Below are 64,790 nucleotides of genomic sequence, written 5' to 3' on the forward strand. Positions count from 1 at the left end.
TCGAGTCATCCATAATCAAGTCATCAACAGTCTGCATAACCGTGCAAACACAACTCCCATGTTGTTTTAGTCTTGTTATCCGAACGTTACACACCCATTCATTCTTAATCCATTCGGCTTACACTTGGTTTAAGGCGAGCGGAGCTGTTGCTCCACCCTGAACAACCACAGAGAAAGTCATCAGTCGGCCCTTGTACAGACAAAAACCCCGTTTCCATGCAGACGCTGTTGTTGTATATCTACTGAAGATGACTGTTATTTACAGATGTGTACGGAGTCAATTCATCCGAGTGCATCTTTTCGGACGGTTGTTTTAAAACCATTCCAGAAGGGAGAACGAGAAACAAGATTCTTCAACTTCATGTTGGTGAAGAGTAGCTGTGCAGAAGATGTACATTGCAAGATCAGCACCCACCGAGGTGGCTGAAGTTTCGAGTTGACGCGGGGGCTGCAAGTGGAGGGTAATAGAGAAATCCCCTCCTGCGGGACTTTGGTAGCTGGCGTTAGGTTCACATTCACACCTATACAATTCGGTTTAAATTCATCACAACTGACAAAATGACACGACTGGCTGCCTTCCGCCGTTCACCCTGAAAATAGCATCCTGCTGAATTTTGCATTTTAAATAGGCCAGAGAGTCAACGGCAATTACAGTCCACGGGGTTTTGGTTCGGTGCTTGTAAATGGTCACTCTTTTCGTCGTATGTAAAACGAACACCTGGAGACAACCGCGCGGCGGACGAGTAAGTTTGTTGCTACCTGAAACAAGCCGAGGCAGGCAAATGCTCAGCTCGGGTGTAAGCAGATCACACGATGGCACAAAAAAAAAAAAAAAAAAAAAAAAGACCTTCACAGGGGCAGCTTTTACTACTTTAAATTCCTATCCGGTACTCCCACCCGTCACCCCGCTCTACACGCTTTTGTCATGTACCTGCATCATCTACTCGAATAAAGAACCTCATGTTTCAAGTCTATTTTGTGCCAAATCCACTTAGTGTGTGTGTAACTCCTTCATTTAGACCAGCTGAGATGACATTACCCTAATTATACACTGCCCTTTTGCTTCCGGTATTATTAAAAAAAAAATTCTCCGAGCACTTTGACATCATTTCTTTTCTGAAACGCACAAAATGGGCTACCTCAAAGTGCTACTAGCCCAGATCTCCAACGGCCGTTGTAGGCCACGGGAAACTGGGACATCACGCGCGTGCCGGTAAAACTTCATGCGTTTCTAATTATGGCAGAAATGGTACTGAAGCTGCTGCGTGTTTGTTTTTTTTGTTTTTTTCCCCCCGGAAGGAAAATGTGCGGTTGAATGCTCGGAGGTCGCGGGCCGATGACAAAACGATCGGCGGGCCAAAACAACAAAGGAAGGAAATCGAGTAGCAGCTCAAATTTGCAAATGTGTAAAGATTTTTTTTTTTAAAAAGGACAAATACGCATTTCAAGCACCGGATGTGTATTTGTTTTACAATTTCAGTGTTAATGTCAAGAACATAAATGACCTGCAGACAGTATCAACAACACCGAAACTAACTTTGCTTGATCTTCTCTGTCAAGCAAACAAAACATTGGCAGGTAATGCAAACTTTGTTGCCATTGGCCGCGACATTTTATCGTTTTCGTTCCGCTGAAAATGGACCTACGACTTGCAGGAGTTTGACTACATCACATCTATGGAGGGGAGAATCAGAGAGTACAGTAACGGGACAAACAAGCATAATATTAAATCTGCTATTTTTTTTTTGGGGGGGGGGGGGCAAATGCTCGTCGCGTTAGGCGCAATTTAATGCAACCCGATACGACCGTCCTACGTGGACGGCCGCCAAATCGCGGCATCACTCATCTCAGTAAAAGATCTGTGCAGCATTACAGAAAGGAACCCTACAATTCAACAATCCCCACACGAGCAGCAAACGTGAGGGGGGGGGGGGGGGGAAGAAAAAAAAAAAACACTCCCTTTTTAACAGGAAGAAAACCCCTGACAGGACAGTGGTAAGGAAACCAAAACAAAAAACAAAAGCGGATGCCTTGTTGTCAACACCGTCAAGGGTTTGTTCACTTGCGTTGCGCTGAAGCACCGAGGTGGCGCTGTACCGGAACGCACGACACCGAGAGGGGAGCGCTGTCAGAAACGCCTCTCGGTGCAATGTGAAAAAGGGCCCGGCGCCGAACGTTACACACTTCGTGAGGTTATTGCACTGCCGATTGCGTCGGGTTGTATAAGTCGGTGAAGTGGTGAGGTTAGGATCCCACTTCCTTTATTGTCGGTGACTCAACTCTTATGCGTGGCGGCTGGCTGGGTGGAGACGCAAGTGTTGAGTCAATGACTCTTGCTGAGGTTATGTTTCCATCTTAAGATGTCAGCAAACCGTTGTTAACGTTTCAGTGCGAGAGAGCAGCGCTCGGGCCCGCGCCGCTCACGTCACGGAGGGGTGGTTAGTCGGGTATTTAGACCGTTACAGAGGGAGAAATTAATATGCACTGCTAACTCTCTCAGTTTGTCTCAGGCGGCAGTTGACTCAAAAAGTCTGCATCGTGTGCAGTCACGTTTCGTTCCTGCCGTCTCTCTCCCGAGTCGCTGCGCGAGTCTCGCCCGTCTCCCCCGTCCTGTCACGTGACGCCCGCGTCTTGTGCGTCTTTCCTAGTTTCCTGGCGCTCTCCCTTTTCCTTTTAAAACCAACATCGAGCTTACACTTGTCTTGGGTCACCGCGGAAGTGAGACGTGGAAATGTCTTTCTGAAGCTCTGTAACTAATTAATCGGTCACATGCAGTAAAGCAGTCCTGCTTTCAGTCATAAAAATTACAACTCGGTTGTAACGTCATCAACCAATCAAACGCCGGTAGAAGTAACCGGCAGTTTCTTCCGCAGTTAAGAAAAACGAAACGCGATTCTTCGGTTAAAAATGAAACTTAACGTAGCCGAGTTCATGACGGCATAAAGAGTCCACCTTCTCGCTGCAGGCAGCAATAACATGACAACGCTTTTTTTTTTTTTTTTTTTTTGTCTTTTCCTCAGGTTCTGTTGGTCAAAACGTTTTCCGAGGCCGAATCCCAGTCGAGCTCATTGTTTCCACTCGGGAGACAGAAAAAAAAAAAAAAAAAGCACCGCTGTGCCTCGCTTGTCAAATGCACCCGTTTGCTCGCTCGCTCGCCTCGACATGCTCCGCTTTGGCGAGAAGGCTTTCTCTGCAGCGTGGCTGGATACGGCGACCACAATCGACCCCATTCACCACGTTGCCCTCTTGACACCGATTTGCAGTCACACTGTTTATGGCCCATGAAGAGTTGCTTTCTCACCAGTTCCTTCGCACAGACGTCTCCCTGTTTATTTCGATTTCGGTCTCTTTTGGCTGATCCGTCCGTCTGAACCCGAATGGTTCTTGGCAGCGCGGGATCTTGCCGAAAGGCAGACGCGCTTTGACCCGACGACAACTGTTTAAAACACACCTGTGATTAGGTTTTCCTCCCTCTCAAAAGACGTCCGTGGGGGAAAAACAACAAAAAAATAGTGCTGCGTCAGGTCACCCGTTTCATTCCTGTTCTTCAGGGGAATGAAGAGCTACAGCGATTAGTTGATTCATTGATTAGTTCGTGCACACACAATTTGATAATCAATTGATTGTTTTGAGGGGTTTTATTAAACGATAAAATCATAACTTCTTAAAAATCAGGGTTTTCAAAACCATTATAATACGTCGCTTTTCCCCAAGATGTATTTCTCCCCTTTGTTTTGTTTATCTTTGGACTTCTTGGGCGTGGTGTCTTAATTGTCCAATGTGGGTTTTCAAATTTGGGGGTTATTTTACACGTATTATAAAAAAAAATCATAGAAAAAAGATATATACATTTAAAAAAAAAAAAATAATTCAACTATCAAATAGTGTACCTACGTCTTCCGCAAACTTCGGGGGAAAAAAAAAACAAAAACACTGAATAGGATCATTTTCTAGTTCCTTTAGTCCTCCGTGATTAAAAAAAATCGTAAGTATTTTTGCCTGTGCATCGTCGGTCGGGACAACGCCAAACATTTTAGGCTGCGTCTTCAGCTTTGGGAAATATTTTTCACAATTTTCTGAACAAACAACTCCTTAAATAATCAACAGATTAACCAGTAATGAAAGAAAAAAATATTGTCTGATCACAAGGCTGATGGTAGGGGAGGAGGAGTGTGTTGGGGGGGGAGAAACTCAAGCAAATGATACCCAAATGTTTACCTCCCTCTGGATTCATATTTACAGGAGATGGTTGAGGACACGTTGACTGATTCACACACACACACACACACACACACACACACACACACCTGTGAGATAAGATATTACATCCAAATCAAGGTGGACACACAGGTGGCTCGGCGTGCTCCCCCCCCCACAAAAAAAAAACAACACACATCGCTTTCATTTCACGCTGTGGAGGCCTCGACGGGGCGCCGTGTGAAAAGTGGAGGTTTAAGAGCTTATAGTCTGACCACCTAAAAATAGACAAGACGAGCTGGCGTCTTCAGTATTTTGCCGCTAGCTCGCTCGCGCGATTCGGTGGGAAGAACCGCGAGCTTACACGATTTTTTTTTTTTTTTTTTTTTTTGGGGGGGGGAATGATTACAACAATGTGAAATACTCACGAAGCATTTGGAAAAAAAAAAAAAAAACCTTACAAATTGAACCGCGACGGTGTTTTTTTTTTTTTTTTTTTTTTAGTCGGACGGACGCGGGAGTCTCTTCTCTTGTCAATCACGTTTGGATTAACGGCTGCCGATCAAGTGTTTCTACACAAGGCCAGTGTGCAGCATTAGTCGGCTAACGCTACTTTTAGCAGTAAATAATAATAAATAAATAAATAGAAATGTTAAGAAAAAAAAGAAAAAAAAAGATGGTCGCAGAGCTCAAGCGCAGCAGCTCGGCGTACGTTACAATAACAATAGTTTTGTGCAACAGCGTAGTTGAAACACATTAACAAACAGTTACCTTGCCACGACTGTTAACTAACCGACCTCACCGACGTGAGCGGGATCAGCCGACGGCGAGGTCCGCTTCATACAAATGGGGTTTTCGGGGAAAGACGCGTGCGGCCGGAATTACCTTCCCGTCGAAATGTCGAAAGGGCTTCTTTTTCAAATCGGACAGATTAATAATCACCGCGACGTCCCTCCTCGGTTGTGTCCGGTGTTTTCACGGGTAAGTCGGTTTGTGACTGGAGAAACGGGGAGTTCCTAAAGTTCGTCACCGGTGCCGCCTTCAGGCGCCCTTCGGAAAAGTCGGGGAGATAAGTCGGTTCGTCAAAAACAAAAAATTAAATTAAAAAAAAAATTAAAAATTAAAAAAGAAGTAACAGCACGCGCGAATTCCAGTCAGCAAAACTACGACGAAGAATTACGTAAAGCGTTGCGGGGTTTTTTTTATTTTTATTTTGTAAAAAAAAAAAAAAAAAAAGTCTGATTTACATTGTGAATCTCTGAACGTGAACGTAGCAAATGACAACTACGAGGAAAATGCAGCGTAGGACGGGAGCAGACCACTCACTCATCTGAGGCCATCTATTGGCGAAAGGTTGACCACAATCAATATTTTTAAATGGACACGCTCCATTTTTTTGAAAGTAAGCCATGCTTGGAAAAATATGGGCTAGCTCTAATTTCGCTTATTTAAAAACCAGGGCGACAATTTAGCAGCAAAATTAAGTCACATTGTTAATTTGGCTAATTAGCCCACTGGATCAGAAAAATTACATAAACGTTTACTGTGTATTTTTGCTTAACTTCGAGAGCACAAATAATACCTCAGTGGATATTCGTGAACATAAAGCAAACCCTTCAATAACTCCTCACAATCTGCTTCAAATCGTTGATTTGGACGGTGGGGTTTTGTAAAACAAGAACATCCATGATCAAATCATTCAGTTACACCATTGATAAAAGATTATACTGAATCGACTGACCTTTACAAGCACCAGCCCAACTAGACTTGACATTTTGATGCATAAATGCCCTCATTCTACTTTTTTTTTAATCACGCTGCTTTTGACACCACTGATCGGATCATGCTGCCTGATGAGATGGTATAATTGAGTTGGCATATCTTGAATAGCCACTGAGTACATCTTCTTCGGTTTAGCCTGACAGAGCACTCACTGTCTCGTCAGCCTTAACTGATATGCAAGTCCTTCGTGGATCAACAATGGGTCCATTTTATTCATATTTTAGGATGTAATCTGTTTAATTTGTAACAGCCTCTTTGCAATGGAAAGCATGACTGCATAATTGTACATTTTGCTGGCCATTTCTAACCGGCATGAAAAAAGGAATTTCTTGTTCTTTGCCCTGGCAAGTTAAATCTTCACAGTCAAGCACTGGCCTTGACTTTATATCCTTCTCCAATTTTTTATTTATTTTTTTTTTTACATTATCTTTGACCCACCACCCAAGTTTGAACACTGTGAGTAGCTGAATATAAATTTTTCCAGCTTTGAATATTGTCACTGCCCACTTCCCTTTCTTGTATACAGTTCACACTGAGTTTTTGAATCCAGGGAAACAAACCAAATGATCCTCCCATTTGCTTTGCCTGATTTTATTTGACTTCAAAATGTACTTCACAAGTTTACAGAAATTCAAAATTGGAATATCACATGACAGAGACTAGCTTTGATATATGAATTACAATAACCAGTAGAACTGTATGAAATCAGATTAAAAAAAATAGACAAGAAACTGAAAAGTACTCATTGATTTCGTCAATCCTGTGATTTTAGATGTGCTAATATCATTGTATGCAATGAGAAATGACAGGCACAATGTTATACATACCCAATCTATGAGAATAATTCATTTTCAGTGATGAGAAAGAAACTAGTTGCTGTCAAAATCTGCAGATTCTAGTTTTGAGCTCTTATAAAAGTGTCATGTCACCCTGACATTTATAACATCTAACAATCAAACACATTGATGGAAAAAAATTAATTTGTCTCTTCCTCTTGTTTGCATTGTGGCTCCGGAAAGTCTTGTCAAGCAGGCTCCGAAAAGTCTCGTGTTGTCTCTCTTATTTGCAAGTGATTCCTTTTTGTTTTACTTTCTGCATCTAATTGATGACTTCCCTGTGCCTTTATCTTGTGACCTACAACCAAGTCAGTATTGCCATACGAAAGCAGATACAAAGGGAATGGGAGTTACTGTCAACTGTTTGTCATACTGTATAAAAGCTGCCCTACGGAGGAGATCTGGGAGCACTGCTGGACACCTCTCTTTGAGGGTGGCATGTATGTGCTCCTTCTTGCAAGAATAAATGTCCGATATGTTTGATTTTGAACCAAGCCTCTGAGTAATTTTTCTAACACACATGTTGATATAGAAGTGTCTTAGAGTAAGGAACATATTGAAATCATATGAAATACCATTGACTTTTTACCAGTGGATCGACTGAAATGAGTTAAATATGAAGGGAAGGCCAGAAAAGGAACCATTAAAATAAGAGTCAAATGCAACTGACAGACACGTGGGGTTAAAGCTAAAATATCTACATCGTGCTGCTTCTTGCTTTTGTTATACTTGCTGTGCTATTTTGATCTGAAGCCAGCAGAAGTAAAACTGCTGGAGCTGTTTTCATGACTATTTGAAAACCTAAAAGGATGTCATAAAAACAAGAAAGTTGTGCTCGGGGGGAGTGACTATAACAGGGAGCTTCCCAACAACATAGTCTCCGTACAACTTCACAGTGACGTAGATCAGTACCCACATGTTGTTGTGTCATGCAAACAAATGATTAAATATTACAGAACAAGGAACTGGAGCATACAAGATACTTTGATAATCTGACAAGATTGGTGTACGTTGTTTTATTTTACATTCTCAAGGTTTGATTTTTTTTATTTTTTTTTCATTTTAGGTTGTCAGTCAATGACTACATTGCTAAATCTGTGCTTCAATGTGATTACTTTGTTTTTTAGGATAGGCTGTGAGGCAATTAAGGTAAACAGACTGGACTGGACTCTGCTCAGTCTGATGCATCACATAGATGTTTGGGGTTTTTCAAAAGGGCAGCATTCAAGTCTCTTCGGTGCTGCATCATGCGGACTTTTAATTGGATATTTACTGTGCTTTATTCCTTTATCGTCTTATGCTGTTTACTTGATTACGTGCTGCTCGAGGATGATCAAAGTATACCAGTAATTGCGAAATATTTCAACACCAAAGGGAGGTATGAGGAAGTGAACCCGTATCTCAGAGAGGACATACTCGCTGTAAACAGGTCAATCCTGCAGCCTCCATCTGCACAATGTCGGGAAATCCATCTGACTGCCATAATAAGACACGGCACGAGATACCCGACGACCAAAAACATCAAGGAGATGCAGCAGTTGTACAACATCGTCCTGCACAATGCTTCAGGTGAACAGAGCTGGCTGCGTGAAATCCAGACGCAGTGGACGTTGTGGTACACCGAGGACATGGACGGCCGACTCGTCCAGAAAGGTGTGAACGATCACAAACATCTGGCCGTCAGGCTGTCGAAGCTGTTCCCCTCACTGATCTCGGAGGAGAAGCTTCGGGGTGGATTCATCAACTTCATCACCAGCTCGAAGCACAGATGTGTCAACAGCACGCTGTCCTTCAAGGCAGGACTGACAGAGCTGTGGGCTATTAAAGGTACCACCATGATGATGATGATGATGATGATGATGATGATGATGATGATGATGATGATGATGATGATGATGATGATGATGACGACGACGACCAGACTGTGGTTTTCCACTGATGCATGTTCAGTGTAACCTGTTCCTTTTTGATTTTCAGATGTGGAGTTTGAGCATGCAGTGAACGATGCTCTCATGAGGTTCTTTGACCAGTGCAACAGGTTCCTGCAGGAAGTTGACAACAACCCGTCAGCTGTGCAAGAGGTGGAAAAGTTCAAGCAGGGGCCAGAGATGAAGAAGGTCCAGCAGAAGATCGCAGACCGCCTCGGTGTCCCGTACAGTCTCATCACACATGGTCATTTCTATAAACACACTACCTACTGAGTGTGTTGTGTGCACGCTGAGCGTTTAGCCTTTACCAAAACTCCCGCAGATCCACTCAGTCACTGGTCTGACACACTGGTTTTCTGACTGCATGTATCTCAGGTCTAGAGTAATTTTTGAATTTTCCTGAGTAATTTTTGATTCCGAAATATCTCATTGATTTCATATTGGCTATTTATCAAACTAATTGTAGTCAATGGGGCGGACATTGTGCTGAACATCTCAGTGATTGTGTTCCACATTAGGTGGAGCTGTCTCTGAGACCTATCCAACAAGTTGTAGTAAGCCTTTTCATGTCGCATTAGTGTCATGAGCTTTGAAATTATTTGATTATCTTCAATTTTAAGATTGTGATAAACTACTATACTTTCCAAGGAACTGTTACGAGCAGAATTATTTCTCAGAGGAAGTATGCGGTCTCTGAGTGCTTCCTATTTCTTCTGCAAGCGTATTTTTTGAAGAACCAATATATATATATTTTTTTATAGCCTGTCTCACTGAACCACTTCACATTTTCCTGCAGATATGGCCGACGCTGCATTTTACTTGTGTGCTTATGAATTTGCCATCAAGGCGGTGAACTCCCCCTGGTGTCAACTCTTTGATGAGGACGATGCAAAGGTAAGAGCGTCAGCGGTCAACTATATGTATTAACCCGGTTATGATGTTTATGAGGCTGATTACAGTAGCCATGAGATATTTAGGGTTATTAGGGAGGATTAACAAATGGGATGTTTTCCAGTGCAACAGGCCTTTTTCTCACAGATCCCTGTTGTACTAGAAAAAGCAAAGGTGTTACCACTAATAATAACGCTGACTTTGTTCTATCCAAGTGTCCAAGTAACATCATTAGCCGGCATGAACAATAGATCATCCACACAGAAGACATTTTGAATTATTGTCGCGGAGAAAAGCAAAGTTGAGGCCAATTTTGAAAGCTCAGCTCCACTGAGTGTGACTGGTTCCCCTCAATGGAATACAGTTTTTTTTTTAATGTTATTTATTACACCTGTGCTTTATCTGCTAAGGCAAACCAAAGGTCTACTGTAAAAAAAAAAAAAAGATCTATATCTGCATCAACATGATTCATGTATTGTTTAAACCTCTGCTTTTCCTAAAATGTCTATACTCTGCAACTTTTGCAGCAGATGTATTTCCTACTTCAACATTACAGATAAATTGCTTTATTTGTAGATCTCTTCAACACCAAGTGTGGAAGAGGATGTTTTTGTTTTGTTTTTTCCACATATATATTGGTCATATTTAACATGGGTACGTTTCTGGGAATTTGCCAAAAAGAGAAAGAGGTAGATGCTATTTTTCAAAAGCAGAACCTCTACATTTTGGATTTAAAGCTTATTTTTCATAAGGTCAGCAAGAAAGTGGCACGCAATAAAAACAGAAGCACTGCAGCCGATCAAACGGGCACTTCGTGCCGTCCTCTGGGGCATTTAGGTCAACAAGCAGGCACAGGAGAGTACAGAAACTACACCAACTGTTGAATAAACAAACACAAACAACACAGAGTAAAAAAAAAAAAACAGCATTCTCAAATCCTAGCTCAGAGGTCCTCAGCACCCTCAACATGAGAACAGTCATCGATCGAGCCATCCTGTCACATATTTCCAAGAAAGAAAGGAAGGAGAAAACGTCTCAACCCTCTCTGCTTTGTCACACTATTCATTCTTTGAGAAACACTTTGACATTGTTCATATAAAATTTTTAAAAAAAAGAACGTTTTGTGTTTTGAAGTTAGCTATAACCTAAAACTCAGGCGATCTTAAAAGTTACCTCCACAAATACAAAACTAACAGATTGTTATTTAGGGACATTCATATTGCATAAGTGTTCATGTAAAGCCCACCCATATATCATACAGGCTTGCTTTGAATTATGTGGTTCAACAGGTTTTGGAGTATGCAAGTGACCTGAGGGAATTCTGGAAAAGAGGCCACGGTTATGATATCAACAGCAAGTCGAGCTGTAACCTCTTTCATGATGTGTTTAGCCGGCTGGACAGAGCAGCCAACGAGAGCAAGTAAGTGGAGTTTTGATGGCCTGCCGTCCCAACTAATGTAGGTTGCCGAAGTCCTCAATGAAAACCGTCAGTGGAATAAATAGAATCATTTCCAGGATTACAGTTTTTTATCTGCCGGCTCCTTCATCTTGGTTGTTCTGTTTTTTTCTCTTAGCAAGCTGTCTGCAGTTTTTACCATGTTGATGAAAAATAATTAGAAACCATCAATCAAAAGATGAGTTTAAATGTATTGCAAAGATGTCTTACAAGGTAAAGGCACTTCTGTAACAACCCAGACATTACTTGGAATAGACTGTATTATCATCGTTGCTGAAAATGTTTTGTGTTCCTTTGTGTTTTACCAACACTAAACACAGCTTCAGTGTTTATTATTATATATATAATAATATATATAATTATTAACCGGATTTTCCCCGTCTGTACCAGGTCAGGCCGGCAGGTGTCTGAAGCCGTGACGGTCCAGGTCGGCCACGCAGACACCCTCCTGCCTCTGCTCACCCTGCTGGGCTTCTTCAAGGACACCGATGTGCTGACGTCCACCGCCTACGCCGCACGGGCCCAGCGCTCCTTCCGCACCAGCTTCATGTTGCCCTACGCGGCTAACTTACTCCTGGTGCTGTACGACTGCGGGGGGGGCGACCTCCGACTGCAGCCGCTGCTCAACGAGAAGCCGCTGACCTTCCCGGGTTTGACTGATCAGCAGGCCTCCGTCCCGCGCTACCGGGACGTTGTGGAGCGCTACGGGGACCTGCTGCAAGGCTGCGACTTTGAGGCTGAATGTGAGCTGTTTAAGCGTCCTGCTCAAATTTAGGCAGACAGTTATTTTCTCCTCCCAAATGAGCCTTGTGCAATTTAAATGACACGGGACCCAAAACTGTAATCAAGGCTCTTTATTTCTCGACTGCTGTCGGAACATGAGAGTAGGGTTGAATTGATTTGGAGTATTCGAATGAAAGAAGGTTAACAAAGATTATAATCCTAGGCTAACTGGAAGTGCATGAACACATCTAAATCAGTCAAACAAGCTAATGCCTGAGCCTCATACATAAACACAGTGTATAAATTTACTGCATAAATCCGTGCAAAAATGCAATATATTGACAGTGCATAGACTCAATACATATTTCCTGTATACAAGAATCAATACATAAAATGATGCATGAACTACTGCATAATCTGAATGCATAAAATAGTGCTTACACTCAATGCACACACTAAATGCATAAGCAACTGAGGTGAACGTTTCTGCTGACACAAAATAATCCAGCACAACACCTCAAAAATAGGCCATTACATACCAGGCATAACAATACCATGCTCACACATTAAATGTCCCCGAGCGTAAATGATGCCACAATACATTTCTATAACATCTATTTCCAATGGTTTTAGAAAGTGTCAGATTCACGCTCCACATGCATCTGTGCACGTGAACAGACTCTGTAAACATCAGCTCAATTAACTCATCATCGGCAGCAAACACCACACTCTGTACTTCTACACTAACATGTGAATGAGCATCCTTCAATGTCTTTGTACAGCGATAACAATTGCAGCATACCTACTCCTTTCTCAAATGACTTGTGGGCACAGATGAATCAACTGCACAGAAGCCTCTACACTTCCTCTTCTGCTCTCGTGCCATCTCCTCTCTAACACCTCTCAGCGTGGGAACACCCAAAAGGGCAGAGTGGCATCTAATGGCTTTATTGTGAACATTAAGTTTTGCACAAGGCTACATGTCTTTGTAAAATAGAATAAACATTGCTCCCACAGTGAAAATGCAACACTTTTATGTTTTCCTACACATTGCAGCGCCCAGTCATCTTTTTCAGGGAGCACTAATGTGTTTGCTTAAGCTCTGTATTCAAAATGTGAGAGAATGTCGGAGATATTGCAGAATGCAAAAATGTAGCATGAAAAACTGTAGTTTATATCTATTTGCAACTCTAACTTGATGAAAATCACCTGAAAAGTGACTCACATGTATAACTTACTTAGGTAGTATACTAAATGGCAAAATAGTGAAGAAAATATGCGTTACCAAGCAGGGTACGCGTTAGAGACGGATTACAAAGAAGAGAGCAACAGGGTGGAATGTAACAAAGTCATTTACTCAAAATACTACAAAGTCTGAACTGTTTCATATGTAAACTCCACTACAATCAGAGAGAAGTTGAGAGCATTAGTTACTTTTCAAACTAAAATCTTATGTATAATAGGCTTCTAAAAAAGAACGCATCATTGGTTTGCAATATGCTTATCCAGCCTTGTGTCCTGCTTCAGATGGAGTTCCACCAAAGAGGCATTTCCCCTCTCAATATCTCAAATGGTTCATCTCAGCCCTCAGAGTTGTAGTGTAAAAGAAACACAACAATTTATCAGTCGCAGTGTTGATTTTCTCCAAACAAATACTTTACTTTAAACACTTCAGGTAAATTTCTTCTGGTTGTGCAGATGTGTCATGAACCTAACAATGCACTCTGACTCCAGGGCCATGTTTTACAGTGTTACTTTGATCTCATAAAGTATTTATTGAAACTCGGCACAGCGCTGTCAAACTAAAATAAATTAGGGGTGGATCAAACTAATGTATTTGTAGAAGAGATAATAAAACCATTCCAAAGCATACCACAAGGTGAATCACCCAGTGTTGCAGGACTAACTTTCCTAAAGTGATTTCAAGTTGTAAAGGCCCCCTTATAGCCATGGCATGAGACGTAGCAGTGATTTGATTAAACAGACTCAATGGGCAATGTCCATTAGTCTGTTATGCAATCTGAGTGTAAGTCCTATGAATGGCTTGGTTTGCTGCTGTGAACGAGTACATTTACTACTGATACATTTAATTTAGCTGACGGTATTTATACTACGTTAGTTTCTTGAATGCTGTTCGTACTATAAAACTCCTCCTCATTAGGTGACATTTTAAAATTGAGGAGGATAAAAGGTAGTTGTCATTTGCGGATTTTGGATGATTTGGGTTGCACCAGCTGTTTTAAAAATCTATCACCCTTCACATGGTGCAGCTTCTGCTGTCAGAATGTGTCTAACAGATCGCAGATGTGTTAGAAAAGCGGTCAAATCTGTGGTCCCTGATCTCACAGTAACTTCTAATTTAGGAAGCTATGTTCTCGTTTGGGGTCTGACAGTCACATGAGTATAACAACAAACACATTCTATTGATGATGTCAGCAGCGCCCTGATGTCAACCAAGGTACATATCCTTGGCTTCTACAGAGAATATTAGTACCCTGTGTTAAAGTCATGTCAAAGTCAACTTTATTGTCAATCCACCATATGTACAACACATACAGAGAGATCGAAATATTGTTTCTCAGAGTCCCACGGTGTGCAAAGGTAAAAAGATAAAACAAGAAAAGTATAAATATGTAGCAATAAAAACAGACAACAGCCACAGTGACGCTTGACTATGATATATAAATGTACGATGTAGTGCAAATGCGAGTTCATAGTGCAAAGATTGTACCTGAGTCTATTTTTATAAAGTGCTGGTGCTGGATACGGGTGTGCTCGTGTGATAAAGGGAGAGGGGTGAATAATTTGCTTATCTTGTGTTTATTTTATGTGTTCTTATGCATATTTCTTTTTTATATTTTAAAATCACATTTTAACATGCTTTATGTCCCTTTCTATCTGTTTTTATGTGAAACAATGCATGTAATCGCTGAAAAGCGCTTTGTGCTGCATTTCTTGTGTGAAAGATGCCATGCAAAGATATATATTAATTATATAAAAATAATAATGTTATAATTATCACTGTTATCATTATTATTATAATTATATTAAACTGGACAGTAGATTTATTGCCCAGTTTAAAACATTTCTTAGAAAAGTAATTGCATGCAATAAGTCACACAACTGTGATGACGTAATTTAAAAAAGATGCTTTACTTGGTACATCGTTAACAGGGTAACTGTCTGTAATCTATTACATTTGAAAAGTAATCCTACCAACATTAATGGCCATCATGGATATCTTAAAACGGCCATGATGCTTTCAGATTTCAGGGAGCTGCGTCCTGCTACGTGACGGATTGGTTGGACAGTCCCACATGGACAACGTCACACGGTTTTGGTTCTGCACACGGCCTCACACGCAAGCTTTGTCATGCCGATCATATTATGGAAAATCGTCGTTATTTATTTCACCACCTTAATTGTTTTTACGAGCTGTTTCCGGAGCGATTTGAATTCGAAGGACGATCCAGATATACCGGCGATCGCCAAATATTTCAGCACGAAAGGGAGGTATGAGGAAGTGAACCCGTATCTCAGAGAGGACATACTCGCTGTAAACAGGTCAATCCTGCAGCCTCCGTCTGCACAATGTCGGGAAATCCATCTGACTGCCATAATAAGACACGGCACGAGATACCCGACGAGCAAAAACGTGAAGAAGATGCAGAACCTGTACAAACTGGTCCAGAGCAGCGCCCCGTCCAAAAAGAGCTGGCTGCGTGAAATCCAGACGCAGTGGACGATGTGGTACACCGAGGACATGGACGGCCGACTCGTCCAGAAAGGTGTGAACGATCACAAACATCTGGCCGTCAGGCTGTCGAAGCTGTTCCCCTCACTGATCTCGGAGGAGAAGCTTCGAGGTGGATTCGTCAACTTCATCACCAGCTCCAAGCACAGATGTGTCAACAGCACGCTGTCCTTCAAGGCAGGACTGACAGAGCTGTGGGCTATTAAAGGTACCACCATGATGATGACGACGACGACCAGACGGTGGTTTTCCACTGGTGCATGTTCAGTGTAACCTGTTCCTTTTTGATTTTCAGATGTGGAGTTTGAGCATGCAGTGAATGATGCTCTCATGAGGTTCTTTGACCAGTGCAACAGGTTCCTGCAGGAAGTTGACAACAACCCGTCGGCTATGACAGAGTTGGACAAGTTCAAGCAGGGGCCAGAGATGAACAGGGTCCAGCAGAAGATCGCAGACCGCCTCGGTGTCCCGTACAATCTCATCACATATGGTAATTTCTGCAAACACACTACCTTCTGAGTGTGTTGTGTGCACGCTGAGCGTTTAGTGGAGGGAATATAGACAGCAATCATAACATCGTAAAATGATTTTTATTATTATTATTATTATTTTTTTTTAAAGGGGTTTTGCATGGTCGGATTGAATTACATTTGCTGCTCAAATAGTAGTTCAATTATATTTGTCAGAACCAGACACCCTGCAATATTTCTGTGTTGGTTTATTACCTGGCCCCAGGTTTTCTGTATGACAGGAGGTTTGCTGTAATTTGACCAAACACAATGTAATGTAGGAAAATGCACCCTGTGAGCGCCATGCGAATGAAAATAGTGGACTCGTAAAAAGCAACATTAAATGGAAATAATCAAGGGAAGTACAACTATTTAATTCAGAGTGAGAGCAGTACCTGTGGAAATGACTTGACTTACATTCCTCCAATGAAGTTGTATTGTACTTAATGTATCTGTAGCCCTGATCCGGGGCTGTTGAGCCTGCTGTGTATGTTACTCTGATTTATTTGGACTTCACCATGACCTCCAACGTTTGCTCACACCATGTCGCCAGTTTCTGAAGTGGGGACGAATAAAACCATCATTTCTTTAAAGATTTTCTGTTAAAAAAAAAACAACAACAACAACACATAATTTGGTCCTAAGTGCAGGAAAAGCAAAGACAAAGTATTGGAGTTTAATTAACTTTTATTGAAACGGCACACCGTTGCTGACATTTTGTGATTTTTCCTTCAGAATTTAAAAGTGTAAATTTTCCCAATGATTATTTACCGTATTGCATGATCTTCACTCGGAAGGTCTGAGTGAATTTACAGTTACATGCAAGTTCTTTTCCAGGACATTTCTAGGGGGCTGGAGCCTATCCCAGCTCACTTTGAGTGAAGGCAGGATACACCCTTGACAGGTCACCAGTCCAAATGCATCCTATGACATTTTAAATGCAAAACATGTGGTCAGATTTGGGGAATACTGCATGTGACATCATTTTCACAGTAGGTGGAGCTGTTTTCTAATGTGAAACATATCTGTGCCATCTAGTGATTCACTGAGCTTTAGTCAGTGTTCACACAGCTGTTTATCCCAGGCTTCAAAACTGGTCAGTGGTAGAAAATATCTTCATTTAAGTTCAATATATTTAAGTGCTATTTTTTAGGTACTTTGATGGTTTCCATACCTCGTGTTTCTATTCCACTACAATTCAGAGGGAAAATATTGTACTATTTCAAATGACTACATTTATCCTACAGCTGGAATCACTTTACATTAAAAACTTGATCAGATTACAAATTGTTCAAGATTACATGATATTCCTGATATTGATACTGATGATTCCTTGTGACCTCTTAATGTTTTTGGGGCTCCTTTCAGATGTCTCTGAGTGGGTAGCAAGTCTCACATGGTTTCATTTCAGTAACAGTCTGACGTCCAATGACATTACATTATATCTCATTCAGTATTTCACAACTGCTCAGATTTATCTTTTGAACCTTTGGAGGGGCCCTGATTTCAGTAAACCACCCAACAGTATATAAAACTACTGATAATTGTACTTTCAATTTTGATGCTTTAAAACTGTTGTGGGACTTTTGCATGTAAAAGAACATCCGTTAGATTCAAGCCGAACCACTTCACACAATGCTGATTAAACCTACCGCTGTCTGATAAATCCTTCTGTATTTTACAGTGTGCAGAGCGTTTTAATCTGATGTCTGGTGAGACATTCCCGTGCGTACTGCATGCAATACTAAGCATGCTTCATGGGCAGAGATGTACACAGGCTAACTTCCGGTTTAGCACAATGCTAACTGCAGCAGCAGCCACACGTTGACAGTGTTTTTATAATTACGTTCACTGGCTGAAGGGGACAGAAAGACAAAAGTTCTTCTCGTCGGGTTCATTTAATTCTTTCTAATATTACCTGTTTCTTATTTATCAAGTAGGATTTTGAATACAGGACTTGTGACGGTATATTGTGGATGGACCTATCGGTACTTTTACTGAAGTACAGGATCCTGAAAGCTGAACATCAATTAAGCAACGCACATATTATGTTTTCAATAAAAAAACAAAAAAACGATGTCGATTCCTGCTTTCAGTTCTTGTGCTTTGCTGCCTGAGTTCACTCCTTATTAACATTTTTATTATTATCTTTTTCCTGCAGATATGGCAGAAGCTGCATTTTACTTGTGTGCTTACGAGTTTGCCATCAAGACCGTGAACTCCCCATGGTGTCAGCTCTTCGATGAGGTCGATGCGCAGGTAGGAGCATCAGCTACATACAGCCGTGTCATCAATTATTCATTTACTCAATTTGGAGAGTATGCAAGTAAAAGATTCCACCATAAAGGTTATGGATGTTTATGGGACAGTAACCTTGACCGTGTCTTTTAGGTAAATTCACTATTCATAATTTATCACAGCGTGAACGCATATAATGTTTTCGCCCACAAACTGACACACTGAAAATCAGAATGCAAAAATGTCCATATCAGTGCTATATCTTTGGCTTTTTTTTTTTTTTTTTTTTTTTTTTCATACTGCATCGTATTGATTTATTCGGAGGCCTTTTTAGCATAAGGAGTAAAATATGTAAGAGGAGATGATTTTCTAAAATGTTGCCAAAATTTATCACTAGCAGGTCTTGTGAGAAACAGAAAATCGAGACAGAAACAGAGAGGATGAATTCTTTTACATAATATTTAAGGGGAAAGAAGAAACAAGAATAAAGCAACTCAAGCAGACTGTTTTTGTCTAATTTGAACCCCAAATCATGTGAGGAACGATCCCAACAAAGAAACAACAGTCCAGCAATGCTTGTTTGTTTCGGGGCGGGGGGTTAATCCCGGATTTAAAAGCATGGCTGCAAATGTATTGGAGCTAGATGCCCTGTGTCACATCTGTTACATTTCTTATTGCTGAGTGATTTGTATAGTTTCTGTGTCGTGAATAATTACAGCGAACAAAAAGCAAAGCAAGAAAGAATTACAGTAAATAAAAAGAGAAGAAACCTTTGCGGGTCGAGTCAGAGGGAGATTGTTTTTCTCTGCTCTGCCACAGTCATTATTCACAGGGAAACGGTCACAAAGACTGTTCTGTGTCTTGTGTTACACGCTGACCCAACACTCAGGTAGCCTGAAATGTTACCTTGCACGATGAAAGATTGACACGGATCGCTATTGTTCTGGGTTTTTTTTTTTTTTTTTTTTTTTTTTTGGGTCATGAAGCCCACTTCCCTTTCGATCTAGTGCTGATTTATTCTATCTGGGTCGACAGGTTGTGGAGTACGCCAGTGATCTGAAGCAATACTGGAAAAGGGCCTACGGATACGATATTAACAGCAAGTCGAGCTGCATCCTCTTCCACGATGTGTTCAGCCGTCTGAACAAAGCAGTCGAGGAGAACAAGTGAGTAAAGCCTCAATGGTTGCACTCTTACTACATTTTCTTATTTTTTTTATTTTTTTATTAATACTCACGGAACAAAAGATAACCCGCAATGTGATATACTTATTTCTCAATACTGTCCAACATTATTTTTCCCTGTCTTTGGCTCTCCCAAAACAATTAGTTCCCACCGCAGATGTAAAACTTGCTGATGTTTACTTTGGGACTTTTTTCAGCCGAGGATCAGCACATTTTTTTTGTATTAGTCGTTACAGCAGCAGCTGCAGGACAGCGCACGTGGGATCGACTCAAAATGAAATACAGTCCTTATGTTCATTAAAACAAAGCCAGGGTAATGTATTTTTTTTTTTTTTTAATACATTTAATTATAGATTCATTATTTGTGGTCTATTTATGAAGGTATATCAGGCTTTGGATTCACAGACAACTCTTGTTTGTACAATCAATTCATAATTATTTTCGGACTTCATGGGAGACACAGAGTTATAGAACAGGACACTGCATGTATTCAACTTTTCACAAGAGCTGAAATGATTTAGTTCGTTAGTTGATAAACACCAAACACAACAACAAACATTCCTCTCCAGTGAGGGTGATTTGTTGCTTTTCTTTATTTCATATCAAATTGAACATCTTTTGACTTTTACTCAGGCAAAACATAACACTCAAATCTGGGAACATGTAACAGATTTTTTTTTTTTTTTTTTTTTTTTTTTTTTACCATTTGCAATCACAATTCATCAATAAAGTAATTGGCAGATTGAAAATAATAACTTTGATGTATTTTTTTTTTTTTTTTAAGCCATCCCGCACACATTAATGTCTATGTGCATCATTGCTGACAAGAACTGAGGCTGATGGGGCCATTAAAATGACAGCGTCTGCACATTGCCGAATATGAATATGCGATCTAACGTAATAAGAAACAGGTGACTGAAAGCCTCAGAACTGATTTCCCGCTCCGTACGTTTGCCTGCGTTTCTGGCTTCTGGAAACAACAACCGAGTGTTTCTGTTTGTAAACAAACACGCTTATAAAACAATATTAACTGTTGAAGCTATTTTCTCTTGTGGCGTAGTTTGGCCGTTGCGTCATTGCAGGACAGCGTCGCCTTCCTGTTTGAACGGTGCATTTTTTTCATGCACGCCCAAAAATTATAAATCAAAGTGCGGTAGTCACTCGTCGAAGAACTCGAACCGCGAGTTGTGTACCGGTGCAGACCGAAGGAGTCCACAGTTCTTCCTCGGTAATTGCGGTCCATTTACAGTGTTGATTTTTCCAGGCCGTAGAAGAGACTTCACTTCATCAGCGTGAGCTGTTCTTGAATTGGTCTCCACAAATCTGACACTCCCGGACGGTTACCCGGTCACTTAAATGCACGTAGACACTTTTATTTGTTCTGCGCTTTAAATTTCCAACCTTGGTCATCAATTTTTCTCTGTAAACAAAATCCGTTTCTGAATAAACGCCGGGCCAGAAATAGAAAAGGCTGCGACAGTTACTTTCATTATTCGTTGGCCCTTCAAATATTCTTTCAACATGGTTTAGTTTAACAAAATGTCAAAAACATGGTTACAGAAAAATACCCAATGCCAAATGTCTTTTGTCCAATTAACCCATAAATGTTTTCCGTCCACCCCCCCCCCCCCCCACACCCCCGCATTAGATTATAAGATGTCTTCAATGATTCACTGAACTTTCTTGCGATCAAACAAACTGATTAACTGACTTAATCGTTTCACCGGCACCGAGTTTCATATCAATACCTGTCCGTGAGATTCGGGAGAAATTTTGCCGATTGATTCCGGGGGTCGTCGGATCGACCCGGGACTGCGTCTCGCGGTATTTTTTTTTAACGAGATGTAGTCTTACGGGTTGTCAAAACAGCTCACTCAGCGTTTGCACCTTTAACTGAACTGCGCATTGCCGTCTGCACCAGGTCGGGCCGGCAGGTGTCTGAAGCCGTGACGGTCCAGGTCGGCCACGCAGAGACCCTCCTGCCTCTGCTCACCCTGCTGGGCTTCTTCAGGGACAACGACGTCCTGACGTCCACCGCCTACGCCGCACGGGCCGAGCGCTCCTTCCGCACCAGCTTCATGTTGCCCTACGCGGCTAACTTACTCCTGGTGCTGTACGACTGCGGGGGGGGCGACCTCCGACTGCAGCCGCTGCTCAACGAGAAGCCGCTGACCTTCCCGGGTTTGACTGATCAGCAGGCCGCCGTCCCGCGCTACCGGGACGTTGTGGAGCGCTACGGGGACCTGCTGCAAGGCTGCGACTTTGAGGCTGAATGTGAGCTGTTTAAGCGCCCTGCGGAAGTTTAGGCCGACAGGGTTTCAGTAGGTTCTCGAAAGGAAGACGTGATATCAGCTTTATCGTGTTTTATTTGCAAAATGGAGTGAACACTGTGTTTTTAATCGGAGCGTCGTTGTCCGAGTGCTTCTCCCGGGTAAACCGCGGACCCATCCATGTTTAACTTGGCCTTTTATCAAGGTTTAATAATAGCAGATCTGGTGAAACATCCAGTGATCCCAGTCTAGGAAATACATTTCAAGTTCCTCCACCCTGACAGTATTACTGCTGCTAAGATTACCTAGTTTTGCAAGGTTTCTTTGCATTACTGCACAACTTCAAGCTATTAAAGAATTTATTTTTGCAGTGTACACATTTTACATGTTCTGCGTCCAAAGTCGCTTTTTTTTTTTTAATCTGAAGTGAAGTGTACTGCCATGTGTGCCTCCTATTACTTCAACAAGCGTGGGTTAATTATATCTAGCCTGATAGTTGTACTAATGATTAAGGGGGTCGTTTAATAGTCAACATTAAGAACCGTGGTGGAAAAAGTACACAGATCCTTTACGTAAGTAGAAGTACCAATAGAGCAATGTAAAAGTACTCTTATCGCAAGTGTCGGGCATTAAAATTCCTACTGAAGTAAAAGTACACAAGTATAAGCTGCCAAGTATAGCCTACTATTAAAGCAAAAATAACTGGTTGGGTTGCTCTAACATATTATTATATAGGGTAGGTAGGTAATTACTTTATTAATCCCCGAGGGGAATTTTTTTTCAAGACTATTATGTAAGAGTGAGGCATCTGTGTGTAAGCTGCATGTTCCTCTTTTAGCTGCTGCAGGTGGCCGTAGTTTGAACTTCTTTATTATCCAAAAGTAACCAAAGCTGTGAAACAGAAACTAAAATATTTCCCTCTGAAGTGAAGCGGGGTGCAAATTTAACGGAGCATCAAATGGAAATCAAGGAGCCTACCTTAAAATTGTACTTTAGTAAAGTACTTGAGTAAATATAGGCTACTTTAATACTTTTCACCGCTGGTTAAGTTCGGTTTTCCAGCTTGTCTATAATCAATCAATTCATTTATTGACATTTACAACTGTAGACCAGATGGATTAAAAGCCTTTTTTGATGATTTACTCACTAATTAAGGCAGGCGGGGTGGTTTATTAGAGAGATGGAAACTCTTTTGATAATTAATTATAATAATTAAACCCATTATAAGGGATGAATTATTAGAAAGTAGCCTCTCATTGGTGTCGATCTGTCAACTCGTCAACACCGGAGGCGTTTTTTTCCACATGGAAATCACGTTTGTTCAGATCCACCGTGGCTCGATGAATTATGGCTGAAGCTGGTTGTGACTCGCTCAAGTCAAACATCCAAAAGTAGGCGGATTGCCATATTATTATTATTATTATTATTATTATTATTATTATTTTCACATTATAATCACAGCCGATGTTTTTAACCTCACTAACGACAAAACTGATCGGTACCGTAACTACTTTATGACGCCGTGCGCGTTCACCTTCGTGTTTCAGGGGGTTTATTACCGCGGCTCTCCGGTTTTGTCGTTAAACTCGGCTCGGTTAATAAATTCCGCGAGACTTGGCAACTTCCGGTTGAATAAACGCGCTTTCCAACCGGGAGAGACTCAACTGGCCGCAGTTTGTTTTTACGGTAACGGAAACGTCAGCGAGCTTTAAAGTTGCCGTTAGCCTGTTGCCGGTTTGAACCCTAACGGTTGTGTGTTTTTAAAAAAAAAAAAAAAAAAAATTATTAACGGTTCGGATCGTTTTATTAACCCGAGCCTGCGTGTGATGTTATTTTATATAAAAAAAAAAATAATTGGTCTAACGCTGTATTCGTCCTAACGCGTTGCCAGCTGGGTGACACTTGTAAGGGGATCTCATGCCCAACCTCCCACCCGGTCCTGCCGGTTTCAGTGCTCGTCCAGTCTTGTCGTTTTGCTCGAGTATTGGCTGGTTCGCGGCACATTATGCAGATTTTTTTTTTTTTTTTTTTTGGACGTCGGAGGAAGCGGAGGGAGGGCCGAGGGCCGGGCCAGCGGAATGCTACGTGTCTTGAAAGTCCCTTTTTTTTTTTTTTTTAAACACTCATTCGCCTCGTTTGATTACCCCAAAAAGTTTTGGTAGTCACAGCGGCAGGCTCCCCTCCGGCACGTCCAAAAAAAAAAAAAGGCACTGCGTGCGCGCGTCTGTCTGTCTGTGTGTGTGTGTGTGTGTGTGTGTGTGTGCGCGTGAAGCGGTCCGAGCCCAGCAGTCCGTCGGCGGTGTTGACGCGAGTCCCGACATGTCCGGAGTGAAAAAGCTTCGTACGGTAAGTAGACGGCGGAGATAACGGGAGAAGGGGAAGCGACAGACATTCAAGCTGTCATCAGATAAGCCGTAAAGTGTTTGTCAAAAGTGCAGCGAAGTGTGTGTGTGAGAGAGAGAGAGAGAGAGAGAGAGAGAGAGAGAGCAGCCCGAGATGTTAAACTCCCAAGTATATTATTAACAGGACATTTTGTCTTCTTAATAACCAAGTAATAATTCTGATTTATCCGCTGTATGTTCTACTTGTTAACGGTACTCTCTCTAACTGAGTTTGATGAGGCCTTTTTTTTTATTTTTTTATTTTATTTTTTATTTTTTCCTCCTCTCCTCTTCTTTCCAAACAACCCCGGCTTGTTTCTTGAAAGCTCTTCATGTTCACTGGTGTGCCTCTTTACCGTACTGCCAGGTGTGATGGCGATAAGACTCGCCTTGACTCTGAATAGGCCAGTTGTTGTAGTAACGTAACCGTGTCAATCTGGCCCATTCATAACATGGGGTGTCTTGTGAAGGGGGGAGAAAGAAGGAGAAAGAAGCCACTGTGAAAAGGCAGACTGATGCTGCACAGGAATGCTGCCGACTGGGAGAACACACGTGGAGTCGCCCAAAGGAGAAAGGGAGGAGAAATCTGGAAATACCGTAGAAGCGTTAAGCTCGCTCAGTATTTTCCATCCACAAACCGGCCCGTGTGTCCGTGTCTCGCGGGAGAGGTTCCAGAGCTGCTGAGACTGCGGACGCGCCGCTGGACGGTGGGCGCAGTCGTCGCTCACGGGCTCACCAGATGCATCACGTTGAAAGGAAGTTGACCGCTGGAAAGGAGGGAGGGAAGATACGATGTTGGCGGCGGGAGGCTGCGACGGGAAAGGGGGAGAAGGTGCCGTCCGTCTGCGCCTCGCTCGCATTATACGGCTCTGTACATTTTTTTTTTTTTTCACATTGTGCCACACCCGTATTCGGAAAGACAGTCATAACTTTGTAGGGTGATCTTCTCACGTTTTTAGAATTAAGGCTGTGTTTGTATATAAAACAAAAACAAAAAAAAAGGGGAGAGGAGGAAGGGGGGGGGGGAGCTCTTTAAGCACAGATTGTCAGAGGATGGAGGGAGTTGCGCGAGGGCAACGAGCAGGGTCTGGCTATGTTGAACTACTTTAAACTCTGGGTGGACAGGTTAGAGGCATAAGGATGGGAGGAAGAAGGGAGAGCGGGTGCAGGAGGGCGAACGTGCGGGCGTGAGCACTGCCACATCATCGCTGGGCTGCAGGCAGCACACTGGACACATTGTCCAGTCAGTCCCCACTCTCCCTCCATCCCCTTCCACGCCTCCCTCCTCCACCCCTCCCCTCTGGAAGTCAATACAGCCCCCATTTATCCACAGCTTTGTCACTTCAAAAAAAAAAAATGGCATTCAAAACCGGTGTGAGTTCAAATCCTCACGTAAAGTTCCGCGGCGGGTTTAGTGCGCGCGTCATGACGGTAAATCTCTTTCGGGATCTGGTCCGAGGCTGCATTTTTTTACAGCCAGCAGCGCACTCGTGCAATAACAGATCTGTCTGCAGGTTTCGAAGGCGAAGTAGGGCAGGCAAAGCAGAGGTGGGGCGCCTGTGTGTGTGAATAGGTAACGGGATCGGTGCTGAGGTGGCACGGTAAGATGACGATTGAATCCCTGTTTGCCTCATTTCTACGACGGTGTACCCGTGTGCACAGGTAAGAAGAACTTCAGTCTGCCTCCGTCTGAGCCTCTGCACTTCTATTTCAGAATCTCAACAGGTCGACCAACGTGGTGTACCAGGCCCACCATGTCAGCCGGAGCAAGAGAGGGCAGGTCGTGGGCACCAGGGGGGGCTTCAGGGGTTGCACCATCTGGCTCACGGGTAAAATCTCTTGTCGTCTTGGTCATGAAGCTGCTACATTTTTCAGCCACACGGGAACCGTAGATTGGTTTAATCCACCGATGCCGCTATCCCGTCCCCGTTAGGTTTGTCCGGTGCCGGGAAGACCACCATCAGTTTTGCCCTAGAAGAGTATCTGGTGTCCCACGCCATCCCCTGCTACTCTTTGGACGGAGACAACATCCGCCACGGCCTGAACAAGAATCTGGGCTTCTCTGCTGAAGACCGCGAGGAGAACATCCGGCGGGTTGCTGAGGTGGCCAAACTGTTCGCTGACGCCGGCCTTGTTTGCATCACCAGTTTCATTTCGCCCTTCGGCAAGGTCCGAAAACATTTACGCTCAACGCGTTGATGCACTCTGTCCGCCCGTTCAGACGGCATGAACGTCGTCTGGCAAAAGATTTATAGCAGATTTCTGGTGGACTAAAAAGGGCTTGGTGAAAAAGTTTGTTGCTTAAAATCAAAAATGCATTTCTGTCAAATATTTTCCCTTCGCAGGATCGTGACGAGGCGAGGAAGATCCATGTGAGTGCCGGGCTACCCTTTTTCGAAGTGTTTATCCACGCACCTCTTGAGGTGTGTGAGAGCAGGGATGTAAAAGGACTTTACAAGAAGGCTCGTGCTGGAGAAATCAAAGGTCTGCGTGACAATGTTCGCTGCAAATAACTTTCTCCCAGTGTTTATTGCGCCGCCACTCAAAGTAATGCCAGGCCTGTCCCTACGGCTGCAGGGCAGTTCACTTCATGTCGCAATCATGCTGTCTCTAACCGAACTGAAGTTAAGATAAGAACACCGTGGCTTATTCTTTTCATGGTTTTACATTTGTCACCAGGATTCACTGGGATTGATTCCAATTACGAGCGTCCAGAGGCACCAGAGCTCGTTCTGAAAACCGGGGAGCTCTCGGTGAACGAATGCCTCCACCAAGTGCTGGAGCTGCTCGGGGACCAGGTCGGTGTAACCAACTACAATCTCGGGATTTTCTTCCAAAGGCGGTCGAACAAACACTCCACATTGGCTCAGATGTTAGCGGTAGAACGACCCACCGCACCTGTTGCATCTCACAGAGGCTCGGTGTCAGTTTACACCTCCGTAACGATCGACATTTTCCCTGCACACAAATTGTAGCTCGCGGTTCTTTAAATGTTCCTTTTTTTAAACAAGCCGCTTCATATCGCAGAGCGAATTCAGCACAGTCAAAGGAGGGGCTCCATTAGCTGGAGAACTGGAAACGCTAGTGTAAACCCCGCCCATGGCTTTTCACATTAAAGTACAATAAAACCTTGATAGATCTTTAAACACATATTTGTTTAATGACAACAAGTAACACTGCTTGTGCTGCCAAGCCTCTGGCATTGCTGAAAGGCCGCTGACAAAGTAAACATGTAAACTTGATTTAAGTTGCAGCGTTGCGCACAGTGTCGTTCTCGGGCCTCCTGCGCTGTAGAATCACATGCACAAAACCAGACGCGTAAGTGTTTAAATGTACTTGATTGCGATCGGAAGAAGCAATTGAGAAATGAAAGCACATAAAAACCAAATAACTTACCAGTTAACTTTCCATCCCCCTGAACAGTTATCTGTTCCGTTGAACGACACATGACGTTGTGACACGTCAGAACATCCTGAGGGTACTGACCGAATTATTCTTCAGTAGGATGATGAGTCGTGAGTTGGGTTTCCTGGGCGGGGTGTGAATCCAGTGCCTGTTTCTCTAAAAGCTCTCAACATCCAACTTACTTCGTACTCTGTTTCAAAGTGACAAAGTTGGGAAAAACTGGAGTATAATTAGCTCGCCAACGCGTAACCCTGTGTGTTCCTGTGTGTAAAAAAAAATATGTAGCATAATAGCAAATAATAGGAGTCTTCTTCTAATTGTTAAATCTGAAATGAAACTGAATAACTGAAGATGTTGAACGAAGCCAAAACATGACCAACTTTATCAGATCAGAATATTGATATTCCTCCTTTGTGTGTGTGTGTGTGTGTGTGTGTGTGTGTGTGTGTGTGTGTGTGTGTGTGTGTGTGTGTGTGTAGAATATTGTGCCAAGCGAGATCATGGAGGAGGTAAATGAACTCTTTGTTTCGGAGAACAAGCTGAATCTTGCTGTGGCTGATGCGAGCACGCTGCCCACCATCAACATCACCAAGGTACCTCCATCCCTTCAGCACACAGGCTTCTTTTTCATCACAAAGCAAATGAACAAGCGGGAGGTCAGAGCAGCTGGATGTGGCAGAGAGCTGCTCGTGGTGCCAGACTTCCAATGTTCATGTGCCCCCACGGTACCAATAAAGACATAAAAAAGACTGCTTTATCAAAATGAGCATTGAGGTGAATGTCCTGGAGGTAAATGATGGTTTCAACTAGTCAAAGTTTGGAAGACGGAAACATAGTCACCTCCTTGCCGAAGGTTTTTAAGTGCCGTCGCAAACATTGTTGAAATAAAGATAAACGAATCAGGGTAGAACATTAATTTTTTTTTTTTTTAAATAAACGAATCAGGGTAGAACATAAAAAAAACAAAAAGAAACAACAACGTAGAATTCAACTTTCTTCTGAATGTTTTTTTCACCCTTTGTTTTTTTGTATTTGAAATTTTTTGTTTTGTCTCGAGATTAATTTCCTGAAATCGAATGTGTGTATGGGAGAGAGCGACATGCCAGAAGTATGTGTTCATTCAGTCAAGAAAGTTCGGTGGATCTGGTACTTGTTAACCACCTTCTATTAATGATGTGTCGTCAGGAAGAAATGGTGACGAATGAAAGTGATAAATATGCAGTGAGGCCATCCACGAATATTATGAAATAGTAAAAGTGTAAAACTGTGATTTGTGTTTTGGTCAAATATGACCTGTAAACGCGACATGTTTCCTCAGAAAGTCTTGCTAAGGGAGTGAGGAAGTTCATATATTGATCATAAGTAGATCAGCAGCGACGTCTCTGTCAAACGCGGCACAGTGCGCCTTTTATATGGTTTGCCTCTGAAGGTCTTTCAGTAATGGGGGGGAGAAAAAAAAAAAGGTCAAAAGGTCAACGCTAATATTGCGTCTCTGAGAAAGCGGTTGATTTTGCCGTTTCTGTTTTTGTCCCGGTCTGCTACCGTCCATCCACCAATTCCACAATTCTTTGATAGCTTCACCCAAAGTGTAACTGCAGGCTTGTCGGTTGGTGTAGAGGCCGATGCACCAAAATGCCGTCAAGTGTTGTTAAATCTGGGTCTCCGTTTGTCCACAGTTGGATCTGCAGTGGGTGCATGTTTTGTCAGAAGGCTGGGCCAGTCCTCTGAAGGGCTTCATGAGAGAGAGGGAGTTCCTGCAGGTCCTGCACTTTGGCAACCTGCTGGATGGTAAGAGATCGCCACGCTAAAGACCTGAGGACATTGTCACTACTCCACCCTGTCCTCAAAGGCAGCATCATCCAGACGAGTTGAGATTCAGTTTGTGAATCACGGCAACCAAAATTGGGTTTCATGGCAGAAATTGTTATAATACCACTCGTTTTTTTTTTGTTTTTTTTAAAGGACAAAAACACGTATTGACTAAAGATCGTACGAATGATTCGTAAACGGTCCTTACCTCAAACGACAATAAATCATAACATATTTACATATACGGGGATATACAGCCATAATTATTTCATTATCTTCCAACGGACGATAATAGTTTTTTTTTTATTTTATATTACTGTATTGCTTCTGCCTACGATCATGATTTCTTTCTGTACTTAACTGACAAATCCAATTCTGTTCTCGTAACCAACTAAAACTAAAAAACTACATGTTAGCCATTACAGCCATTCATTTTAGTTATCTTTATACCCATTACCTTTCAGCAAACTATTTAAGCCTTACATCCATTTCTTTAAGGCATCTATCTCACTCTTTTCATTACTTTTAGCGAATTATTTCAACTTTTCGAACTTGCTAACTACTTTTAATACGCCTTTAACTGCTACATGTGCTGTTAAGGTGTTGCGCGTCGGGGTTTATGGTTATAATGAAGCCTTTTTTTTTTTTTTTTCTTTTTTCAAATGAATTGTGCCTTTACAATCTTAGAGAGGCACGCTGTGGTGAGCGGGGAGTGCGTTTTTAGGGTACTGCGCAAAATACACGTCTGTGATGATATTTCCGTCGGTTCAGCGATGAAGGTCTGTGCCTCCTCTTCCGTCTCAGGTGGGGCCATCAACTTGTCCGTTCCCATCGTCCTGCCCGTCAGCGCTGAAACCAAGCAGGAGCTGGACGGCTGTGCGGCTGTAGCTCTGGAGTACCAGGGTTCCCGTGTGGCGATTCTCAGGAACCCCGAGTTCTACGCACACCGCAAGGAGGAGCGCTGTGCCAGACAATGGGGCACCACCTGCCCACAGCACCCGTACATCAAGGTACTGAGATGTTCCATCAGATGTCTTTTAACACGCGCCGTTATAATTTCAAAAAAAATACCGGCGTGATTTTGCAGACGGCAAGATCTCCGGTACCTTCGTCACCGTTTCACCCAATCAATTTCGGATTTTGTGGGTTTTGTTGCAGATGAAACGTAAATCCAGCCCAAGAATAACATTACATCAGTATCAATGCTACTTTCAGTTACATTTTGTTGTTGCTGTCGTATTCTCTGGTGATTGTCTTGAGCAGATGGTCATGGAGGGAGGTGATTGGCTGGTAGGTGGTGATCTGGAGGTGCTGGAGCGAATCAAATGGAACGATGGACTGGACCAGTACCGCCTTACTCCACAGGAGCTCAAGCAGAAGTTCAAAGACATGAAAGCAGGTCAGAAAAAAAAAAAAAAAAAAACTGAGCTGCAGTAACAGTCAGGGAAGTCAAAATGGCTCACAATTTGTTGTCAGTAGCTGCTGGTATGATTCATACTTCTCCATCATAAAATATCCATCGCAGCTGGTGAAAAAATAAACATGAGTTTTATTTAGCAATGCACCGTTTGTCTTTCAGAAGAACTTGACAAAGGACCAGATGAAAAAGTAAAATGGTAACTTTAAAGCTGCATGGGGGTCGTAATGAACAATGAAACGTCATCACCTGTTTTTACTTTCTCTCACTCACTGCGTGTGAATGCTGTGCGCAAGAGCCTTTCTTTTATACATCTACACTGTATAAAAGTGTAGTACTGTTTTTCAGTACTGAGTGTAATTACCAGTGAAAGCATGTTCTGATCTGCTCTTGGATTAAGTGGACAGTCCGACTTCCACAGCCTGTTTGTTCCCACTGAGAGAATTTTGAAACTGTTCCGAAATATATATTTGCATCGTTAAAAAAAAAAGAAAAAAAAAAGGCCAAATGATTAACTGAAACAGCTGTTTTCTTATTAGTCATTTGTCCAACAGAGGGAAGTAGAGCATTTGTCTGGGACTATGTTCTGCTGCAGAATTAGTTGCTTGTAAATATTTGTGATGGTGTATGTGTAAGTTTTGGCATAAAATAAACAGCGCTCATGTTCATGGTGATGATGTCACTCAGTCCGAAGGTCTCACTCGTGAATGAGCTTTAGTATAACTGCAGAGCTCTGTGACGTGAAGCTGTAAAGATATAGTAGCTTTTACTACTCGCACAACACGTTTCGGAAAGATCGATTGATTGTTGGTGTTTGTGTTTTCATGGGATTGAAATATAGAATATCAACATGGTCTATCCTTTAACACGAACCACAAACAATTTTGATGCCAAATTTATTATACAAGTTTATTTGACTTATGTGAAAGGCATGATGAGCATGTTTGCTGTGACAGCTATTATAACGCACAATATCCTTCCCATATTTTGGAACTTGGCCGGATCATGCAAGCAGCTGTGATTTTTTTTTTTTTTTTTCAAACATTACGACAAATACCGTTGTCATGCGAACATTATTTTATGATCCTCCGTGTTGTCCTCCTTAGATGCGGTATTCGCGTTCCAGCTGCGTAACCCGGTCCACAACGGCCACGCTCTGCTTATGCAGGACACCAAGCGGCGTCTGCTGGAGCGAGGATACAAAAATCCAGTTCTCTTACTTCACCCGCTCGGTGGCTGGACCAAAGACGACGACGTGCCTCTGGAGTGGAGGATGAAGCAGCACGCCGCTGTACTAGAGGAGGGCATCCTGGACCCAGCCAGCACCATTGTCGCCATCTTCCCCTCACCCATGATGTATGCCGGACCCACAGAGGTGAGGAGCGGTGGAGGCTCAGCCGGAGGTCTCACACTCGGCCCGGGTCTCGACCGTCGAGCCACAAGATCTCTGTATGTGACTGAATATCAACCTGTATTTCCTCCAGGTTCAGTGGCACTGCAGAGCCAGAATGATCGCAGGGGCAAACTTTTACATTGTCGGCCGGGACCCCGCGGGCATGCCTCACCCAGAGACTAAGCAGGACTTGTATGAACCCACCCATGGGAGCAAGGTCCTCACCATGGCCCCGGGCCTCACCTCGGTGGAGATCATCCCGTTCAGGGTAGCTGCCTACAACAAGACCAAGAAGGCTATGGACTTTTATGACACGGAGCGGTGAGTGGAGAAAGATGAGCAGGTTTTTCTTCTAAACTACAATCGACATTTAGGCGTCGCGAGATCCCGACAATAAAGCGCTCCCCCCCCCCCCTGTGTTGAATGTGTTTACTCGATGATGCTGATGTGGTTGTCCTGTGTTCACCCAGTGCAAGATGCTGAGACAACACTGTAACTAATGAAAAGAACTGCTGTACTTTAGGTGCCATTTTTCTTGAATTACAACATGTCACCAGTGATACAGCATTACATTACGTCTTCCTGGACACATTTTAGCCCCAAATCTTCTAAGTCAAAATGTTTTATTTAAATTAAATGTGAACCAAATTCTGACTGTATAAAGTATGAGACTCGTATACATCGCTTGTAGATTCCCTGCATGGCTTTTTCACCTTTTAGTCTCTTGCTGTGCAGGTCTTATCGATGTCATTATTATATCATTTGTAATTATTGACTCTTAATAACCCATCCGTGCTCCCCACTCTGCAATCTCTTAGACATGCTGAGTTTGAGTTCATCTCTGGAACCAAGATGAGGAACTTGGCCCGGAGCGGGGAGAATCCTCCTGAAGGCTTCATGGCCCCCAAGGCCTGGAAGGTGTTGGTCGAGTACTACACCTCTCTTCAGAAGAACAAGTAATCAACGCTCAGCTCACCTGTCAACAGTTGGTTTTTCAAGGCGGTGAAATATACATACTATAAATCAGGCGTGTTTCATGTGGGATGGATTTACTATAAGTAGTGAGTCATTCTGGTAGGGGTAGGTGGTTTGTCTTCACCAAATCAAAATGACTGAAGAAGTCAAAACGTTACATTTTTAGATTCCTATAAAACTATGTGATTTATAAATCCATTATTTGTTTATATTCATATTAACTTAAAGTATGTATTTTAATAAATTAAAGGTAACGAGAGATTCTTTTTTTTATTTGTATTTTATAAGCTTAGGAGCACATCCCAGGACGGGAAATCATTTTTGATATTTACTTGTAATATCGGAAGGATGCAGGAGAAAAAAACATGTAGATTTCACTTTTTTTTTTATAGCTTTTTAACATGGAAATTATCACTCTATCAAGTTCATTGTATGACCTGAATGAAAGTTACTCCATAGTTTTATCACAACATGTGGTGCCTACTTATTTTAGATGTATAGATGACGTTAATTAATTAATCGTGTTTATGTTTCATATTATTACTACCTAGATTTTTTTTTTTTTTTTATAACGTGAAAGTGCCTTTCTCTCAAATGTCAACATTATAAAAGTGAAATTGTTTCTTGCGAGTGTTCGCCTGAAATGTCTCAGAGATTTGTGTGATGTCATAAAGTGGCTCTGTGCATTCATGGCATAAAGACCTGCAGTTTTAAGAAGACAGAATATGTAAAATGCAGTAATAAAGGAAACTATTTGATATTGAAAATCTGACACGGCGATGTTGTGTACTTTAACCTAAACAAGATGCTGTGATTTGTGTCTGTGTGCCACTGGTTATGCAACACACCTTACACTGACTTCTATCTGTACAAGGTGCATACCTATCTGTGAGGTTAAAGGTCGTTTGGACAGTGTGGCGGGTCTGTGGCTGCAAAGCCAAAAAATACAATGCTGCCACCTGCTGGCAAAAACCGCCACCACAATAAAAAAAAATTAAAAAAATAACTGAATGAGGAGCTACTGTAAATGCATGTAAAAGGGTAGAGTCACTTTGGGTTTCTCTGATAGGAGGTAAACTGGATGACTGCACTCATCAGGACCACTTCACCCACTGAGACGGACACAGAGACAGTCGTCCATCCCGGCATGTTGTCCCAGTACAGTCCAATGTTCTGTTAATTGAGAGGGCAAACCAGGACCGGCAGCAGTCACAGTCAACAGTGGTGATGTTCTTTAAAATGGTCTAAATTCTTCTGCACATTTTCAGAGGAAAAAAACAAAAACACTGGGTTTGGCTCGGGATTGGTTTTGCCAGCTAGATCTTTTATAACAGATTAAGAAGATCCTGAGACGCTTTCAAATTACACTCAAGTGATGGTTGAGTGAACTTGGAGGACTGATTAATTTTGCCGGTCATTAAGCGGCGAGGGCTTACATTGCTGTGGGATGAGTGTTCTTCGATGAGGAGAACCAGTCTCCCCTGCAAGAAGCCGATTCCTAATTAGCCTTACATGGGATCGGATCATTTAATCTGCGATGTTCCAGGTAACCCCATTTAAATCTGCTGAACTGCACCCTCGGTGCTTTACAAAATCTCCCAACTACTGTACATCCAATATGTCATGTCACTGCGAAATGATCAGCGTAGCCACTGGTGGAAATCTCGTGTCCTCCAGGCCTACATGTTTCTATAGGATGAGCCTGTTTTAACACGTCTAAATGTTCTGTACCTACAGGAGCATGCAACTCACATTTCCACTCAGGTGCTCAGCGCTGGCAGGCAGCTTGACGTGCAAGGTGGCTTATTTAAGGTGATCTGGAATGATTTGTACCGCTGTCATGTTGCATTGGTTCCAGATGTTTACACACACACACACACACACACACACACACACACACACACGAGATAATTTTGCATCATTGACATGAATATCATGGATGTTCGAAATAAGAGAGTCAGTGAATATTTCCATCAGAGCAGCTGGCACCAGTGGGATTTTGGCACTTCAAAAAAGAAAGTCTTTGACAATCAACATTAAAATGTTATTGGTATTAATATTTTTGTTTTAACTAATTCCCTTGGTTGTACACATTTGACTTTGATGTTGTAATGAGGTTTTCCTTGCGTTTGCACTTTTAGTTTTAATCGTTCCTATACTGTATTGTGGCTGTTTGATTTTTCAGGAAAACCGAATTGAATAATCTGAAACTCAAAATGCTCCCTGATCAATTTTCTGTGGACCTAATTGACTTATTCAGCTCTCATCCAAACCCTGTACTTTACAAAATACTTGCAAGTTAGGCTGTGAATATATCTTTAATTCTACTATACATATTTATAATATTTTTGTTCTTTTACCGATGGCCATCACCAAACAATAACATGGTCGTTTATAGCCTCGCAATTAACAACTTTGTTATAAATTAGACTTAATTTGAGGACATTGCATGAAGAAGGGAAACGGGCAGTCTGTAAAAAGTATGAAATTCCGACAGAAACATAATAAATGTGTAATGCTCGATGGGTTTCTAAAACCCGGAATGACAGTTTAGACCGCGCAAAGTGACATTATGTTGGAAACTTCCCTAATTACAGCCACACGTGATCACTTTGACAGAAGGGCGCGTCGCATGCGGACGCGCTGTGTCCTTCCGCCGGAGGCACGAAATAAACTCGGCCGTTTCGCTTTTTTTTTTTAATTTTTTTTTTTTTAGGGATAAAACAATTAAATACGTAAGTAGTCGGTCGGCAGCACCTAATGGTCGCGTTTGAAAACCGTGTCGCGCGATTCTGCGTTCGCCGGCTTTAACTAGGCTGCGGGGGACTATAGCGCGAAGGCGGCAGGATATGCGTTGTAAAAAAAAAAAAAAAAAAAAAAAAAAAAATCGCAGCCCGCTCTACCTTCTTTTTTTCCTTCGGTGGAGGCCATGATGGGAGCCTGAGAGTCCAGCTGGAGAGACGGCAGCGATAAAAGATGACTCCCCGGGACGGGACGGTTACACTCCGCGAAATGCTCTTCGGTCTATAGTCGTACGCGGCCGAGGTGGAGCCTGTCACTTTTTTTTTTGCTCCCAGATATGTTCTCGGCGATCGGTCGATGACAATGTTGAATCGTTAAGGAGGCTTTTCTGGATCGAGAAAAAAAAAAAAAAAAAAAAGGAGGTAGCGTTTAGCTATTGTTGCTAGGCTAGCTGCCGCTTAGCTAGGTAGCTTAGCGAGCTAGCTCCGCGTTAGTGGCCGGTGACTCCTCTTGATCCGTCTCCGCTCGTCAGTCGCGGCAGCTGCCGCAGAGCCGTCAGCTCCGGACCGTGTCTGGCATCTTACAGACGCGCGCGGGGGGGGGGGGGGGGGGGGGGGGGGGGGGGGGGGGGGGGGGGGGGGGGGGGGGGGGGGGGGGGGGGGGGGGGGGGGGGGGGGGGGGGGGGGGGGGGGGGGGGGGGGGGGGGGGGGGGGGGGGGGGGGGGGGGGGGGGGGGGGGGGGGGGGGGGGGGGGGGGGGGGGGTTGCTTCTTCTTTTTTTTTTTTTTTTTCTTCCTTTTCCTTTTCTCCCTCCCGAGGACAGCTGCATGTATTTTACTCGGGAGCGGGGGGAGGAGGTGGTGTTTGCAAAAAAACGTATCGGGAAAGCGGGGCCTGCGCGGAGGAGCAGAGCAAGGCCCGTCTTTATGATCCAGAGGAAGCCTTTCTAATCCTGAACCCCGCCGACAGACGCGCGGCTTTTTCTTTTTCTTTTTTGAGGGGGGGTGGGGGGGTGGAAAGAGAAGAAGAAGGAATCTGCGAGGACCTGCAACAACAACAACAACAACAACAAAAATATAATTCATCAGCCGGGTCGGGACCCCGAGAGTCGGAGACCCCCCCCCCCACCTCCACCCCCACCTCCATCCCCCCCCCCCAACTTTGACCGGCCGGACTTTAGATAAACCTGCTCCCTCCCCCCCCCCACCCGTCCGGACTCCTGTCACCTGCTACAATGGCTGCGATTATAAAAGAAATGGTCAGCCGGAACAAAAGGAGATACCAAGAGGATGGTTTCGACCTGGACTTAACGTGTATCCTTTCTTCTTCTTCGTCTTTTTTTTGCTCTCTCTTTGTGTGTTTTTTTTTTTTTTTCCACAGCGTTGATCATATTTTTTTTATTTTTTATTTTTATTTAAAAAAAAACACGTGATTGGTTTTGTTTGATTTTAGTCGCCGCCGGTTTGAGCGGAGGATCGGTCGAAAGGTGCTTTAGCTCCTCCGATGCTACTTCAGTTAGCTCTGGCTAGTTTCGGTCTCTCTCTCTCTCCGCTGTCAGCCAGCGTGTTTGAAAGATGGTGGATCTGTCAAACCAGCGCGCATTAATGTCACAGTCATGTCACAGCTGGAAAAGCCCCCACCACCACCACCACTCCTCCACCCCAACCCCCCCACCACCTCCCGTTCAGCTGGACACCGGCCGCCCAGCTTTGAACTGAGGTTGTTAAAAATGTGGTTAGTGGCGTCTTAAAAAAACAAACAAAAAACGCGTTTTTTTTGTTTGTTTTTTGTTTTAAATCGTCTGGATGATTAAGTATTTTAATTCAGATTCGCGTTCATACGCGTGCATTGAATATATATATGTGTGTGTGTATATATATATATATACAAGTGTGCTGTGCAGTGTTGAGAGAAAAGAGGCTTTCTGGTTTGTTGAAAACAGGATTGTGCAGATAGATGAACTCCTCACCAGCCTCCTTTCTCACCTGTGTCCTCTTTTGGCTGAGGATTCATTTAATGGGTTTCAAGAAGTCAAATGATTCATTTTTCTTTCCCTTTTATGGAGATAAGGTGACATATGGATATGCTGAGACCAGATATCGTCTTAGATTTTGGATATCACTGTATCTTACTCGCTGCTCTATTATATCCCTTTACGCGGTTAGTCGTTATGTGCACATTACTGATGAATAATGATAAAAAAATGATCATTGTGTAAATATTTTGTGAAAGCACCAATAGTCATCTCAGCAATATTGAGGTATTTGGATAAAAAAAATATATATATATCGTGATATTTGCTGTTGTCCATGTCGCCCAACCCTGTGATAGTCATTTTCAGATTTAATAATTGCCATTTCAGGCCTCTCTGCAGGATGTATTACCGATGATAATAGTTGACCTGGTTCACAGTGCCGGGGGTCACTGATACTAAAGTTGGTGCTCTTTTGGTTGCTGGTAAACAAGAACAGCAACTGACGTGGTTGACCAGGAGCCATTAAAAGCTAAATGTAACGTGCAAGAAGCGCTGAGAGCGGGTCGTGGCTACAGTGAGGGTTCGATGCGCACCTGACTTCGTGTCGGGACGTCAAACGGCCTCTTTGGCTATTTGAGTCCCGAGTTTGGTATTTGTGGTTTCAGAGCTGAATACAGTAGACGAGTGCTTGATGAGCCAACCGGCACACGATTAATCTGCAGGAGTCCAGCCTCTCCTCAAATGTGAGAATTGGCTGGTTTTGTCCGTTAACTGTGAGAATAAATGTAATATCGTTGAGTTTTGATCTGTTGGTTGAACCTTTTCACATTTGAAGATTTCATCTTGACCTTTTTAAATTTTAATTTTGGCTAAAATGTATAAGATGTATAAGAATCAGCTCATCTAGAAAAGTGTGACTGATTTAATAGATCCCTATCTGGTTCCTTAAAGCAGGTAAAAAAAAAAAAAACTAATTTAACAGCCCCAAATATTTTTTTAAACGGACATGATTTGCTCTCGTTAGCATCAGTGTTGTGTTACTGACTTGAACATTGCAGAACATTTGTTGAGTGTCGCTCCTCCTTCACCTAAAAGAGCAGAAATGTGAAGCCGAGCGCCGGCTACCTTGATTCAACACTCCCACCGTAGATAGAAACATCCTGAAGTGATTTCACAGAGCTGTCGGCTGTGATGTGTGTCGCGCTATTTGATCAGATGCTTCTCACCTAGTTTTGTAATGTGGTAACTCTCGTGTCATGGGTGTCAGCAGCAGGACTCTGCGGTTTGCCTCTGCAGCGTCGTGCAGGTGTTGAAGGGGGGCACGTCGCTCAAAAGTGGCATCTTTCTTTGGGCTTAAGGTCTCCTCTTGTTCAGATGTGGGCCCTTTCGAACTCTTGCCTTTTATCAGTTTCGCATGGTGTCTAAAAACAATATGGGCTCTCTGCAGTTATGTAATGCAGTATCACAGTTCTGGGAATTGCCCTTAAAATAGAGTTGCCAGTGATCTTGTATCAGCGTTGCTGTCTGAGTGCTCTCTCCCTCTCTTACCCTCTCAACCCACCACCTCTCCTTTGCTCTTTTTTTTTTTCTTTACTACTCCCACTCCTGATTCTCCCTCCCTCTGCTTGTCCCCTTTCCTCTGCTCTCCTCCTTTCCTGTCCTCCCCACCTCCTCCTCCTCCTCACTTAGCGCTTGCCGGTTCCCACTCTCCCTCCCCCCCCCCCCACCCTCTCTTTCTCTCTCTTTTGCTCTCAGTTGTGGATTTGGCGTATGCATAGAGCCGAGGCAGGGCTGGCTTTAAAGAAAAGGCGTGCCTAAAACGGTCCGATTTTCTTCTTCCTTTTTTTTAAATTTAAATTTTTTTTTTTTTTTTTTATTTTTTTATCCTCATACTTGGAACTTCCGTCAGGGGTCCCGCATATGCATTTCCTCCCAGCTGCAGAGACCAATCCCCCCTCCCATTCCCCCCCCCCACTCCCCATGCCCTGGGCTGAGGTTCTCCTGGGAGCTTTGGAGTTTTTTTTTTAGTTTTTTTTTTTTTAAAAACACTTAGAATAGTCTGACTGGGATCATTTTGCCTGTAGGTCCAAGGGTTAGAGTAGCCCATTAGATAGCATAGAAAACACGTATTTGGCTCCTAATTAGGTCTTCGAGGCATTAATGGACGGGATTATGGCACAGTATGTACAGATAGGCTACTGCGTTGAGCTTCAGGGAAAGTAGCAAGGCTGTATGCAAATGGTACCATAGATTTGCTATTGGGCTTGTTGAATTCACGCATTTAGGTTTGTGTCTTTTGGGTTTTGCATCTGCCGTCGCACAGGCGACCTCGGCTACATTTTTCTGTACTTGCAGGTCTGCTGATTGAACCGTGAGCTGCGTGCGTGCGTGCGTGCACGCAGAGCAAAAAAAAAAAAAAGGATTGTGTTTATGTTTGGTTTTTCTTTCTTTCTTTTTGCATGTGTACTTGTATGCAAGCACACCAACAAAGTTGAGAATTGCACGCTTACACCGAGGCCGCCAGCCGGGCTTTCTCACCAGAGCTGTCAGACGACCCGTGTCAAATCTTTCGGACCAGTTAAAAAGTGATTTGACTCCGGAAGAAGAAAAAAAAAAAGTGCGGTCTGCTCAGAATGAAACAGACACATCCAATTAGAAATATTCAGCTTTTCTATTTTTGATACCGTGGCACAGGAAGTGTAAGAAGAGGTTGCCCTTTAGTCAGTGGTTAAAGTGTGAAATCTAACGGCTTATGGCGACAGGCAGACTTCAGTTACAGGTAGGCGTTTGCAGCCGAGCCTCCAAGACACGCATGCCAACCGAATTATTCTTTTCGCTGCAACATGACACTGATGTGAGCCTTTGGGATTGCGTGTATGTCGGCACCTAATTGGCCGCGGCATTTTCCATCACCCGTCCTGCGGTGAGATATGGAGCCCCGTTCTGTGATGCGAACGCAGAAAAGGGTGAAGTGCAACCAGAAAACTTGCCGAGGGGTCTTAATATGCTGCTTTCTATTTGTGTCGCAGCGCTGCGCGTCACAAGACGCGCCGGCTTCTGCTGCACCCGCAACACGCGAGTCGCGACGGGGCGTTTCTATTTGGTGAAACGTGGTTTTATTTTCTACCTGCGTGACTTCATGTCGCCGGCATTTCGTCGGCGCCGATATTCATTTCAGTCCTATGGAGCTCAAAAGCGAGATAAGCTGAACATTTGCGATCCTCCCAATATAACTTTGGGCCTCTAAAAATACTTGCAGGTCAGGGAGCGGAGACTCTCCTCGTGCACCCACATGTGGGCCTGACTGAAGCCGGAGCGCTGTTACTCCCGTCCTCTCTGCCCGCTTCTCACTGTCAAGGCCATCTGTCACAACACGCGCACACACACACACACACACACACACACACACACACACACACACACGCACTGATCGGCGCCCCTCGGTGCTCCTCATCTATCCATAACTATGGTGACACCCTCCCATCGACATTTGCTGAAACTTTGTTACGCTCGGCTGCTCGTCTCTGCATTCTTGTAATTCTGCTCTAATGGCAAACTCTGGTTTGATGGACTCCATTAAAAACACTTGTTATAAAGCTGTTAAAAACCAAAAAAAAACAAACACAGGTGGACCTTCTTCTTTTGTAATTTTTAAGCGTGTGGCGCTGGGTGCCTCGGTAAGGGCGCCTCCGTGCCTTCTTTTCTGAAAAGGCTTGATCTCCACAGGCGTTGCACAGTGTACATTTCCTTGACCCCCCCCGCCCGAACAGATATCTACCCAAACATCATTGCGATGGGCTTTCCTGCAGAGAGACTCGAAGGCGTGTACAGAAACAATATAGACGATGTAGTACGGTGAGTGACGCTTCTGCTATGAGATCATTAAAAAAAAAAAAAAACGTTTTAAAAAAAGGGGGAAGTTAAGAGAAATGCATTTTATTTTAGGACATCTTGTTCATTTTGCTGCGGCAGTTGATCTGATATTGATTTAATATTTGCGTTCTCTTCTGCAAACAGGTTTTTGGATTCAAAGCATAAAAACCATTACAAAATCTACAACCTGTAAGTGTTCCACGCACTGTTTGTGTCTGAACTGGTCTTTGTTTACGCACCGACTTCCTCCTTGTGATCACTAACTGCAATTTGTTCTTCCCATTTCAGCTGCGCAGAAAGACACTACGATGCTGCCAAATTTAACTGCAGAGGTAGGCTGCTTTACATCCTCGCCATGATTTCTCTCGGCTTTCACCTCAAAGGCCGATGACACCCAAGGTCGTTAAAAATCTCACAAAATGTTCGCCGCGTCTTCCTCGCCGTCTTGTCTCCGCTGACCCGTTTGCGGTGTGTTCCTGTCCACCTTCTTTTCTTCTTTCTTCCTCCCCCTCTCTCATTACAACTTTGCCTGGGTCTGCGTCCCGTCATGCATCAGTTGCACAGTACCCCTTCGAAGACCACAACCCTCCTCAGCTGGAGCTGATTAAGCCGTTTTGTGAGGACCTGGACCAGTGGCTCAGCGAGGACGACAATCACGTGGCGGCCATCCACTGTAAGGCCGGGAAGGGCCGCACCGGAGTCATGATCTGCGCTTATCTCCTCCATCGCGGAAAATTCCTGGAGGCCCAAGAAGCACTTGACTTTTACGGTGAAGTCAGGACAAGGGACAAGAAGGTGAGACCAGAGGCTCCACGCCGTACAGATCAGCTGTTATAAACAGGGCTGCGGCAAATGGTCACACTGAAGAAGCTGGTCCCAGGAAGTGTTTGGCATTTTCCTTAACCGATCATCAGAATAATTGCCCATTAATTTTGTGTTTGGGCTCTGCACACCATATATATAGATATAGGAGTCGGTTTCACAAAAGCTATTTGAAAGCACTACTTGCAGGCAGATTGCTAATGATGCCCACATCCTGTTTTACCAAATGATTGCCAAGTATTAACTTGCATGTTGCAAATGTCCTGAAATCGTTTTTTGTTTTGTTTTGTTTGTTTGTTTTTTTTGCCTGTGTTGCAGGGAGTAACGATCCCGAGCCAGCGCCGCTACGTGTACTACTACAGCTACCTACTGAAGAACCAGCTAGAGTACAAGCCGGTGGCGCTCCTGTTCCATAAAATGGTGTTCGAGACTCTCCCCATGTTCAGCGGGTCCACCTGCAGTGAGTCATGTTCAACTTCAGCTCCAAACTAGGGCGTAGGCATGCACGCCGCTGTTCAAACGGAACGAGAGCCTCGGATGTGTGGTGCACTGTAGGACTCACCCACGCTGCATTTTAGCTCCGTAGAACAGAGCAGAGCCGAGTCGTCCCGCGCCGGGCGCTTAAAAAAAAAAACGAATCCAGTATGGCTGACTTCGTTGCGGTATTTTTTTGGGGGGCCTTTCGACTAACAAGGGCAGCTTCGTGTTGATTAAGACCTCTTGTTGCTGCTTTACAGCGAGGCCAACTCATCCACTGCTCGCTTAAAAAAAAAAAAAAAAAAGAAACAAAAAACCTGTTGCATCAGATCCCCGCTGGTCGTCTTAATGGGCATTTCAAATGCTAAGATCACAGGAAGTCGTTTTTTTTTTTTTTCCCCCCCCCCCCGGCTTCTCGTTGAAGAAAAGCACACGAAAACAAACCTTTTTAAAGAATTTGTATTACTCGGAAAGATGAGCAAGGAGATGTTTCAGACGTGATTTTTCAAAAAAACCGAATGTTTAGCTGTGTGTGTGTGTGTGTGAAGGAGCGACTTCAATAGGAATCGGTGGTTTCTTTTGGTTTTTCTGCGCACGAGATTCGGATGAATTGCGACAGAGTGGAGAGCCGCACTCCCACCGGACAGGACAGCGGAAGCCAGGTTCGTGTGCTTTACCGACGCATAATCAGGGAGCAGCTCAAAGTCAATAAAGGGATTCGCTATTTTCATTTATATCGACGTGCAATAAAACGCCACTCGAGTCGCCGTTGTTTGCTTCGGCTGCTCGATCATGAATATTTACATATCACTGCGTGTTTGCTCGGAGCTTCAGCGGCGCGGCCGCGTTGTAAAACGGTGCGCATGTAAACATTTGCTCTCGTTGTCCTCCTGTTTCGATGGCAGGGTGACGCAGAAGCGGTCCGACTCGGGATGTGGTGGTGGTGGTGGTGGTGGTGGTCGTCCCAATTTCGAAGCACACGATGACACTTTTGTTTTGGCGTCGCAGTTGAAATTTGTTTTCACTCTTCGTATTTTCACGTTTCATGTTAAACGGTTATTAGTGGTTTAGTCATGCACTGCTTTGGCCGCAGGAGAACAAAAAAAACAACAAAAAAAAGTCAAATAATTCTGCTCAAATGTGTCTCGAGTCACAGTGTCGTGCTCTCCCTCTATCCGAGTTTCTCAGTTTTTAGCTGTCAGTCAGAAAAGGCTCTCCTTCCTCGTACATGTCTGCGGCTTCCTCACCCTAACACTTGACTGTGCTGAGCAGCCCTGACGTATTGATTCTTCTCTTTCCTCCTAATTCTCCTTTTTTTTTTTTTTTTTTTTTTTTAAAAAAAGGGCCCTATTCTGAGTTTGACGTGTTCCCACACCCACACCGCTGCATTTCTGTTTTAGTTTTTAGCTCGCCACAGCAATTACAGAGAAGCGAGTTTAATAATACTGTCACAAATAAGTCAACGCCACGCACTTAGAAAACTGACTTCTCGCGGTCTGTTTGAGTTTTCTGCGTATCGCGCACACACACACACACACACACACACACACACACACACACACACACACACACACAACAGGTTCCACGTTTGCGCACCTCCACTTTAAAGCCACGTACTGTATGTCGTTGTTAAGAAAAGCTGTGCCGGTGTAAATATTTGTGTTTGTGCCTGCTGTTGCCGTGAAGCCCCCGCCGGGCCAGCCGGGCGCCGTTTGTGATAATCTCCTTCTTTCTCTCTAAGGGGACAGTACCGTTAAAAACAGGAGCGAGCCGACCCCTCAGGGCTTCAGGAAAGGGAATTGGCATTGGGGTAAATGAGCCTTTCATCCATTTATTATTGTTATTATCATTTCACTCATTTGCTTTTATATGGCCCCAGAGATCCACCAGGCAGGAGCAGTGTGACATGTTGCCTGGCAGAGTAGGCGAAGCTCATTTCCAACTACCAACCCGCCACACGCACAAACGCACACACACACACACACACACACACACACACACCACCCTGACGGGCAGAGGAAAGGGTTAAAGCTCTTCGTGCAATGTGTTTTTCTGGTCCAAGACCAAACCGTGGCTGTCTATTAGAATAGGGTCCCATGTCTCTGGTTCTGGGTCTCTCTGGGTGTCATATTTTGTGGTCTGTTACTTTCCCTTTCTCCTCCTTAATTTTAATATGATGTTTTACCACTTTTATATTGCTGCACTTATTGAGAGGTGGTGTGCCGTGCCGCGCCGCGCGCCGCGCCGCTTCTTTCAGTCAAACTCGTATAATAACACTGGTGTCCTGACTCACTCCCTGCTCCTCTGTCACTCACTCTTCTCCTCGCGCTTTCTGCCTCCTCACAATCTCGCCCCTCGCCCCCCGCTGCGAACGTCAAACCCTTTTTTTCTTGCAGATCCTCAGTTTGTGGTTTACCAATTGAAAGTGAAGATCCACACGTCGAACCCGGCTCACACACGGCGCGAGGACAAGCACATGTTTTTCGAATTCCCCCAGCCGCTGCCAGTTTGTGGAGACATTAAAGTGGAATTCTTCCACAAACAGAACAAGATGATGAAGAAGGTTGGTTGTGTATTTGTGTATTGTGTGTGTGTGTGTGTGTGTGTTTAGGAGCTTTTCCTGTTTGCTTTAGTTTTTCACATTTCTGTCGGCTTATTTCAGCTGTTGCATGTCATGATGTCCGCCAGGTCAAAGAACAAATAATAGACATTTGATGTTTTCTCACTTAGCTGAGTGACAAGAATTATGTTGTTTTTTTTTAAAAATTTTATTGCCTTAAATCTCATAAATAATCCACAAAATGTGTTTTTTTTTTTTTTGTGTGTGTGTGTCAAAGCGTGATGAGAGCTCAGTCCTCTGAGTCGCAGGCCAGTTTTGTCCAAAATCTGTTACAAACGCATCAATTAGCCTCACCGATGGCACGCCACCTCCTCCCCCTACCCCAGCTCTTGTTTAGCCCTCGTTCACCGTCCCCCTGCTGCCGTACTCAAATGTGCATCAGTCCACAGCTGAAAATAGACCCCGACAAACGCGCCGCTGCCTCCCGTTTGAGTAATGTTTGCTAAAAAACTACGGTAATCTCCTGTAATAGCCGGGTGTTTTAGGAACTTCCTGAGCCTTTTTAAAAAAAAATGAAACTATGTCTCCGAGGGGAGGGGAGGGGGAGGGGCCGAATGCACACGCAAGGTCGGAAATATTGAGGCTGACGAATGCATAGTTGCTTCTGTTTTTTGTTTTGTTTTTTTCCCGCTGGATTTGTTGATTAAAAAGCGAAATGAAGAATAGCCCGCAAAGACATTTAATGAAAAACCCACATAGTCGCTGTGGATGCTCGTTTTCTTTCGCCCAGTTCCTCATTATTTTATTCTCTTCTGTTCCCCGCAGGACAAAATGTTTCATTTCTGGGTGAACACCTTCTTCATCCCTGGACCAGAGGAGAGCGGGGACAAGATGGAGAACGGGGCGGTGAACAACGCCGAGAGCCAGCAGGGGGTACCGGGACCGGGCCAGCCGCAGAGCGCCGAGTGCAGGGACAGCTGCAGGGAAAGCGGCAGGGAAAGCGACAGGGACAGGGACTACCTCATCCTGACGCTCACAAAGAACGACTTGGACAAGGCCAACAAAGACAAAGCGAACCGCTACTTCTCGCCAAACTTCAAGGTAAGCGGTGACAGAGGCGGGGTGGGATTCAGATCTGGTATTAACAAATCCAAAACAGCGGGTATTTGTAGTCTCGTTATTGAACAAGTCGAGATTTTTAAACTTTTGAACTGATTTTTTTTTTTTAAACGAGCGTTGTTGCAGAAGATGATGAAAAGTGATGAGGCTTGTTCGTGATTCTCCCGCTGCACAGACTGAAGCTAGCTGTCTTAATTTCCAGGTGAAGTTGTATTTTACGAAAACCGTGGAGGAGCCTTCGAATTCTGAGGCTAGCACTTCGACATCCGTCACCCCGGACGTTAGCGACAATGAGCCAGACCATTATCGATACTCTGACACCACTGACTCTGATCCGGAAAATGAACCTTTTGATGAAGAGCAGCACACGCAAATCACAAAAGTGTGAACTCTTTTTAAACAGGAAAAAGAAGAAATTATACACCAGAAAAAAGGAGAAAACTTGAATATAAACTCAAAAGAAGAACCTTTGTCCCTCCCCCAGACGGCAATAGAATATCATCATGTCAAATGCCAATTTTAGGGAAAAAAAAAAAAAAAAAAAAAAAAAAGATAAATATCCTGACCAATATATTGTTTTCTTTTTTTTTTTTTTTTTTTTTTTTTTTTTTTTTTTCTTTGGCACGGCCATGTACCATGTGCGAGGTATTGACACTGTTGCCCCATGGGAAAAGGTGCTGTAGCTATAAAAAAAAAAATGTGTTTATATATATATACATACGTATATGTATATACATATATATACATGCATATATAAACAAACTTTTTTTTTTTTTTTGTGTCAAAGACAATGGAAAGAGTACCACAATCAGGAGACGGGAGTTGAGAAGTGTGGGAGAAGTTAGGATGATATACTAGGACTATGCTGCTCCTTCTCCTGTCTAAACCAAGGCCAGTGCTGCAGTCACTTTGTTTCACTCCCTCTCTTCTCCCCCCCCTGTTCTCCTCTCATCTTTTACCCCTCCCCGCCCCCTCCCCCTCCACCCTTTCCCTCCCTGCCCTCCATCCTATCCTCCTTCCTATATTCCTTTACTGTGAATGCTTCTTGTGCTCTTTGCAGGCTGTCTCACGTGACTTTTGGCCTTTTGTGCAGTGCAAACTGCATGCGGGCAGTGGGTTGGGGGTGGGCGGGGTTATGAAGAGGCTGTGATGATGTCTAAAGCATTGCCATTCCTGTTCCCACTGTGTATACGTTTTAAATTATGCAGAACAAGGCATCCCATGTAATTGTTAATGTTTTTTTTATCCTAAGATAATAAAAATATAATACACAAAACAGCAGGGAGACGAAGTGTTTGCAATAATGTCAACACTACATTTAAAAGGACAATGGTGATTTGCATGTACTGGAATTGGCGTCCATCCCTAATAAATGTATGCAATGTTGTCTTTTCTTAAAGAAACCAGCTTGGAGATGTGTCTTCTGCGTGGGGTTCCCCAGTGCTTTTGAGTCATGCTCGGGAAATTACATCAGAGGTTTATGTAATGCGCTCTCCCTTCGCCGTTTTCGCTTAATGAAACTGCATTATTTTTTTTTTTTTTTGGGGGGGGGGGGGGGGGGGGGATGGCGAGACCGGTGCGGCCCCTTCTAACTCGACACGCTTCGCCGTCGTCATTTTAAGCGACGGCACCCCGTTACTGAATTTTGAGCGCGAGACGGAGAGGGCGCGCGGCGGGCCGGGGAGCGAGAGTGCGCAGGAAAGGCGCTGCAGTCGGTGAGAAAAAAAAAAATGCTGTAAAACGGGTTGTCGTCGCAGCTGCTGGAGCCGCGTTAACAGTAACTTCCTGCTTTTAAAGGTCAGCGCTGCAAATAGCGGGCGGGACCTGAGGTGGGGAAGTGATGGAAAGATTGTTATTAAAAGTTCAACTGAGGGCGAGGAACCCACTTGAAAGAAAATATCACTGATTCAATCGGGGGGGGGGGGGGGGGGGGTGGGGGGGGGACTGAGCAGCTACGTTAAACGGCAAAGAAATCCGTTGATCATCAGCTTGGAGAGGCACTGCAGCAATTTGCTTTCATTCAAACTTAGACTGGTAATTCATGCAGCTGAGCTTTCACTTTTCTTTTCTTTTTTTTTTTTTTTTTTTTGATTTGGCGTTTGTGCCAAGTGACGGCACGTTTCCGTTTCTTGAATTGATTTCAAAGCAAACCGACCTCCGAACCCCGATTTAGAAACGTTAACATTTTGCGAGCCAAAAGCAGCCTCAACTTGGTGGCGAAACCCGTCGCGCGTCGGGCCGCCGCCGGTTCGTCAAGGCGTTCTTCGCATGAAACGAGCGAAGGAAGGAAACGGCTACCGGCCCGGGGAGGGGGGAGGGGGGAGAGGAGTGCGAGGCCTCGGGTAGTAGACGAGCCCGCTTTGCTGGCAGGCTTGTGCAATTCCCCAAATGAAAGAGTAACAGGATTAACAGCCATGTCGCTGTGATAGGAGAGCAGAAAGTGGCAAGACCCTGGCTAAAGCGTGGCCCAAAGTCTCCTGATAATAAAATGAAGTATGAATTAAACATATATATATATATATATTTTTTTTTTTTAATGTTCCACCCCCAGAGGCTGGCAGTCACATAATCCCCTTCTGCTCTATTAAGACTCGGTTCCCGGCTCTTTCGTGTTGATAGAGGCATCAAAGCCAACCAGCGCAGTGTCAAATGAGACGGGCAGCAGTCGCGGGGGCCCGGCTGTAATTGGCTGAGCTGGAAAGGAGGGAGAGACCGGTAGATTAATAATGAATGCCGCTGTGCTGGGTTGAGAGAGACCAGAGAGAGAGAGAGAGAGAGAGATGCCTCGGCTCTCCACGGGCGGACGAGACGAAAGGGGGAACGTGGAGCCCGAGCCCCGACGGTCCTCGCCTTCCTTCGCTTCCGATTCGCCCTCCTCGTGACGCGCGCAAACGCCGCAGCATTTGTAGGGCGAATCTCCGCTTTGTGCGGTTTGAACGCGGAAGTTTCCCGCAAATAATGTAGGTCGTGTGTTACGCATCCAGCCGAACAGAGCTGCGGTTGCGATAACCGTTTTAGAGCGAGGACGCCAAAAGGGGCGAAGCCGTGCGATAGGAAATTTATATTGTTGCCTTTTGAAATTTTTGTCGGTCCACTTTTCGCACCGGGCTCGACGACGAGTCCGTTTCGAAAGGCCGCGTCTCGTAGCCGGCTTCGTGCGACTGCTTGACTTGGATCTCGTTTGTCGGGTTTTGTTTAGCCAGATAATGGAGAGATGCCCCCCCCCCCCCCCCCGCCCCCCGGCTACGCTGAACTTGCTTCGTAGTACAGACCTCGGGTCGGCCCTGATCGGTGTACAAAGGCCGTAAAACAGGGCTACAAAAACGACGTTCATTTCTGGGTTGAAGGAGGAGGCCGTGGAGGTTCCTTTTTTTTGATTGCGTGTTAAGATAATATATTGTAATTTTAATCCTGCAGCGTTTTTTTAATTTGTTGAATAATGCGTCCAAGGAAAATGTTGACGTTCCAACGGCATCATCCCCCCCCCCCTCTCGTCATTGTGTCTTTTGTATTTCCTACTTTACGTTATCTGCCAGCCAGCTTTGCTGAATTGTTAGTTGTTGGCTTCTAGACGCCGGTGACGTCGTTGTCCTCTTCGCAAGTTCCCGTTGAAAGCGGCACGTGACCGACCGGTGCCCGGTCGGCAGCTAGCTCTGCGGCTGCGGTCATTTATCACTTGCCAAATATTTTCAAAAAGACACGTGGATTGTTTTTGAGTTGTAACTTGTGAAGGCGAAACCGCGATACTGAATCAGAATTGTATGTCAAAACATCTGACGTGAACGTTCACTTTTTTTTTTTTTTTTTTTTAATCCCCCCTAAGCGTCCCATGACCTTTCAGTTACTTTTACATTTTTTTCTTTGTCTCGGCACGTATGGCCCTCCGTACATGTATGTACGTGTCAAACTGCTGTGAGACGGGGGGGTGGGGGGAAGAGCTAACACCAAAATGCAGAGATTTAAGCATAGTATTATGACCAAATGAGGGGATGGGGGAGTGTCTGTGTGTGTGGGGGTGGAGGGGGCGGTAGGAGGGGGGGAGGGTCAGTCTGGCCTACAAAGAGAAGATAAGCCCAAGCTGGTAACCCCATTTCCCTTCCATCTGTTGGTAGCGGTTGTAGAGCATGGCTGCACTCACCAGGACCTGGCAACCCATCCCCCAAGCCCTCTTTCTCTGGCTGACTGCACAGCTGTGTTGCGTTTGGATTAGGCCAAGAATAAAACAGGAAGTAAAAATTAAACAAAAGCTTAAAAAAACACACACTACACACACACACACACACACACACACAAGCACTGTAAATTACCAAAGACTCGGCAGCGGCGCGAGTGACGAGCTTGTGGAAAAAAAAAAAATGCACCCACCCACACGTGTAGACCATCGCAGTCACAAATACGCATATACAGTATATACTACAGTATGAGTGAAGTCTGCCTCCAAACGGTCCAACACGGGCCCAGGCGGGACCACAGGCATATCGTTTCTCTGTGCCCACACTCCTGTTCACACATATGGTCTTTTTTTTTTTTTTTTACATGCTAACTGCCTCTCTCCTGGTGGTCTGCTGAGGCAGCTCGATCAGGGAAAACCCGCTCAGTCCTGCCGGTGTGAAGCTGCGATATATATATATATATATATATATATATATATATATATAAGTATTTTGCTTGTTAGATGACCCGCGAATGTTATATTCACAACACAATTGACCTTGGATGAGATAAAGAAAAACGAGTTTCTCTGATTACTTATGGATTCACCCCGAGCTGGTTAGTTTATTGCAAAATTTTGTTTTTAAATTAGTCTGTGACATTGGAGCTGGAATCGTTTGCATCTTTTCTTTGAAGATAAAGACAAATATTAAACCAATTACTGCTTTCATCACCATATCAGTTTTGGTTTTTTGCTGTAATCCTGTACAACACTAATTCCCAAAAAGTTGCAACGCTGTGTGAAATATACATATAAACAGAATGTGATGACATTAAAATCATGTAAACCCACATTTAATTGAAAACAGACCAAAGACAACATATCAACATATGTTGTTTCTGGATCATGTTTTCTTTTTTTGCATGGTAGACTTCTATTTGTGGATGCGGCGGCGTTCACAGACAGTGGTGTTAGGAAGTGTTCCTGAGCCCATGCAGTGATTTCCACTGCAGATTCATATCCGCTTATAATGCAGTGCTGCCTGAGGGCCTGAAGATCAAAGCCGTCCAATATTGTTTTTTGACCTTGTCCCTTGCATATGATATGTCCAGATCCTCTGAATCTTGTAATAATATGATGTACCCCAGATGATGAATGATGATGAAATTCTTTTTAATTTTACACTGAGGAACTTTTTTCTCAAATTGTTGCACGATATGCGCACACGACCTTTCACGGAGCGGCGAACCCCCTCCCCATCGTCACTTTCCTTTCTGGGATGCTCTTTTTATACCCAATAATGTTACTGACCCCGTTGCCAGTTAGCTAATTAGTTGTGAGATGTTCAACCAGGTGTTTTGTTAGCATTACGCAACGTTTCCAGTCTTTTGTTCGCTCCCGTCCCAACTTAAAAAAAAAAAAAAATGTTGCTGCCATTAAATTCAAAGGAGCGTATATTTTTCATATAATTTCTCTGTTTCAACATTTGATATGTTGTCTTTGGTCTATTTTCATTTAAATATGGGTTTATGTCATTTGCAAACATTGCATTTCGTTTTCATTTCGATTTTACGCGGTGTCACAAATTGTTTTGAAACAGTGTTGTAAATTTAGAAAAGTACAATCCAACCAGCAGGAAATTCTGAAGGAAAAAAAAACAAAAACCCTGACGTGAAAACGTTTTAGCTCTGTCGCATTTTCTCCTTTGTGAACTTCAAATCCTCTGCATGGTTTCTCATTTTGCGTGAATGCTTCAAAATAGCTCGGCGATTGCACACAGGAACTACGCTGAATGAGGAAGTGGAATTGGGAAGAGGGAGATGTTTGGAAACGGGCAGCCGTACGTACACAGGGAGCAGCGTTAGTTTAGCAGGCAGCGGTGTGTATTCGATGGAAAGCCGTTAAAGTGTTTCTCGTCATGAGTTGGACCGACTGTTAATGAATATACGGTAAATGTTTTCAGATGTGATTTTTTTTTTTTTTTTTTTTTTACTGTCAAGACCTTGAGTCACCTAATGAGTCACACGAGCTCTGTTTTTGTGTGTGATGGAGAGTTTTTGTTGACATGGATATGCCAGGGTGCTTTGTCAGTCTCTCTCTCTGTGTGTGTGTGTGTGTGTGTGTGTGTGTGTGTGTGCGTGTGCGTGTGTGTGTGTGTTTATGTGCGTCTTCACGAATAGGAGAAGCACATGGAAACACTTACTGTACTGCTGTCGCCACTGACCCCTCCCCTTCCTCAACAAACACACACACACACACACACACGAGTACTTATTCTTTCTGTGTGATCAATGTAGAGCACATATGTGTCCATTGTTCTGAATAAAACCCAACATGCAAAGCCGGAGGCAAAAAAAACATGGAAGGAGGCATATCAGCTTAACCATACGGCTCTGCATACATACAGCGCGCGCGCACACGCACACTTCTTCAGCAGGAGCTTGCATTGTATTTAGCGTAGGAACCCTGCAGTGAGAAAAGCTCCCGCTGCAGGGCTTATATGTATGAATTCGTGTCTATGTGAAAAATGTACATTCGTATGCCAGATTCTATGCATTTATCACACTTTACTTTGACAGGCTGTGCTCGCTACCTGACTTTTCCCCTGCAATCTTAGAGCGGGCGTAATTCCCTCCCCCGAGCCTCCCCCTCGTCCCTCTCTCCACCTGGTGTCATCAGGAGGGTAATATGAGGCATATGGCTGCTGATGACGGTCCCTAATCCTCACGCTGATAACTGGTAGTTACCCCCGCGCTCCTCATCCCCATCTCGTCCTTGTATACCAAGAACAAGGGAGGGAAACGCAAGCGTGTCTGCTGATACTTCTTTGCTCAGCCTCGGTGTCTCTCCACTCCGTGCCTCTCCCAGCTGAGAGTCATTATCCGAAATGACTGATGTGAGAACGGCTGATGGACAAGACAGATATGAGTGTTTGTGCTGGAGAGTGAAAGTTGGAAATGGCACTGCAGACTTTCGGCGTTCCAGAGAAGAGAAACTGCTTCAGGCTCTTACAGTTCATTATACGCGTCAAATAAAAAGTAAATACTGTACATCTTGAGAGCAGGATGTTTTCAAAATCCTCTAAAGTGCATGGCGCAAGTGCATTTCGTCCGTTTCGCAGTGCACGCCAGTTTTAACGGCAGATAATCTGGGAACAATGGGGTCCAACTTAATCTCGAATGGTGTGTTTTGGGTGTGATATAAAATAAACCAATCGGTGTCCTCTCCCATTCCCTTTAAAAGCCCAACTCTGCTTGTACCCTGGCGGATTACTATTTAAACGGGAAACAACAATTATTATTTTAATAATGTGACCGTAAAATAACAGTAAAATACTGTGCCCTTGACTTACGACCAGTGTTTTTTGGTCAATCGCTTTTCCTGCCTCAATATAGAAATATGCCAACAGCGCGCTTGACCGCACCTCATTTTAAGACCAACACATCTATGGGTGCTCCGACGGGCGCGAGCACATTTGTTATTTAAACAACTGGCCTGCTGAGCAGGAAAATGACAACGTGAAACACTGTCGGTGTGAAACATGCAAAGACATCTGGGTTGCGATTGGCGCCGCCTTGCACTCGGGGTAAACTACAGGCCATTTATCTTCAATTAAAACCGAGGTCCAACCAGGTTTGCAAACCTGGTTTGTTGATCTCTTCTGTGTTGTTCAACTCGGCTTCGCCTTTCACTCGTCGAGCTGGGTCAGAGAAAAGTCAATTTCAATGTGAATGGTACCACCTGTGACAAACAAATCTCATTACTTGCAAATGGCGGCTCGCAGTTGTGACTCAATTGGCATTCCTGTTCGCTACAAAAACAGATGTGTGTGCACAACCCTTCAGATATTAAACCTGCTTCAAAGGCAGAACAAGTTTTTCCAGCATTGGCAACAACCTCCTTCGCTGCAAAGCAAAAAAGACAGACAGACAGATTTATATATATATATAAAAAGAGAGTCTGACAATAAACCCAATCAAAGGAAAGAAATTCAGCCTTGGACTCATCCGCTGGGACGACAGGCACACAGAGAAAGCCGCTAAAAACTTTATGGATTTTTTTTTTTTTTTATCCGTATCAACTCCAATAATTTTCCAATTGAGCGAAATGAATTTTTCCTCTCAAGAGTCATAAAATCACCAAAATCTCAGTGATGCCAGTTACAGGACAAGACCGAGTTAAAGTTTTGCTGACATTGACTGCCGCCAGCCGCCATAGTGAGCCGCAGCAGCTAAGACTGTAGCCGAAGAATCCCTGAGTATGAGACTGAAGTGGACACCGAGTTTTGACTTTTCACCTGTAACGTAAAGGGCGTGTCAAGTTGTGTGTGTTTTTTTTTTTTTTTACTTTTCAAACTCTCTCTTTAGAGAGAGTGACAGTGATGTTTGAGTTACATCAAGGCCTTCAGTTTTCAGATATGATGCAAAAAGGAGGAGCTACAGACCTAATGATTTTTTTTGGGATCAGATATAAAGAAGAGGCCTGTTTTCATTCTGACCATATTCTCTGATAGTGTCTTACTCAAGGACACACAACAACAATATTTTTTGACATTTTAAGAAGTTATTCACTTTCTTGCCAAGATCTAGATGAGATTGACACCACTTGTGTTTATGTGAAGCTGCAGCCAGTTTAGCATAGAAATAAGGGGAAACAGACTGCTAGCTCTGTCTGGTGGTTAAAGACGCATATCAACACCTCTAAACCTAACTAACTTACAATATCTTGTTTATTAATGTCTACAAACAGCGTAACGTGTGAAAAGTTTCCAATTTTTAAACCCAAACCCCTGTATCCAGTGTTTATATTGAGCTTATTTCCAAAAAATATGGCGACCAATTTGCGTAAACATGTGGACAGGATAAGAAAGTGGTTTGCATAAAGTTTTCCCTGAACTTTTTTTCTACAAAGATCTTTTACAGAAACAACATCTCCTGTAAATTAAAAGTTTCCTTTTTTTTTCTAATCTAGTTTTACTCTGTGGTATGCATTTAATTACACCTTCGGACATACCTGTAAACTACTCATCTGCAAATGTTTCAAGTTATCTTCTCTGTTTTGGATGATACCCCTGGAGAAGTAATGGAAGTTTCTGGTGTGTATATGTACATACTTGTAAAAACAAATGACATACTTTCTGGGGGCCTACTGGATGTCAGTCACGGGAGTGGGTGAGTATTGGTCCATCCTCTCATTTCGAGCCTGCCAGTCAGTCAGCTACTCAATCAGCCCTGAAACTAGCCAGCCAGAGCTTTTTTAAAGGGCCTGTGATTTGACAGAATCCCGTAGGGGGAGACGGGGGGGACGGGGGACGGGGGATTAGGATTAGCAGCTGTTTCCCCTCAAACAGTGGAGAAGATACGCTATAGCTACACCACGCTGATGGCAAATTAATAGATGAATAGAACATGCGTGCATCGTCTCAGATAATGTGCTAAAGCTCCCTATTTCATAAATAGCAAAGAAGGTGTCCTTTTCTTGAACCCGGCCGTGTGGATCCGCTGTCACACATACTGAGTAGCAGGGAGGAAAGCAAAGGCATATTGTGGCCGTGAGAAAGGTTTAAAACATCATCACTTTAATCTGGGAGCACAAAGCCAGCTACAGATTATGCTTCTGCCTCTCAAGCGATTCTGCTGCAGATCCGGTTTAGATGACCCCCGCTAACACCCTCAGAGACAGAGGCTTTTAACCCCAAACAAACACTGATAGCAAGCAGCCATCAAATGAGAACACACAGCAAGCGCACGCACGTTATCCGCATCCATGCCATGCGCATTGACTGCGGTGGGTACAGCCAATGTGCATGCCACAGACAACACATACATTTAGACACACACACACACACACACACATAGCACATGCTCACAGCCGCAGACAATAACAGATAAACACACAGTCTTATGTCAGTTCCACTTGCATCCATTTCAGCCTATTAAGCAAGACACGAGGAGCCGAAACTGTTGCGTAGCTAACAGGTTTCTGAGGTAAAATTGACACCATTGCTGGTGTGAAGAGACAGCACGTAATGTGGCCAATCCTTCGACTGTCACATAGACGTACCACCTGAAGAGAGGATGACATCGCTGCGATGCTGAAAATAAAGGGCCGGCCCGTTCTCATTCACGGGGCATCAAATGCTGCCATTTTGTCAAAGCCATTCCCGTCAAAGAGTTACGCGCGAGGTTCCCTTTCGCATCGACACTGTGACCACCCTGGTCGAAGAAAAAGGTCATACGAGGGAGTAAAAAGAGCAACAAAGTATGCGGAGGACTCTCGCCCGGTTTGAATACGTGACAAAGCAAAAGTCGTTGTGGATTTCTTTTAAGTAACTTAAGTACGTTATGAGGGTGATCAAAAACTTCTGAGACTGTTCCTGTTGCGCAAAAACGGCACACAGCCGTGTGACCTGCACAGAGCAGGCGGAAGCTCGAACTTTCATGAGTAAGTATTACAAGTTACATCACTGAGGAACACATTTTTGTGAGCACGGGTACAGATTCATTTGCGATTTCACCATTTACGGACCATTGAAATCTTTAAGAAACAATGGCGCAATGAAGCAGTGGGTCAGGCAAAGTGTTTTGAGTGATGTTTGAAGAAGGGCATGAACGTCACTGGCCAAGACAAAGAAAAGACAGGTGGGTTTTCGTTGACATTTACTGGGTTCTGCGCCATAAATTCGTTCCCCGGGGTCAGACTGTCAACACAGAGTTCTAATGTAATGTTCTGAGGAGAAAACATTTCGGCACAAAAGACCTGAATGGTGGTTTCGGTTATCCAAACACGACAATGCCCGGCTCCGCGCGTCTTGGTACTGCACTACGTTCGTGTGCAACAGGACTGTTTGATTTCATACTTATGTAACTTATTTTACTTGCATAACTTAAGTAATATGCGTAACGTCCGTGAAATTATTTTCGATATCGTTAGTTTGACCCAAACCATTTTCTTCTCCATAACCAAGTCGTTTTTGTGTCCTGCTATAACCAAATTGCAATCTTGTCACTTGTAACCCAGACATGATTTTGTCCCTAACCATGCATTTTTTTTTTTTTTTTTTTTTTTTAAGTGCCTAAACCTGACGCACCCTCTGCATATGTATGAGACTGCCCTTTGTGCGTGTATCTGAGACGCCAGCAGCGTGACGAAATGGCAGTATTTGACACCGTGGGATGAGAACGGGTTGACAGAGCACATGTGAACTAGTTAAACATTTCTTAAGTTGAGCAGATGCTGAACTCCTCCGCAGCTGACCTTGTGGAACTGTGTATAGAAGCTGAGACACCATGAGGTAACACACACACACACACACACACACACACACACACACACACACACACACACACACACACACACACACACACACACTGATTTTTGCTCAGATTCTTTTAAACTAAAGCACCAACCACACAATTAGCTCCTTGTGAGTTAATGACTAGTCTGCTCTTTCGCTTCTGAAAACCTTGGAAGGCCACACTGTTTGCACGAAGAACTCAATTCTACCCCGGTCTGGCATTTCCTGCATATCTGTCCAAATATTTGACTATTTCAATGCACAAGATTGACATATTGTGTATAATTTGCAATATTTTTCTTTTTAAAAAGCCAGCTCATTCATGTTTAAAAGGAAATATGCATTATTTAAGCTGTGTCTACATTGAACCTGAACTTAACCTTTGCTAAAGAGAGCAAGATGTAGCACCTACAGAGTTAGTGGGAGGGAGAAAGTGAGATACAGGAGAGGAAAGGGTTATAAAAGTGGAATAAATTCGACGGCGGTTTGCCACAATACACTTGAGACCTGAGGGATGAGTCAGAGAGGAGATGGCCGTGTCAAAGAAAATTATGAAAGCAGAAGACACAGAAGAAACGACGGGGGAATTTTAACGCACAAGTAGCATTCTGTTTGAACCCAGCCCTTGATTTTGAACTCGGAGAAGAAATATATAAGAATGTAATCACATCTTAGCCATCTCAAGAACCAAAGCTCAATGAGCTCGTGAGTTATTCTGTGGCGTGACAAGGGTGTGTGTGTGTTTTTGTTTCTTTGCCCCCCCCCCCCACACACACACACACACACCACCACCACCACCCCTCTCTCTCTATTTGGACCATTTGTGTCTTCATGTAGTGCAGATCTGGCAGATTTTATTTTTTTTCTTCACACTTTACAATTGCAAAGCTTAACCACTCAAACCGCATGGAAAATGTCCCCACACCCTTGAATAACGGTTAGTTGTGTGTGTGTGTGTGTGTGTGTGTGTGTGTGTGTGTGTGTGTGTGTGTGTGTGTGTGTGTGTGTGTGTGTGTGCTGCAGTGTGTGTGTGCTGCAGTGTGTGTGTCAAAGAAATAAAGAAAGAGAGTGAGAGCACACCCTGATGTTTCCTGTCTCCAAATAAAGACTGATGACTTGTGCGTGCACATGCATGTGCGTGCAAACACAATATACTGTATGTGTGCACAACACCACCTATGTTAAAGGGAAACACATGACATGAAAATCTGCTGTCAGATCCTGCAGTCACAGTGTTGAAAACTGCTGACATATTGAAATATACGTTGGTGCAACCACACGCATACGCATGCACTGCACCCATAACACTCCCAGCTCGGTGAGGTGATGTTTGTGTGGCTCCTCCGGTGTAAATCAGATAAATCAAGAGAAGAGGGCGTACCTTAAAGCCGCTGTGCTTTCACTCTGCAAAACATTAAGTCAGATTTGTCACAATTTATTGGAGCACATGACACAAGTGATGTCTTGCATGTCCTGATGCAAAGGTAAACGCACCACTCCCGTGTCACTGTAAAACCAATATCACCTTCTCTCGGAATTATTTCAGCCGTGACCAGATTTAAAATGACAAATTGCTGAGCTTTCATGTCTTTTCACTTCCTCTATGATTTCACCAAAGAGAGGGTGTGTGTGTGCTTATGTGTGTGTATTTGCTTGTGTGTGTGTGTGTGTTTCTTTGTTTGTTTGTTTGTTTGTGTGTGTGTGTGTGTGTGTGTGCGCTTGTGTGCTTGTGTGAGAGAGAAAGAGAGGCCCTATCTGTACTTGAACACTCACCACTACCACAAATAAGTGAGCGTGATTCATCACTTCCTTCCTATTAAGCATGAATAGTGCAAGAGCAGAGGGTGTAAACCAAACCCAACAGCCCAGAACACCACGCTCTCCGCCCGTCGTGCCAGTGAGCTTTGGACTATACGTACAACATGAGTTTGTATGCGTGCCTACGAGCGCACAGACGAGTCTATTAGACACAACATACTTATTTTTACTTGTGTATAAAGTCAGCTCAACAACCTGCTGTCAGTCAGCTTTCATGATAATTTAAGTGTTCATATGACGAGTGTGAAGCTTCGTGTGTGTGTGTGTTTGTGTGTGTGAGTAAATGTGCAGCGTGTGTCGTGTGCGAGAGGGCCTCCAAAAAGCTGTGCTCTCGACCTCTGGTGCCATCTGCCAGTGACGGGGCAGAAATGCAAATCAGATACAGTCAGATAATACACGGCGCTCGCTCCTTCCATTAGAGCAGCCTACAGAAATAAACTAGGTCAGACAGACCAGCAGCCAGCTGTGTGTGTGTGTGTGTGTGTGTGTGTGTGTGTGTGTGTGTGTGTGTGTGTGTGTGTGTGTGTGTGTGTGTGTGTGTGTGTGTGTGTGTGTGTGTGTGTGTGTGTGTGTGTGTGTGTGTGTGTGTGTGTAATAAGGCACATGCGCCTCTCTTTGTGTGGGGAGACAGCTATATGTGTGTGTGGGGGATGGGTTTTGAGTTAGCAGTGAGGGTTCATAATATTCTCACTTGTGATACTGTACACTTTAACAGTCGCACGTAACATATAGACAAACAGCAGCTCATCCAGTCAGCACTCCTTTAAAGATTTCAGAACTGAGGAGGCACTTCTAGGCTGTGTGACAGGGCAAAGGAGCTGGGTGACAAATAAAGGCTCTTATCGGAGACTGAAATTAGACCACAGCCAGAGCGCAACTGATAGGGAGCGTATTAAACTCTCGAAAACGAACCTCCCGGGAGGGTGATGCAACGCAGAGGCAACGCTGGCGTAATGCAGACAGATGCGTCCTCCTCTCTCATATCGCTGCGACGCCTCTGAATTATGAATGAGGCCTCATGCACCTCTTCAATGCAAAAGGCTTCTTCTCTTCATGCTCACAGTATACTGTTTGTTTTGGTTAATGCCTCACGCTCAAACGCAGCCTCCCATGTTCAGTGTTGGTTGTGATAAAAAAATCTTAAATAAAGATTCACCGAGTATTTGAGAGGCAGTTTTAAATCCCCTTTGTCTGAGTGTAGTCAAACTGTGCACAAAGCAGATGGCTTATAGGTGCTGATCTAAGACAATTAGATTGTATGGTATTGCATTCGAGGAGCTGAACTGATTTATGCTATACAGGCAATTTTTTTTTTTTTTTTTTTTTTTTTTTGGCAAAGACAATATTTGATCTCCCAGTTTAAAGCTTTGTTTCCACATCCCTTTATTTGCAGCATCAGAAATTCATGCTGCACTAAAACCTCTTGCATGTAAATCTGTTTATTTACCTAAAATACTGTTTATGTTCTGTACTTTCATAAATACAACACTCACTGGTTTTAAATCTGCCATTGTCAGAAAATAAATCTAGATTTGAAACAGGCCTGTCGGGTGTCTTTTCCTCATTCTATGTGATAAACATTGAGCAATATGAGCTGAATAATAAATGACTGCATGCCTTTCAGAATCATTTCAAACATGGGCCTTCTATTTATAGACGCTGAAACATTTCCTTCTACAGCTAACTTTCTCTGTTTTCTTTCTTCCGCCAACTGATTTCAGGCACAGATTGTAAATTCGGGCACAAGGGAGGGTCAATGATTCTCATTTCCTGCAGTTTGGTCCTCTTTAACAAAATGACTCTCCACTCCCTAAATTTTCTCTGTGAAGTTCCTCTGAGGTATCTGCAGCTGTGTTTGTATGCATGAAACTGTGCGCACTTACAGCAGTTCATGATGTGCATGTGTGCAGTGTGGCATGTGAGCGCAGCGTGTGAAGTTAGACGAAAAGGTGACATGAGATGAAAAGGTTAATATTTTCCAGGCTCGTGGGTGGGAGGTGATATCTTTGTGTGTTCATGCGGTGTGGGTAGTGTGTATTGCTTTACACAATTATGTGTACTTTCTGTGTGGGTGAATAGGAAAAGTTTCATGTACAGTGTTGCAAATGTTCTCATAAAGTGGATTGATGTCAGTGAAGTGAATATGCTACAGAAGGTTTTGCCGATTGGTTAGAATATCTGAAAAGGTTTTTTTTTTTTTTAAACAGATTGCACATTGAACATTAGATGACAGGCCAAACACAAAACATTCGCTGTTTTTGGACCAAATACAGTAATTGATATAAGATTTCTTATCACGAAGAGAAATCATTTTTGAACATCTTCACTCTTTTCTGTAATTAAAATACCAAAATGAAAGGATTGTGTAGCGGTGGCAAAGTTAAACGCTCAATAGAAGTCGAGCAGCGGTGGAAGAAGAATTCAGATCCTGTACTTAAATAAAAGTCAACGCAAGTGAAAGTCCTGCATGCAGATTCCCAGTTCAGTAAATGTACTGCAGGTACGATCCACCACTGAAATCAAGTTAAGTATTTTCTTATCCTTTTCTGCTGCGCGCTCACATGACCCGTTTATAGATGAACTCAAATACCCTTCATCGTCAATGCCGCCATTTACCATATGTTGTCCCAATGTTTTCATTTGCCTTAACGTCAAGCTATTGGAGCAGCCGATTCCTCGATGTTTGCTAGCATAATTACAACCGTTATCGCTTTATCTACCGCAACCTTTGTTGGAGCCACATCTCTAAAACAACGTCATCGCACTCGTCACAAAGGTTGGGTGGAGTCCGTGGCGACTTTCTCGCGCGAGTTCACAAGCAGTGCACAGTTAGTGTTTTCCAGGGTGGGTGGAGCTAACGCAACAGGCTCGCTCTTTAACTGCCAACTGACTGTCATACACCGTTTGGATCTCTGGGAAGTGAAGTCCAAAAAACAACAAAAACAAAAACAAAAAAAACAGCTGTAATTACCGCTTATCGCCATAGGTGCCGCCAGAGAGTGTGAAACGGGGATCTCGGAGATTGTAACTTTATGATAATTGTACATTATATTGTTGCAATATCTTCTTCATGCAGTGTCACTTACAATTCCCCGTGTAAACATGACTTTCATCTCACTGTTTCAACTTCTCTGCTCACTTTCGTACTAGGTTTTGACATGCTCTCAATTGTAACACTCAATTGTAAATATGTTACTGTTGACTCAGTATATGGAGTCTATGGATTTCTTTGTACTCTGTGGCAACTGCAGAAGTAACCCTCGTGATATTGGTAGATCACAGCCACAGTCCACACAAAGTTTAGGGAGTGTGAGGGCCACAGGCATAAAAATGTTCACATATTCTGTGCGAGGGCGGGCTCAGAAATGAGAGAGGGGTTTGTCCTTGAGGACAGGAATAGGAGGACGCCCTTTCATATAATGGTTTAGACAAAGGATAAATGAGTGGAGTGGACCCGCTCTGAGGACAGAGAGGACAGGTAAAGGACGGGACGTGCAGGGCTGGCATCAGTTTGGCCCTGCCTGCAGGCTCAGTTCAGCCTCTCCCTGCTGCTGCTGCTCTGTTTTGACTAAGTCCCTAACCGGATTTTTCCAATACCAACAGTCCGAATAAATCCATCTCTGTGGGATATTCAACCGGCATTATTCTTGTCTTTCCTCTGGAAACAAGACATCCGATCTGTACTCCTCAACCATTGTCTTTCCACCAGACAGCCATGCAGTGAATGAATGCCGTGGGCCAAATCCCCCTTCCATGTGCAAACGCGGACTCCATTGCCCACAGATGCACTCGGCTCTAATTAGGCAGACCGCTGGACGTGTTGCTGCGGGAAATCTCTGCGCACAGACTTATCATCTAGTGGCAGCTTCGCAGATTTACGTCTTTTCTTCTGGTTTGTGTGCATGTGTGTAAGCTGGTGCTGTGGGAGAGGAATGCAGGCAGACGTTGTACTTGTGTTTGACAAACTCAGGGATGGACACATTCCATACTTTTATCATATGGCACAAAGCAGCACTCAAGAAATGTGTGTCCGTGCAGCAACATGTTGCACAGCCCTGCTCTTCGTGCACTTACAGAGTACAGAATGCTTTAGATGTACAGAACTTGCTGAGCTTTCCCCTGAGACCTGCGTCATCAGCACCGAGGTTATTTCCTGTAGTTGTAGAGCAGCATGACTCTCTTCCTGTTCTGTGTGTGAAGGAGAATCGAGTTTGTCCCCCCCCCCCCCCCCCCAGTCCCTGTTTCTTCTGGACACAGTTTTCCTCACGTGGTTATTTATTCATTCAAGATATCCCAAATAAGGACATCCCTGCCTGGTTTCAGCCTCTGATCATAACCATTGAATATTAAAATCCTGTCAGTCTGGTTCTTTTTAAGTTGAATACTTTAAAAAAAAAAATCACTTCAAGTCAGAAAAAGAGAAAACTGTCACGTTGGTTATGTTTGAATGTCAAAGTCGCAGCAGTATAGCCACTCTGAGTGGATTTGAAAACTATATTGGCTTTGCTCTTTTAATTCAGTGCATTCATGGATTATGATTACTACCTGTAGGCCTAAAAGCCCTCCACAAAAGAAGTGCTGCAGCTAAATTTAAAGAAGATGTTTAACCTTAAGGAAGTAAAAATGAAATGGAAAGCACTCTTCCACAACATGCATGAAATTTTGAATTAACAAATGCATAGTGTACTTAAAGGAAGATGTTTCAGCATGTACAAAATGTGGCGCTGACAAGCATGCAATACAATTTCTGGAAAAAACTTGTTGCTATGCTTGTTATTTTCAGTTAACGCTGTTGTGACCCAGTTTCC

At 43.7% G+C, this 64,790-nt stretch overlaps 4 protein-coding genes across 5 annotated transcripts; all 4 read left to right on the forward strand.

Moving 5' to 3' along the window:
* Positions 1–8,070: 8,070 nt before the first annotated feature.
* On the forward strand, positions 8,071–12,519 carry LOC138617630 (multiple inositol polyphosphate phosphatase 1-like). Its single transcript, XM_069692775.1, has 5 exons — positions 8,071–8,642; positions 8,793–8,987; positions 9,540–9,637; positions 10,924–11,054; positions 11,481–12,519. Exons 1-5 carry the CDS (start codon positions 8,345–8,347, stop codon positions 11,863–11,865), a joined length of 1,107 nt encoding a protein of 368 aa, XP_069548876.1. The 5' UTR covers positions 8,071–8,344; the 3' UTR covers positions 11,866–12,519.
* A 2,569-nt stretch (positions 12,520–15,088) lies between these two features.
* LOC138617629 (multiple inositol polyphosphate phosphatase 1-like) lies at positions 15,089–22,152 on the forward strand. Its single transcript, XM_069692774.1, has 5 exons — positions 15,089–15,775; positions 15,863–16,057; positions 18,238–18,335; positions 19,350–19,480; positions 21,420–22,152. The coding sequence occupies exons 1-5, from the start codon at positions 15,187–15,189 to the stop codon at positions 21,802–21,804; spliced, it is 1,398 nt and encodes a 465-aa protein (XP_069548875.1). The 5' UTR covers positions 15,089–15,186; the 3' UTR covers positions 21,805–22,152.
* Positions 22,153–24,016: 1,864 nt separating this feature from the next.
* LOC138617631 (bifunctional 3'-phosphoadenosine 5'-phosphosulfate synthase 2-like) lies at positions 24,017–34,090 on the forward strand. Its single transcript, XM_069692777.1, has 12 exons — positions 24,017–24,114; positions 25,864–25,978; positions 26,083–26,318; positions 26,495–26,633; positions 26,829–26,947; positions 28,034–28,147; positions 29,231–29,342; positions 30,168–30,373; positions 30,627–30,762; positions 31,887–32,155; positions 32,265–32,494; positions 32,992–34,090. Exons 1-12 carry the CDS (start codon positions 24,088–24,090, stop codon positions 33,131–33,133), a joined length of 1,845 nt encoding a protein of 614 aa, XP_069548878.1. The 5' UTR covers positions 24,017–24,087; the 3' UTR covers positions 33,134–34,090.
* Positions 34,091–37,026: 2,936 nt separating this feature from the next.
* LOC138617632 (phosphatidylinositol 3,4,5-trisphosphate 3-phosphatase and dual-specificity protein phosphatase PTEN) lies at positions 37,027–47,990 on the forward strand. 2 transcript variants are annotated; one of them, XM_069692778.1, is made up of 10 exons: positions 37,027–37,201; positions 41,634–41,718; positions 41,881–41,925; positions 42,025–42,068; positions 42,293–42,531; positions 42,877–43,018; positions 44,777–44,845; positions 45,432–45,598; positions 46,421–46,696; positions 46,917–47,990. In XM_069692778.1, exons 1-10 carry the CDS (start codon positions 37,123–37,125, stop codon positions 47,100–47,102), a joined length of 1,332 nt encoding a protein of 443 aa, XP_069548879.1. In that variant the 5' UTR covers positions 37,027–37,122; the 3' UTR covers positions 47,103–47,990. The 2 variants fall into 2 exon arrangements, with proteins under 2 accessions (XP_069548879.1, XP_069548880.1); XM_069692779.1 differs by lacking the exon at positions 44,777–44,845.
* Positions 47,991–64,790: the final 16,800 nt, after the last annotated feature.

Source organism: Brachyistius frenatus, unplaced genomic scaffold, assembly GCF_029030835.1.
Source record: "Brachyistius frenatus isolate BFR_SWC_R1_liver_20210118 unplaced genomic scaffold, ASM2903083v1 Contig_13, whole genome shotgun sequence".
NCBI lineage: Eukaryota > Metazoa > Chordata > Actinopteri > Embiotocidae > Brachyistius > Brachyistius frenatus.

Excerpts from the sequence above, each read along its gene's own strand:
- LOC138617630 (XM_069692775.1), top strand. The coding sequence starts at position 8,345 with ATGCAGCAGTTGTACAACATCGTCCTGCACAATGCTTCAGGTGAACAG. Across the intron at positions 8,643-8,792 it reads AGAGCTGTGGGCTATTAAAG|ATGTGGAGTTTGAGCATGCA; the intron begins GTACCACCATGA and ends TTTGATTTTCAG. Across the intron at positions 9,638-10,923 it reads TTGATGAGGACGATGCAAAG|GTTTTGGAGTATGCAAGTGA; the intron begins GTAAGAGCGTCA and ends GTGGTTCAACAG.
- LOC138617629 (XM_069692774.1), top strand. The coding sequence starts at position 15,187 with ATGCCGATCATATTATGGAAAATCGTCGTTATTTATTTCACCACCTTA. Across the intron at positions 15,776-15,862 it reads AGAGCTGTGGGCTATTAAAG|ATGTGGAGTTTGAGCATGCA; the intron begins GTACCACCATGA and ends TTTGATTTTCAG. Across the intron at positions 16,058-18,237 it reads GTACAATCTCATCACATATG|ATATGGCAGAAGCTGCATTT; the intron begins GTAATTTCTGCA and ends TTTTTCCTGCAG.
- LOC138617631 (XM_069692777.1), top strand. The coding sequence starts at position 24,088 with ATGTCCGGAGTGAAAAAGCTTCGTACG. Across the intron at positions 28,148-29,230 it reads CCACCATCAACATCACCAAG|TTGGATCTGCAGTGGGTGCA; the intron begins GTACCTCCATCC and ends GTTTGTCCACAG. Across the intron at positions 30,763-31,886 it reads GTTCAAAGACATGAAAGCAG|ATGCGGTATTCGCGTTCCAG; the intron begins GTCAGAAAAAAA and ends TGTCCTCCTTAG.
- LOC138617632 (XM_069692778.1), top strand. The coding sequence starts at position 37,123 with ATGGCTGCGATTATAAAAGAAATGGTCAGCCGGAACAAAAGGAGATAC. Across the intron at positions 41,719-41,880 it reads AATATAGACGATGTAGTACG|GTTTTTGGATTCAAAGCATA; the intron begins GTGAGTGACGCT and ends TTCTGCAAACAG. Across the intron at positions 42,532-42,876 it reads TCAGGACAAGGGACAAGAAG|GGAGTAACGATCCCGAGCCA; the intron begins GTGAGACCAGAG and ends CCTGTGTTGCAG.